The 70,427-nt window shown below is 56.1% G+C and overlaps 1 protein-coding gene and 1 pseudogene across 2 annotated transcripts in view; both read right to left on the bottom strand.

Annotated features, from left to right (window-relative positions):
- Nucleotides 1-18,886: 18,886 nt before the first annotated feature.
- Nucleotides 18,887-48,844, bottom strand: wdr74 (WD repeat domain 74). Its single transcript, XM_087983827.1, has 11 exons — nt 48,742-48,844; nt 48,522-48,610; nt 45,674-45,795; nt 44,855-44,918; nt 42,037-42,174; nt 40,717-40,818; nt 24,496-24,596; nt 23,667-23,722; nt 21,861-22,003; nt 20,805-20,861; nt 18,887-19,117 (listed from the first exon to the last, which is right to left on the bottom strand). The coding sequence occupies exons 1-11, from the start codon at nt 48,794-48,796 to the stop codon at nt 18,944-18,946; spliced, it is 1,101 nt and encodes a 366-aa protein (XP_087839953.1). The 5' UTR covers nt 48,797-48,844; the 3' UTR covers nt 18,887-18,943.
- Nucleotides 48,845-65,072: 16,228 nt separating this feature from the next.
- LOC122543872 (WD repeat-containing protein 26-like) overlaps nt 65,073-70,427 on the bottom strand; it is a 61,570-nt pseudogene continuing 56,215 nt past the window's right edge. The window contains exon 14 of the transcript XR_015754655.1: nt 65,073-67,722. The product of XR_015754655.1 is annotated as a WD repeat-containing protein 26-like (transcript). The remainder of the gene's footprint in view (nt 67,723-70,427) is intronic.

Here is a 70,427-nt window from a genome sequence, read left to right as displayed (position 1 = left end):
CAGTCTGGGAAGGGGAGCTGTAGTCTGGACAGGGGGCTCAGTGCCCAGTCTGGGAAGGGGAGCTGTAGTCTAGACAGGGGGCTCAGTGCCCAGTCTGGGAAGGGGAGCTGTAGTCTGGACAGGGAGCTCAGTGCCCAGTCTGGGAAGGGGAGCTGTAGTCTACACAGGGAGCTCAGTGCCCAGTCTGGGAAGGGGAGCTGTAGTCTGGACAGGGGGCTCAGTGCCCAGTCTGGGAAGGGGAGCTGTAGTCTAGACAGGGGGGTCAGTGCCCAGTCTGGGAAGGGGAGCTGTAGTCTAGACAGGGGGATCAGAGCCCAGTCTGGGAAGGGGAGCTGTAGTCTAGACAGGGGGATCAGAGCCCAGTCTGGGAAGGGGAGCTGTAGTCTGGACAGGGAGCTCAGTGCCCAGTCTGGGAAGGGGAGCTGTAATCTGGACAGGGGCTCAGTGCCCAGTCTGGGAAGGGGAGCTGTAGTTTAGACAGGGGACTCAGTGCCCAGTCTGGGAAGGGGAGCTGTAGTCTGGACAGGGGGCTCAGCGCCCAGTCTGGGAAGGGGAGCTGTAATCTGGACAGGGGCTCAGTGCCCAGTCTGGGAAGGGGAGCTGTAGTCTGGACAGGGGGCTCAGTGCCCAGTCTGGGAAGGGGAGCTGTAGTCTGGACAGGGAGCTCAGTGCCCAGTCTGGGAAGGGGAGCTGTAGTCTGGACAGGGGCTCAGTGCCCAGTCTGGGAAGGGGAGCTGTAGTCTGGACAGGGGGCTCAGTGCCCAGTCTGGGAAGGGGAGCTGTAGTCTGGACAGGGGGCTCAGCGCCCAGTCTGGGAAGGGGAGCTGTAGTCTAGACAGGGGGCTCAGTGCCCAGTCTGGGAAGGGGAGCTGTAGTCTAGACAGGGGGCTCAGTGCCCAGTCTGGGAAGGGGAGCTGTAGTCTGGACAGGGGGCTCAGTGCCCAGTCTGGGAAGGGGAGCTGTAGTCTGGACAGGGGGCTCAGCGCCCAGTCTGGGAAGAGGAGCTGTAGTCTGGACAGGGGGCTCAGTGCCCAGTCTGGGAAGGGGAGCTGTAGTCTGGACAGGGGGCTCAGTGCCCAGTCTGGGAAGGGGAGCTGTAGTCTGGACAGGGGGCTCAGCGCCCAGTCTGGGAAGGGGAGCTGTAGTCTAGACAGGGGGCTCAGTGCCCAGTCTGGGAAGGGGAGCTGTAGTCTGGACAGGGGGCTCAGCGCCCAGTCTGGGAAGGGGAGCTGTAGTCTGGACAGGGGGCTCAGCGCCCAGTCTGGGAAGGGGAGCTGTAGTCTAGACAGGGGGCTCAGTGCCCAGTCTGGGAAGGGGAGCTGTAGTCTGGACAGGGAGCTCAGTGCCCAGTCTGGGAAGGGGAGCTGTAGTCTGGACAGGGGGCTCAGCGCCCAGTCTGGGAAGGGGAGCTGTAGTCTAGACAGGAGGCTCAGTGCCCAGTCTGGGAAGGGGAGCTGTAGTCTAGACAGGGGGCTGGGGGCCTGGGTGTGAGTCTCTGGGCGGGTCGGTGCTGTCCCCGGGGGGTGGGGGGGGAGGGCAGGGACTGAGGCCGCACCCACCTGAATCCTCCACCTGTACGTCCTGCGTCGAGGCTCCGCATCCCATCGCTGGGTGTGTCCGGGGGGCGGCTGGCGGGGGCCGCGGGAGCTGCACTGACCCCGCGGGGCCAGGCTCCTGTGACGGTCCCGGGGACGTAACAAGGGCCGGGGGGGGGAGGGCCGGGAGGGAGAGAGGGTAGGGAGAGAGTGAGGGAGTGATGGAGGGAGAGAGGGGAGGGAGTAGGAACGGAATGAGGGATGGAGGGAGAGAGAGGGAATGTGGGAGGGAGAGAAGGGAATGAGAGAGGAGAGGGGAGGGTGTGAGTGAGGGAGGGATGGAGGGAGAGAGAGGGAATGAGGGAGGGAGAGAGGGGAGGGAGTGAGGGATGGAGGGAGAGAGAGGGAATGAGGGAGGGAGAGAGGGGAGGGAGGGAGGGATGGAGGGAGAGAGAGGGGATGAGGGAGGCAGAGAGGGGAGTGAGTGAGTGAGGTATGGAGGGAGAGAGAGGGAATGAGGGAGGGAGAGAGGGGAGGGAGTGAGTGAGGGAATGAGGAGGGAGAGGTGGTGGAAGCAGGGAGAAAGGTTGGGAATGTGGGAGAGAGGGACGGAGAGAGAGATGGGGAAATGAGGAAGAGAAGGAGAGAGAAGGCATGAGGGATGGAGCGTGGGACAGAGGGAAGGAATGGTACAGGGAAGGAAAGAGGGAGAAAAAAGGGGGAGGTGGAGGGAGGGAGAGGGAGTGAAGATAGTGGGAGGGGCCATAGAAGAGAGGGGAAGATGGAGGGAAAGGGAAAGTGGGAGAGAGGAGGACAGAAGGGAAGGGAGAAGGAAACAAAGGGGTCGGAATGAAAAAGAGGTGTGGTAGGAACAAAAGGGGAGGACGGGGGAGAGAGGGATGAGGGAGGGAAATGGGGAGAGAAGGAAGGATTGCAGCAGTACGGTGAGGGAGGTAAGGAGGAAGCACTAGACTGACAGAGGAGGGGAGCAAGATAGGGAGTAGATGAGGAGGCAGAGAGGGCATTCGAAATGAGAGAGGGGGTTTAGGCAGAGACACAGGAGAGCAATGGGGGAAACTGAGATAACAGCAGAATGGGATAAAATGCCAGGAGCATTAAGGGTAGAGTCGAGAGGGAATGGGGACAGGAAAAGGAGGAGCTGAGAGGGCATGGAATGGACCAGAGACCGAAGGGGAGATGGGGGTCAACAATTGGCTGTTGCAGCACATCGGGGATATCACCGATACCTCACCTTCAAATCTGGTATTGCCTTCCGGAAAGTAGGCCAGCACGAATGTTGTGGTGTCCACCGGGTAAATGATCATGGGAAATGTTTCAATGTATTTCTTCATTCATTGGAACATGGTGGTTACTGTCCAGGAGTAGGCGCTGGAGAGTCACCTTCCTGAACCGCTGCAGTCCGTGTGCTGGGGGTGGGGGGTAGACCCAGGCAATGCCTGTTGGGAAGGAGCCCCAGGATTCTGAGCCAGTGACACTGAACATTTCCAGGTCAGGATGGGGAGTTCGGAGGGGAACCTGCAGTGGGTAGTGTTCCCATCTACCTGCTACCCTTGGCCTCCGAGATGATAGTGGTTTGGAAGGTGACGTCCAAGAATCTTTGGTGAGGTGCTTGTAGACGGTACACACTGCTGCTACTGAGGTTCGGTGGTGAAGGGAGGGGGGGGGTGTTGTGCCAATCGAGCGGGGGGGGGGGGCCTGCTTTGTCCCTGGATGATGTCGAGCTTCTCGCGTGTTGTTGGAGCTCCCCCTGCCCCCTCCCACCCCACCCAATCCAGGGGCAAGTGGGGAGTATTCCCTCACCCTCCTGACCTGTGCCTCGTCGATGTTGGGACAGGCTTCGGGGGAGTCAAGAGGTGAGTTACTCGGCACAGAATTGCCAATCACTGACCATGGTGTTTCCATTGGCAAGTCCAGTTCAGTTTCTGGTGAGGACACAAAGAGGGCTGTCCTTTATAGAATCCACGATGCTTGCCACGTTGAAGAGGGAACTGCAGCTGCCGGAGATCAGAGTCTAGATCAGAGCGGTGCTGGAAAAGCACGGCAGGTCAGGCAGCATCCGAGGAGCAGGAAAATCGACGTCTCGGACAAAAGCCCTCCATCAGGCAGAGGTCGGGATTTTGAGGTCGATAGCATTACGTTATGAAGAAAGTTTGGCAAAGGTGGTCAAATTGGAACCATCACGATCCTGTCGAGACACAAAAGGGTGGATACTTCCCTCTGTTGGAGAGACGAGAGCTCGGGGATTCAAGATGGGAGGCGAGATTTCGTTTTCTCTGAGGGTTGAGAGTGGGTGGAAGTTCCTTCTCAGAAAGCAGTGGATACCTGGGAGAGGGAGTCACTGAATGAACCTTCCCAGATACATTCCGGACGAAGAAGGGACTCGGATTGGCGGACGTGAGGAAGCGAGGCCACATTCGGATCAGCTGTGACCTTACTAACAGGTGGATTGGGTTAACAGGCCAAAAACGTTCTTCCTGCTCATCATTCCTCTGTTCCGGAGATCTCCCTCCCAACGTCTGGAGACTATTTGACAAGAAGGTGACACACTGGGCTTGTGCCTTCCTCTTTGTTTCCCTTTTGGTGCCCGGCTCAGTGGTTAGCACTGCTGCCCCCCCACCGGTGCCAGGGACCTGGGTTTAATGCCCACCCTCAGGCGACTGTCTGTGTGGAGTTTGTACATTCCTCCCCAGTGTCTGTGTGGGGTTTCCTCCGGGTGCTCCGGTTTCCTCCCACAGTCCAAAGATGTGCAGGTCAGGGTGGATTGGCCGTGCTAAATTGTCCCATAGTGCCCAGGGATGTGCAGGTTAGGGTGGATTGACCGTGCTAAATTGTCCCATAGTGTCCAGGGATGTGCAGGTTAGGGTGGATTGGCCGTGCTAAATTGTCCCATAGTGCCCAGGGATGTGCAGGTTAGGATGGATTGGCCGTGCTAAATTGTCCCATAGTGTCCAGGGATGTGCAGGTTAGGGTGGATTGGCCGTGTTAAATTGTCCCATAGTGCCTAGGGATGTGCAGGTTAGGGTGGATTGGCCGTGCTAAATTGCCCCATAGTGCCCAGGGAAGTGCAGGTTAGGGTGGATTGGCCGTGCTAAATTGTCCCATAGTGCCCAGGGATGTGCAGGTTAGGGTGGATTGGCCGTGCTAAATTGTCCCATAGTGCCCAGGGATGTGCAGGTTAGGGTGGATTAGCCGTGCTAAATTGTCCCACGGTGCCCAGGGATGTGCAGGTTAGGGTGGATTGGCTATGCTAAATTGTCCCATAGTGTCCAGGGATGTGCAGGTTAGGGTGGATTGGCCGTGCTAAATTGTCCCATAGTGTCCAGGGATGTGCAGGTTAGGGTGGATTGGCCGTGCTAAATTGTCCCATAGTGCCCAGGGATGTGCAGGTTAGGATGGATTGGCCGTGCTAAATTGTCCCATAGTGTCCAGGGATGTGTAGGTTAGGGTGGATTGGCCGTGTTAAATTGTCCCATAGTGCCTAGGGATGTGCAGGTTAGGGTGGATTGGCCGTGCTAAATTGTCCCATAGTGCCCAGGGATGTGCAGGTTAGGGTGGATTGGCCGTGCTAAATTGTCCCGTAGTGCCCAGGGATGTGCAGGTTAGGGTGGATTGGCCGTGCTAAATTGTCCCATAGTGTCCAGGGATGTGCAGGTTAGGGTGGATTGGCCGTGCTAAATTGTCCCATAGTGCCCAGGGATGTGCAGGTTAGGGTGGATTGGCTGTGCTAAATTGTCCCATAGTGCCCAGGGATGTGCAGGTTAGGGTGGATTGGCCGTGCTAAATTGTCCCATAGTGTCCAGGGATGTGTAGGTTAGGGTGGATTGGCCGTGTTAAATTGTCCCATAGTGCCCAGGGATGTGCAGGTTAGGGTGGATTGGCCGTGTTAAATTGTCCCATAGTGCCCAGGGATGTGCAGGTTAGGCTGGATTAGTCAGGGGTAAATGGAGAGAAATAGGTGGGATGCTCTTTGGTGGGTCGGTGTGGACTCGTTGGGCCGAATGGCCTGTTTCCACAGTGTAGGTATCCTTCTTTTATGAATTCCTTTGTTCTTCTTGTTCTCTTTAATATAACTATTATTTTAAAACTCTTTTTTCCCTACTAACCCACCTTTCGGAGAGAGGCAGGGGGGGTGGAACCAGGCTCGTTGAATCAAGGGAGCGACTGGGAGCCTGACTCTCGGGAAGTTCCCGATCCCCAGGCCGTGTATCCAAGGCAAGACAGGATTGAAGTGAGAGCCTGGCCCAGGTGGTGCCTGGACCGGGTGGCTTTGGTGGTCTTGAGATCCCCGGAGCATGCCCGATGTGATGTTGGAGATTGCAGTGAGAGTGGGGAAAGAGGGTGGGGATGTGAGCCAGTGTGGCTAAGCACGGAGAGACTGCAATGGCTGAACTTTCAGCTCGCTCTCTTTATTTTTTGGCTTAATACTGAGGAGGACAGGAACGTGTAACATGGCTCCTTGTTTCTGTCAACCTCATTCTTCAGGTTTTTGGCCCCAGCTGCTTGTATCGAAGATGGCTCTGTGTGTGTGTGTGCGTGTGCGCACCTGTGTGAGTGAGTGTGTGTGTGTTGTGCGCGTGAGTGTGGGGTATCTGTGTGAGTGTGTGTACGTTAGAGTGAGTGAGTGTGGGGTGTGAGTAAGTGTGTGTGTGGGGGTCGGGGTGTGTGCGAGTGCGAATGAGTGTGGGGTGTTAGTGTGTGAGAGTGCGGCATGTGTGTGGGAGGGTGTGAGTGTGTGCGAGGGCGTGTGCGTGTGGGGTTTGTGTGTGAGTGCGAGTGAGTGTGGGGTGTGAGTAAGTGTGTGTGTGTGGGGGGTGTAAGTGTGTGTGTGTGTGAGTGCGGCGTGTGTGTGGGAGAGTGAATGTGGGGGAGAGTGAATGTGGGGGAGAGTGAATGTGGGGTGTGTGTGTGTATGTGGGAGAGTGACTGTGGGGTGTGAGCGTGTGTGTGAGAGTGAGTGTGGGGTGTGAGTAAGTGTGAGAGAGTGTGCGGGGCAACATGTAAAACATTTCTGCCGTACTGGAGTGTGTATGACAATGAAGTTGAAATCTAAATAATACCCGCAGCATCAGAGTGAGTCTGCACCGTTTGCCAGGACGGTTGGGGAGCTGAGTGGGGCAGTGGGTGGGGGGGGTGATTGATTTAGCCAGGTGAAGACAGTGAGGCAGCAGGAATGGGGGGGGGGGGGTGATGATGAAGAGGCCTGGAGATTTCCCCCTTTTCCAGCTCAGTCTGCCTCCACATTGACCTGGGTGTTTGTGCAGAGAGGAGTCTATTCAGCCAAAGGGGGCCATAGTAGCTTTCGGCACCACCGATCCAGTCAGTCCCAGCAGCTCCCTCTCTGCCGCCCAGAGGATTTATTTTCTCAGCGGTGCCCATCGGATCACCCATTGTCTCCCCCCACCCCGCTCCTTGTCGCATCAGCCAACGGGAGGCAGTGAGTGTGTGTGTGTGTGTGTGTGTGTGTGTGTGGGTGGGGGCGCGTGTGTGGAAGGGGAACGCGGGTGAGTGTGTGAGAGCTGCCTTCAACCATGGATGTGAGAGTTCACAGATCACTGACCCGGCCCCCTACATTCTTCAGAACAGCGGTGTTAAGATTTTACCATCTCCTATTCCACTCTTGTCCCCTTACCATCTTGCAGCACTGCATTCAGTTCCATCTGTCGGTACCCAGGTCCCACTGCCATCAGTTGGTCTCATGCCAATTGTTTGCCCCATCTCCCAGGATAGTGTCACTGGCAGGTGCTGAACCCTTACTCTGCTTCACAACATCTGGTTGGTCTGACCAACCACTGCTGGTCTCTACCAGCCTCCAATGCGTTAGGGTGCGTGGGTGGGGGGTGGGGGGGGGGTGTATGTACGTGGAACAGTGCGTGTGCGCGCGGAGAATGTGTGTACGTGGGGCAATGGGTTGTGTGTGCGCAGGGGGTTGTGTGTACGTGGGGCAGGGGGTTGTGTGTGCGTGGGGCAGGGGGTGTGTGTATGTGGGGTGTGTGTGTGTACGTGGGGTGTGTGTGTACGTGGGGCAGTGGGTGTGTGTATGTGGGGTGTGTGTACGTGGGGCAGTGGGTGTGTGTATGTGGGGTGTGTGTGTACGTGGGGCAGTGGGTGTGTGTATGTGGGGTGTGTGTACGTGGGGCAGTGGGTGTGTGCGCAGGGGGTTGTGTACACGTGGGGCGGGGGTGTGTATGTGGGGTGTGTGTGTACGGCAGTGGGTGTGTACACGTAGGGCAGTGGGGTGTGTGCGGGGGGTGTGTTTGTGTATGTGGGGCGGAGGGTGTGTGCAGGGGGTGTATGTACGTGGGGCAGTGGGTGTGTGTACAGCGGGTGTGTGTGTGGGGCAGTGGGTGTGTGTACGGGGGTGTATGTACGTGGGGCAGTGGATGTGTGCGCGGAGTATGTATGTATGTGGGGCAGCGGGTGTGTGTGTGGGGCAGTGTGTGTGGGGCAGTGGGTGTGTGTACGGGGCAGTGTGTGTGGGGCAGTGGGTGTGTGTACGGGGGTGTATGTACGTGGGGCAGTGGATGTGTGCGCGGAGTATGTATGTATGTGGGGCAGTGGGTGTGTGCGCGGGGGTTTGTGCGTGCGCGGGGGTGTGTGTGTAAATGGGGCAGTGAGTGTGTGCGCGGGGGGTTGTGTATACGTGGGGCAGGAGGTGTATGTACGTGGGGCAGTGGGTATGCACGTGGGGGATGTATGTACATGCGGCAGTGGGTGCGTGTACGGGGGTGTATGTACGTGGGGCAGTGGGTGTGTGTATAGGGGGTGTGTGTATGTGTGGCAGTGGGTGTGTGCGCAGGGGGTGTATATATGTGGGGCAGTGAGTGTGTGTACAGGGGGTGTGTGTATGTGAGGAAGCGGGTGTGTGTGAAGGGGGTGTATGTACGTGGGGCAGTGGGTGTGTGCGTGCGTGGGGGTGTGTGTGTGTACGTGGGGCAGCGGGTGTGCGTGGGGGGGGTGTACAGGGGGTGTATGTATGTGGGGCAGTGGGTGTGTGTATAGGGGGTGTGTGTATGTGTGGCAGTGGGTGTGTGTGCAGGGGGTGTATGTACGTGGGGCAGGTGTGTATGTCTATGGGGCAGTGGGTGTGTGTGCAGGGGGTGTATATATGTGGGGCAGTGAGTGTGTGTACAGGGGGTGTGTGTATGTGAGGAAGCGGGTGTGTGTGTGGGGGGTATGTGTATGTGGGGCAGTGGGTGTGCGTATGTAGGACAGTGGATGTGTGTGAAGGGGAGTATGTACGTGGGGCAGTGGGTGTGTGCGCGGGGGGTGTGTGTGGGGCAGTGGGTGTGTGTACAGGGGGTGTATGTACGTGGGGCAGTGGATGTGCGCGTGGGGGGTGTATGTACGTGGGGCAGTAGATGTGCGCGTGGGGGGTGTATGTACGTGGGGCAGTGGGTGTGTGTACAGGGGGTGTATGTGCGTGGGGCAGTGGGTGTGTGCGGGTGGTGTGTGTATGTGGGGCAGTGGGTGTGTGTACAGGGGGTGTATGTGCGTGGGGCAGTGGGTGTGTGCGGGTGGTGTGTGTATGTGGGGCAGTGGGTGTGTGTACAGGGGGTGTATGTGCGTGGGGCAGTGGGTGTGTGTACAGGGGGTGTATGTGCGTGGGGCAGTGGGTGTGTGCGGGTGGTGTGTGTATGTGGGGCAGTGGGTGTGTGTACAGGGGGTGTATGTGCGTGGGGCAGTGGGTGTGTGTGGGTGGTGTGTATGTGGGGCATTGGGTGTGCATATGTAGGACAGTGGGTGTGTGTATGTACGTGGGGCAGTGGGTGTGTGCGCGAGGTGTGTGTGTATGTGGGGCAGTGGGTGTGCGTACAGAGGGTGTATGTACATGGGGCAGTGGGTGTGTGCGGGGATCTGTGTATGTAGGACAGTGTGTGTGTGAAGGGGTGTATGTACGTGGGGCAGTGGGTGCGCGGGGGGTGTATGTACAGGAGGTGTATGTACGTGGGGCAGTGGGTGTGTGCGTGGGGTGTGTCTATGTGGGGCAGTGTGCGTACAGGGGGAGTATGTACTTGGGGCAGTGGGTGTGTGCGTGGGGTGTGTCTATGTGGGGCAGTGTGCGTACAGGGGGTGTATGTACTTGGGGCAGTGGGTGTGTGCGGGGGGGTGTGTATGTGGGGCAGTGGGTGTGCGTATGTAGGACAGTTGGTGTGTGTGAAGGGATGTATGTACGTGGAGCATTGGGTGTGCGCGCGGGGGTGTGTGTACATGGGGCAGTGGGTGTGCGCGTGGGGGGTGTATGTGGGGCAGTGGATTTGTGTGCAGGGGGTGTATTTATGTGGGGCAGTGGGTATGTACACAGGGGGTATATGTACATGGGGCAGTGGGTTTGTGCGCAGGGTGTGTGTATGTGTGGTAGTGGGTATGTGTGCGGGGGGTGTATGTACGTGGGGCAGTGGGTGAGTGCGCGGGGGGAGTGTGTATGTGTGGTAGTGGGTATGTGTGCGGGGGGTGTATGTACGTGGGGCAGTGGGTGAGTGCGCGGGGGGAGTGTGTATGTGTGGTAGTGGGTATGTGTGCAGGGGGTTGTGTGTACGTGAGGCAGTGGGTGTGTGCGTGGGGTGTGTGTGTGTGTGTGTACGTGGGGCAGTGGGTGTGTGTGCAGGGGGTGTGTGCGCATGTATACACCTGCCTCCCTTCCAATCTAGTTTCTTGCATCAGGGGCTCCCGATGTGACCTTCTGTACACTGGGGAGATTGAACATAAGCTTAGGGAACGGTTTGCCGAGCATCACAGCCAGGCCCAAAGGGGCTGATTGGACCTCTCAGTCACCACCCATTTTAATTCCCCTTCCCACTCCCTTTCCGATGTGACCATCCTTGGCCTCCTCCATTGCCACAACGAACTACACCGCAAATTGGAAGAACAACAGCTCATCGTCCACCTGGCAGCCTACACCCCGGAGGACTCAACATTGAATTCTCCAATTTCAAATAACCTCCCTTCCTGTCCACTGACTCCCCAGCCCCTCCCCCTCCCCCTCCCCCTCCACTCCTCCCTGCCACCAACTGGATTAATTCCTCCCATTGACCACCAGGTCATACCCTCTACCTGTCTTCACCTATCCCCACTTCACACCCGTGCCCCCACCACCCGCTTTATCTGCAGCTCCCCATACATCCACCCCCCAGTCCTGAAGAAGGGTTACACCCAAAATATTGACTTCTCCACCTCCTGATGCTGCCTGGCTTGCTGTGTTCTTCCACCCTCCTGCCTTTCCACTTTGGATTCCAGCATTTGCAGTTTTTCTGTCTCTAAACATGTATGTGGGCCGTCTGCATGTGTATGGAGGGTTCACCTGCGTGTGCTGGGATGTGGGAGGGTGCGAGTGCACATGTGCTGGGGCATGGGGACATGCATGTGCATGAGCGCTGCGACATGGGGAGGTTTGTGCGGCGATACGTGTGCTGGGGTTGCGTATACGTCGGGCGGCGCATGTAGTGTGCATGTGTTGGGGCCTAGAGGTTGGGTGTGTGTGGGAAGGTGCGTGCGCGTTGGGGGGGGGGGGGGGGTGTGCACATGGGGCAAGTGCGTATGCATGGTGAGGTGGGGTGAGGCTGTGCGTGTGCGCGGGGAGTTGGGTGGGGGTTGTGCGTGTGCACAGGGAGATGGGGTGGGGGTTGTGCGTGTGCGCGGGGAGTTGGGTGGGGGTTGTGCGTGTGCACAGGGAGATGGGGTGGGGGTTGTGCGTGTGCGCGGGGAGTTGGGTGGGGGTTGTGCGTGTGCGCGGGGAGTTGGGTGGGGGTTGTGCGTGTGCGCGGGGAGTTGGGTGGGGGTTGTGCGTGTGCGCGGGGAGTTGGGTGGGGGTTGTGCGTGTGCGCGGGGAGTTGGGTGGGGGTTGTGCGTGTGCGCGGGGAGTTGGGTGGGGGTTGTGCGTGTGCGCGGGGAGTTGGGTGGGGGTTGTGCGTGTGCGCGGGGAGTTGGGTGGGGGTTGTGCGTGTGCGCGGGGAGTTGGGTGGGGGTTGTGCGTGTGCGCGGGGAGTTGGGTGGGGGTTGTGCGTGTGCGCGGGGAGTTGGGTGGGGGTTGTGCGTGTGCGCGGGGAGTTGGGTGGGGGTTGTGCGTGTGCGCGGGGAGTTGGGTGGGGGTTGTGCGTGTGCGCGGGGAGTTGGGTGGGGGTTGTGCGTGTGCGCGGGGAGTTGGGTGGGGGTTGTGCGTGTGCGCGGGGAGTTGGGTGGGGGTTGTGCGTGTGCGCGGGGAGTTGGGTGGGGGTTTTGCGTGTGCGCGGGGAGTTGGGTGGGGGTTGTGCGTGTGCGCGGGGAGTTGGGGTGCGTGAATGTGCTGAATGTGCTTGTGCATGGGGTGGTGCGTGTGCACAGGGCAGGGTGTGTGGAGTGATGCGTGTGCGTGGGGAGGGTGCGGTGCTAGGGAGTAGTGGGTCCATGTGCATGTAGTGGGCGTGTGGGGAGGGTGCATGTACGTGTGGGTGTGGGGGATGAGGGTGCGTGTGCATGGGACGTGGCGTGGGGTGGTGCATGTGCGTGGGTCTGGTGTGCGTTTGCGGGGAGAGTCCGCACGTGCAGAAGGTGCGTGTGCTAGGATATGGGGTGGTGCGTACGTGGCGGTGCATGGGCGTACGTGCTAGGGCATTGTGTGCGGGCAGGGATAAGGGTGCCTGGACACGGTGCGCGCGTGTGGGGAGGTGCGTGCGTTGGGGCATGGGGGTTGCGTGTGCGTGGGGAGAGTGCATGTGCTTGCGGTGGGGTGGGGGAGCATGTGTGTGGGGATGGTGTTTGTGTGTGGGGCAGTGCATGTGTGTGGGGGGAGGGGTGGGTGTGCATGGGGCGCTACGTTGGGGTGGGGGGGTGCATGTGCATGCGGTGGTGTGGGGGGCATGCGCGTGGGGCGGTGCATGTGTGTGGGGACAGGGTGTGTGTGTGGGTGTGCATGGGGCGCTGCGTTGGGGTGGAGGGGTGCATGGGACAGGTGTGCACGCGCGGGGAGGGTGCCTGTGCGTGGGGAATGTGCATGCGCTGGGGCATTGGGTGGTGCGTGTGCATGGGGAGTGGGTGCGTGCACGTGTGCCGGTGCCTGCGACTGTGCTGGGGGTGCATGGGGTGGTTGCGTGTGCAAGAGGATGGAGCGGTGCATGCGCGGTCCTGCGTGGGTCTGTGCGCTGGGGCGTTGCATGCGCATGGGGAGGGTGCAGGGGGAGTGGGTGCAGTGTGTGCACGTGCTGAGGGTGCATGTGTGTGCGGCGTGCGTGTAGCGTACTGAGGTATGGGGGGTTGTGCACGCGGAGGGTGCGTGTGCGTAGGGCATGGCATGGGGGCGGGGGAGCATGTGCGTGCTGTGTGTGCGAGTGCATGGGGGTGGTGCGTGTGAGAGGGTGTATGTGCTGGGGCGTTGCGTGGGAGGGTGCATATAAGTGGGGCGGTGTGTGCGCAGGCTGAGGGTGCGTGTGCGCGGGGATGGTGCTGGGGCAGGGAGGGTGCGCGTGCGCTGGCTAGTGGTGGTTGTGAGTACGTGGGAAAGGTGCATGGGGCTGTGCGCGCGCTGCGGCGGTGCATGTGTGCCGGGAGGGTGCATCTGCGTGAGGCTATACGTGCACTGGGGAGTGGGGGTTGTGTGTGCATAACGGGTGTGTGTGAGGGGGCTGGGTGTGTGCGCATGGGACTGGTGTGTACGCGCGCTGGGAAGTAGGGTTTACGGGTTTGTGGGCCATCGCGTGTGCATGTGGCTGTGCATGCATGCGGGGAGGGTGCGTGTGTGGGCAGCGCTACACGGGTCTATGTTCTGGGCCGTTGTGTGGGTGGGTGTAGCGGGTCCATGTGCGTGCAGTGTGCTGGGGTGTGGGGTGCATGTACATGTGGCTGTGCGTGCACTTGGGCGTGGGGATTGCGTGTGTGGGGCGAATGTGCTGGGGTGGTCGAGGGGAGGGTGCACGGTCACAGGGCGTGCATGTGCTAGGACCTGGGGTGGTGTGTGCACGGCAGTGCATGAGTGTATGTGCTGGGGCATTGCGTGCGTGCGGGAAGGGTGCCTGTGCGTGTGGCTGTGCGCGCGCGCTGGGGCGATGCATGTACATGGAGGGGTGCGCGTGGGTGGGTGCGTGTGCATGGGGAGCATGCATGTACAGGGCAGTGTGCGCGCGGGGAGTGCGCAGGTGTGTGGAATGGGGGCGTGTGCGCGGGGAGGGTGCATGTGCTGGGGCGTGTGCATGGGATGGGTGTGCACGTGCAGGGAAAGTGCGTGCGCGCGGGGAGGGTGCACGTGTATGCGGGGAGGGGGGAGGGTGTGTGTGGGGTGCATGTGTGTGGGTGCGTGCGCACTTGGGGCGATGCCTGTGTGCGGGGAGGAGGTGTGTGCGTGCTGGGGGTGCGATTGGGGGGTACATGTGCACAGGGTGTGTGTGTGTGTGTGTGCGCGCGCGTTATGTGCGTGCAGCTGGGGGGGGTGCATGTGCTGGGGCATGGGGCGCTGTGTGCGCATGCAGGGAGGGTGTGTGTGCTTGTATATGTGGTGGTGTATGGGGTTGGTGCGTGCGCTGGGTTGGGTGCCTGGGGAAGTTGCTTGTGCGTGGTGCGGGTGTGTGAATATGCAGGCTGGGGAGTGGGAGTTGCGTGTGCGTGGGGAGTGTGTGGGGGCGTCGGGCGGCGTATGGGGAGAGTGGGTGCGCGGGGTAGTGTGTGCATGCCTGGGTGGGGCGGGTTCATGCGTGGGAAGGGTATGTGCGCACGGGAAGGGTGCGTGGGGGTGGGAGGCTGGTGGTATTACCCCTGGGCTGTGGACCCAAATTCCCCGCTGATGTTCTGGAGCGCTGGGTTTGAATCCTGCCCAGAGACAGGGTACAGTGTGAGTCCCATGATCAGCCCGAGTCCGGTGTGGGGAGAAACCCACCCAGTTCACTGATGTCCTTACCCAGTCTGGGCCTAGGCGTGACTCCAGAACCACAGCAAGGTTTCTTTCAGCCGCCCGCTGGGCCGAAGACCCATGAAATAATAAAGAAAATCTCCAGACAAAGGATTACAAAAGGAGAGACAATAAATTGATTTACTGAGGGATATGAATGGACAACGTTGCTTCTGGCTGAACCTTACGCATCCTGGGTCACTTGCTTCCTCCTCTTCTGCCTCCCGGATGTAACCTGCAGTGGGGCGGCCCGCTTTGACTCAGATCGGTCGTTCACAGTTACCATCGAGGCCCAGATTTCATCTTCATCGGACTCTACTTTCACCTCGTCCGCCGTGCTGCCTTCCTCAACCTCCTCCTTGTAAACGACAGTTTCACATTAAAGCAGTCACAGGCAGAGAGGGGCCAGTACTAACAGGAGGAGGCCACTCAGCCCCTCCAGCCTGAGACTGGGGCTGCACCTTAACTCTGCGGTGAGCAGGAATTCTGACCCAGTGTAGACTGGGCTACAGAACTGACTTTAAATAAATGTGTCCCATCACGTGGACAAGTCTTTCAATAGCATGGTTTTGGAATTCATACTGTATCGCTTGCTAGAAACAGTTACCAGCAGAAACCAAGTCGATATAATCTGTCAGTAATTGTCTTCTGCTTTCAACTGTCAGCTGAGTCCGTTCTCTGATAGCTACTCAAACAGCATCCCACACCCAGCTAACCAGCGGGAGGGTGACAGTCACACAACGGGAACGTGGAGTTTCATAGGAAAAGCATGTTCAAACTGAACTGCCTAGTACATCAGAAAACAAAAGCCTCACTGTCGGAGGGTCAGTGCTGAGGGAGTGCCGCACTGTCGGAGGGTCAGTGCTGAGGGAGTGCCACACTGTCGGAGGGTCAGTACTGAGGGAGCGCCACCAACTGGATTAATTCCTCCCATTGACCACCAGGTCATACCCTCTACCTGTCTTCACCTATCCCCACTTCACACCCGTGCCCCCACCACCCGCTTTATCTGCAGCTCCCCATACATCCACCCCCCAGTCCTGAAGAAGGGTTACACCCAAAATATTGACTTCTCCACCTCCTGATGCTGCCTGGCTTGCTGTGTTCTTCCACCCTCCTGCCTTTCCACTTTGGATTCCAGCATTTGCAGTTTGTTTTGTCTCTAAACATGTATGTGGGCCGTCTGCATGTGTATGGAGGGTTCACCTGCGTGTGCTGGGACGTGGGAGGGTGCGAGTGCACATGTGCTGGGGCATGGGGACATGCATGTGCATGAGCGCTGCGACATGGGGAGGTTTGTGCGGCGATACGTGTGCTGGGGTTGCGTATACGTCGGGCGGCGCATGTAGTGTGCATGTGTTGGGGCCTAGAGGTTGGGTGTGTGTGGGAAGGTGCGTGCGCGTTGGGGGGGGGGGTGTGCACATGGGGCAAGTGCGTTTGCATGGAGAGGTGGGGTGAGGCTGTGCGTGTGCGCGGGGAGTTGGGTGGGGGTTTTGCGTGTGCGCGGGGAGTTGGGTGGGGGTTGTGCGTGTGCGCGGGGAGTTGGGTGGGGGTTGTGCGTGTGCGCGGGGAGTTGGGTGGGGGTTGTGCGTGTGCGCGGGGAGTTGGGTGGGGGTTGTGCGTGTGCGCGGGGAGTGGGGTGGGGGTTTTGCGTGTGCGCGGGGAGTTGGGTGGGGGTTGTGCGTGTGCGCGGGGAGTTGGGGTGGGGGTTGTGCGTGTGCGCGGGGAGTTGGGTGGGGGTTGTGCGTGTGCGCGGGGAGTTGGGGTGCGTGAATGTGCTGAATGTGCTTGTGCATGGGGTGGTGCGTGTGCACAGGGCAGGGTGTGTGGAGTGATGCGTGTGCGTGGGGAGGGTGCGGTGCTGGGGAGTAGTGGGTCCATGTGCATGTAGTGGGCGTGTGGGGAGGGTGCATGTACGTGTGGGTGTGGGGGATGAGGGTGCGTGTGCATGGGACGTGGCGTGGGGTGGTGCATGTGCGTGGGTCTGGTGTGCGTTTGCGGGGAGAGTCCGCACGTGCAGAAGGTGCGTGTGCTAGGATATGGGGTGGTGCGTACGTGGCGGTGCATGGGCGTACGTGCTAGGGCGCTGTGTGCGGGCAGGGATAAGGGTGCCTGGACACGGTGCGCGCGTGTGGGGAGGTGTGTGTGTTGGGGCATGGGGGTTGCGTGTGCACGGGGAGAGTGCATGTGCTTGCGGTGGGGTGGGGGAGCATGTGTGTGGGGATGGTGTTTGTGTGTGGGGCGGTGCATGTGTGTGTGGACAGGGTGTGTGTGGGGGGAGGGGTGGGTGTGCATGGGGCGCTACATTGGGGTGGGGGGGTGCATGTGCATGCGGTGGTATGGGGGGTGTGTGCGTGGGGCGGTGCATGTGTGTGGGGACAGGGTGTGTGTGTGGGTGTGCATGGGGCGCTGCGTTGGGGTGGAGGGGTGCATGGGACAGGTGTGCACGCGCGGGGAGGGTGCCTGTGCGTGGGGAATGTGCATGCGCTGGGGCATTGGGTGGTGCGTGTGCATGGGGAGTGGGTGCGTGCACGTGTGCCGGTGCCTGCGACTGTGCTGGGGGTGCGTGGGGTGGTTGCGTGTGCAAGAGGATGGAGCGGTGCATGCGCGGTCCTGCGTGGGTCTGTGCGCTGGGGCGTTGCATGCGCATGGGGAGTGGGTGCAGTGTGTGCACGTGCTGAGGGTGCATGTGTGTGTGGCCTGCGTGTAGCGTACTGAGGTATGGGGGGTTGTGCACGCGGAGGGTGCGTGTGCGTAGGGCATGGCATGGGGGCGGGGGAGCATGTGCGTGCTGTGTGTGCGAGTGCATGGGGGTGGTGCGTGTGAGAGGGTGTATGTGCTGGGGCGTTGCGTGGGAGGGTGCATATAAGTGGGGCGGTGTGTGCGCAGGCTGAGGGTGCGTGTGCGTGGGGATGGTGCTGGGGCAGGGAGGGTGCGCGTGCGCTGGCTAGTGGTGGTTGTGAGTACGTGGGAAAGGTGCATGGGGCTGTGCGCGCGCTGCGGCGGTGCATGTGTGCCGGGAGGGTGCATCTGCGTGAGGCTATACGTGCACTGGGGAGTGGGGGTTGTGTGTGCATAACGGGTGTGTGTGAGGGGGCTGGGTGTGTGCGCATGGGACTGGTGTGTACGCGCGCTGGGAAGTAGGGTTTACGGGTTTGTGGGCCATCGCGTGTGCATGTGGCTGTGCATGCATGCGGGGAGGGTGCGTGTGTGGGCAGCGCTACACGGGTCTATGTTCTGGGCCGTTGTGTGGGTGGGTGTAGCGGGTCCATGTGCGTGCAGTGTGCTGGGGTGTGGGGTGCATGTACATGTGGCTGTGCGTGCACTTGGGCGTGGGGATTGCGTGTGTGGGGCGAATGTGCTGGGGTGGTCGAGGGGAGGGTGCACGGTCACAGGGCGTGCATGTGCTAGGACCTGGGGTGGTGTGTGCACGGCAGTGCATGAGTGTATGTGCTGGGGCATTGCGTGCGTGCGGGAAGGGTGCCTGTGCGTGTGGCTGTGCGCGCGCGCTGGGGCGATGCATGTACATGGAGGGGTGCGCGTGGGTGGGTGCGTGTGCGTGGGGAGCATGCATGTACAGGGCAGTGTGCGCGCGGGGAGTGCGCAGGTGTGTGGAGTGGGGGCGTGTGCGCGGGGAGGGTGCATGTGCTGGGGCGTGTGCATGGGATGGGTGTGCACGTGCAGGGAAAGTGCGTGCGCGCGGGGAGGGTGCACGTGTATGCGGGGAGGGGGGAGGGTGTGTGTGGGGTGCATGTGTGTGGGTGCGTGCGCACTTGGGGCGATGCCTGTGTGCGGGGAGGAGGTGTGTGCGTGCTGGGGGTGCGATTGGGGGGTACATGTGCACAGGGTGTGTGTGTGTGTGTGTGCGCGCGCGTTATGTGCGTGCAGCTGGGGGGGGTGCATGTGCTGGGGCATGGGGCGCTGTGTGCGCATGCAGGGAGGGTGTGTGTGCTTGTATATGTGGTGGTGTATGGGGTTGGTGCGTGCGCTGGGTTGGGTGCCTGGGGAAGTTGCTTGTGCGTGGTGCGGGTGTGTGAATATGCAGGCTGGGGAGTGGGAGTTGCGTGTGCGTGGGGAGTGTGTGGGGGCGTCGGGCGGCGTATGGGGAGAGTGGGTGCGCGGGGTAGTGTGTGCATGCCTGGGTGGGGCGGGTTCATGCGTGGGAAGGGTATGTGCGCACGGGAAGGGTGCGTGGGGGTGGGAGGCTGGTGGTATTACCCCTGGGCTGTGGACCCAAATTCCCCGCTGATGTTCTGGAGCGCTGGGTTTGAATCCTGCCCAGAGACAGGGTACAGTGTGAGTCCCATGATCAGCCCGAGTCCGGTGTGGGGAGAAACCCACCCAGTTCACTGATGTCCTTACCCAGTCTGGGCCTAGGCGTGACTCCAGAACCACAGCAAGGTTTCTTTCAGCCGCCCGCTGGGCCGAAGACCCATGAAATAATAAAGAAAATCTCCAGACAAAGGATTACAAAAGGAGAGACAATAAATTGATTTACTGAGGGATATGAATGGACAACGTTGCTTCTGGCTGAACCTTACGCATCCTGGGTCACTTGCTTCCTCCTCTTCTGCCTCCCGGATGTAACCTGCAGTGGGGCGGCCCGCTTTGACTCAGATCGGTCGTTCACAGTTACCATCGAGGCCCAGATTTCATCTTCATCGGACTCTACTTTCACCTCGTCCGCCGTGCTGCCTTCCTCAACCTCCTCCTTGTAAACGACAGTTTCACATTAAAGCAGTCACAGGCAGAGAGGGGCCAGTACTAACAGGAGGAGGCCACTCAGCCCCTCCAGCCTGAGACTGGGGCTGCACCTTAACTCTGCGGTGAGCAGGAATTCTGACCCAGTGTAGACTGGGCTACAGAACTGACTTTAAATAAATGTGTCCCATCACGTGGACAAGTCTTTCAATAGCATGGTTTTGGAATTCATACTGTATCGCTTGCTAGAAACAGTTACCAGCAGAAACCAAGTCGATATAATCTGTCAGTAATTGTCTTCTGCTTTCAACTGTCAGCTGAGTCCGTTCTCTGATAGCTACTCAAACAGCATCCCACACCCAGCTAACCAGCGGGAGGGTGACAGTCACACAACGGGAACGTGGAGTTTCATAGGAAAAGCATGTTCAAACTGAACTGCCTAGTACATCAGAAAACAAAAGCCTCACTGTCGGAGGGTCAGTGCTGAGGGAGTGCCGCACTGTCGGAGGGTCAGTGCTGAGGGAGTGCCACACTGTCGGAGGGTCAGTACTGAGGGAGCGCCGCACTGTCGGAGGGTCAGTACTGAGGGAGCGCCGCACTGTCGGAGGGTCAGTGCTGAGGGAGCGCCGCACTGTCGGAGGGTCAGTGCTGAGGGAGCGCCGCACTGTCGGAGGGTCAGTGCTGAGGGAGCGCCGCACTGTCGGAGGGTCAGTGCTGAGGGAGCGCCGCACTGTCGGAGGGTCAGTGCTGAGGGAGCGCCGCACTGTCGGAGGGTCAGTGCTGAGGGAGCGCCGCACTGTCGGAGGGTCAGTACTGAGGGAGTGCCGCACTGTCGGACGGTCAGTGCTGAGGGAGTGCCGCACTGTCGGAGGGTCAGTGCTGAGGGAACGCCGCACTGTCGGAGGGTCAGTGCTGAGGGAGCGCCGCACTGTCGGAGGGTCAGTGCTGAGGGAGCGCCGCACTGTCGGAGGGTCAGTACTGAGGGAGTGCTGCACTGTCGGAGGGTCAGTGCTGAGGGAGTGCAGCACTGTCGGAGGGTCAGTGCTGAGGGAGTGCTGCACTGTCGGAGGGTCAGTGCTGAGGGAGCGCCGCACTGTCGGAGGGTCAGTACTGAGGGAGTGCTGCACTGTCGGAGGGTCAGTGCTGAGGGAGTGCTGCACTGTCGGAGGGTCAGTGCTGAGGGAGCTCCGCACTGTCGGAGGGTCAGTGCTGAGGGAGCGCCGCACTGTCGGGGGGTCAGTGCTGAGGGAGCGCCGCACTGTCGGAGGGTCAGTGCTGAGGGAGCGCCGCACTGTCGGAGGGTCAGTGCTCAGGGAGCGCCGCACTGTCGGAGGGTCAGTGCTGAGGGAGCGCCGCACTGTCGGAGGGTCAGTGCTGAGGGAGCGCCGCACTGTCGGAGGGTCAGTGCTGAGGGAGCGCCGCACTGTCGGAGGGTCAGTGCTGAGGGAGCGCCGCACTGTCGGAGGGTCAGTGCTGAGGGAGCGCCGCACTGTCGGAGGGTCAGTGCTGAGGGAGCGCCGCACTGTCGGAGGGTCAGCGCTGAGGGAGCGCCACACTGTCGGAGGGTCAGTGCTGAGGGAGCGCCGCACTGTCAGATGGTCAGTGCTGAGGGAGCGCCGCACTGTCGGAGGGTCAGTGCTGAGGGGGTCCCGTGTTAATACCCAGCTCCTTACCCGACCGCGGTGTGTGTCACTTACCTCCCAGTTCTCTTGGTTTGTCAACAGGACACAGTTCAGCCGGGATTTCAGGTAGACCTTGACAAGGGCAGCAAGGCACAGGGTGAACAAAGGGCTCCATATTGGTTTCACACCCCTCAGCCAGCCGCAGACACCCACCCCACAACTCGCCCCTACTTCCCCAGACAGCCACCGCCCCAGGACCACAAATTGATAACACCTTCCTCGCCGCCCCCACCCCAAACAAAAACCCCGTCCTCCACCTGATTAATTCTCCCCTCCCCCGCACCGTCCAGACCTCTGCCTGATTAGGCCCCACCCCTCCGGGTGGACAAAATCTCCAGGGGGAGGGGGAGGTGGAATCTCTCAATTAAGGGTGCGGTGGTTACGACTGTCATCCCTCAGAGGGGGTGGGAGAAAGCTCTTTTGCTGGGGGGGGGGGCTGGGAAAGTGAGGTTGGGGGTGTGGGTGGGGTGTGGAATCTCTCTGGGGAGGGGTTTGCTGGAGTATTCTGGGGTGAGAGAGGGGCGTAGCATCTCTCGAGGGGAGCAGATAAAGGTGCAGCGAGATCTCTGCGGATGGAGGGTGAAGGGGCACTATAGGAGCAGGGTGTGGGATTACTCGGAGGGTGGGGCAGGGTGAGTGGGGGATCTCTGACTGGTTAGGGCGTCACAAACTGCCTGGGGTGCTGTGGATGGAGTCAATGCTGGGAGGTCACAGTGAGGGTGGTGGCGTGGGCGGGGTCAGAGTGGGGTCGGGTCGGAGCGGGTTCGGGTCAGGGCGGGGCGTCAATGGGCTCCGAGCAGGGTGTGGGGGTGTTGACAGGGGTCAGAGCGGGGGTGGGGGGGGTGTGGACGGTGGAGGTGTTGGTGCATGAATGGGCTCCGAGCGAGGGTGGGAGTGTGGACGGTGGGCGTGTCGGTGCGTGAATGGGCTCCGAGCGGGGGGCTGGGGGTGTGAATGGGCTCCGAGCGGGGGTGTGGGGTGTGAATAGGCTCCAAGCAGGGGGGGGGGGGGGGATGTGTGTGGACGGTGGGCGTGTCAGTGCGTGAATGGGCTCCGAGCTGGCCCCCTCACCTTGTGAAGCAGTTCCTTGCTGCCCAGGTCATGTATCCGCAGGAAGCGATCCAGCCCACAGGAGGCCACCAAGGGCAGGCTGCGGTGAGTTTGGATACTGCGGATACTCCCGGCCTGGCCTTTCAGGCACTTCAGCAGCTTCCCTGCGGGCGACAGCAGACAGGACGGTCAGCGAAGTCCCGTCAGACACAACCACCCCCTACAATCACTCTCTTCCAACTTCCCAGGCTCTGCCCGGCTGACCGCGCTGGAACCGCTACCATTTATCAACCCCCTCGGCATCTCAGACTATTCCCAACTTCCCCCACCGGTGGGCGGTGGGAAATGGAGAGTGTCTCCATGCCTTCAGGTTTAGCACGAGAACGTGACAGCCACAATAATAGGGCCTGGCATCAGGCTGGAGGTCTGCTCCAGGATGGAATGGGACCGATCTACAAAAGCAAGCACTTGATTTGTGGGCCTCACACGTGTCTCAAGGCACTGCAGGTCTTCCAAGCTCCTCTCCATTCATCCCATTGCCCTTTTGGACAGCTTACTGTTCCTGCTCTGTTAGAATCAAAGAGAGGTTCAGCAGGAAACAGACCCTTGGGTCCAACTCGCCCATGCTAACCAGATATCCTAAATTTGCAGCTCTTGGCCTGTATCCCTCCAAACCCTTCCTATTCCTGTCCCCATCCAGATGCCTTTTAAATGTTGTCATTGTACCAGCCTCCACCAATTCCTCTGGCAGCTCATTCCACACACGCACCACCCTCTGGGTGAAAACGTTGCCCCTTAGGTCTCTTTTATATCTTTCCCCTCTCACCCTAAACCTATGCCCCTCTAGTTCTGGACTCCCCCACCCAGGGAAAAGACTTTGTCTATTTACCCTATCCATGCCCCTCATGATTTTGCAAACGTCGACAAGGTCACCCCTCAGCCTCCGACGCTCCAGGGAAAACAGCCACAGCCTGTTCAGCCTCTCCCTGTAGCTCATACCCTCCAACCCTGGCAACATCCTTGTAAATCTTTTCTGAACCCTTTCAAGTTTCACAACATCTTTCCAATAGGAAGGAGACCAGAATTGCACACAATTTTCCAACAGTGGCCTAACCAACGTCCTGTACACCCGCAACATGACCTCCCAACTCCTGTACTCAATACTCTGACCAATAAAGGAAAGCATACCAAACGCCTTCTTCACTATCCGATCTACCTGCGACTCCACTTTCAAGGAGCTATGAACCTGCACTCCAAGGTCTCTTTGTTTAGCCACACTCCCCAGGACCTTACCATTAAGTGTATAAGTCCTGCTCTGATTTGCTTTCCCAAAATGCAGCACCTCACATTTATCTAAATTAAACTCCATCTGCCACTTCTCAGCCCATTGGCCCATCTTGTCCAGATCCTGTTGTAATCTGAGGTAACCCTCTTTGCTGTCCACTACACCTCCAACTTTGGTGTCATCTGCAAACTTACTAACTGTACCTCTTATGCTCGCATCCAAATCATTGATAAAAATTTCCATGTTGACAGGTTCTATGTGAGGCCCAGGTATGATGTCCTCCTGTTTCTGTGTGACAGACGGGATGGGAAGCTGATTTGGCTTTTCTCCTGTCCCTGTCTAGCAGGCACCAGTGGGGCTGAATGGCCTTTGCATTCCTGTCTAATGGGGGCCGAATGGCCTTCTCCTGTTCCGACAATGAGCCTATTGGCGATATTACATGAGGAACCGCGCTCCCGGTTGGTTCCCAATCCGAGATTCAACCCACCAGGAACTGGCCGGGCGGAGGCCGGGAATGGGGAACGGGAGAGGCACCCCCTCACCTTTCCGGACATCCAGGACAGCCACCTGTCCGTGCGTGTTACCCACGACGACCGAGCTGCAGGAGGAAAAGGGCACTGTCAGAGACGCGGCTGCGGCCCACTCCATCTTGTCCTATCCAAAACCCCGTCGCCGTGGCGACCCCACCAACCTCGCTCCATTGCACACCCTCTCGAGGACGCCTCACCTCCGTCCGAGCAGAGCCTCTCTGGACGGGTGCGGGACCAGGCGGTGTCGGCAGACTCGCAACTGAACGGGACGGAGCAGGAATCTCGGCCTGGCCCAGTGGGAGCGACGCATTTCCGTCCTTGCACCAGGAACCTACCCTCACAACCAACGGCAAGGCTGCAATCCCTGCACTGGTGCCTATTCTGGGATCTTACTGTGCACGAGAGAGCTGCTGGACCCCTGACATTGGAGAGGTCACTGCATGGCACTCATTGCCCGGTAGGACAATTAAGGACAGGCTAACAGTGTAACTCAAACACTCCCCAGGACAGAGACAGCACGGGGTTAGATACAGAGTAAAGCTCCCTCTACACTGTCCCCCCCATCAAACACTCCCCAGGACAGGGACAGCACGGGGTTAGATACAGAGTAAAGTGCCCTCTACACTGTCCCCCATCAAACACTCCCCAGGACAGAGACAGCATGAGGTTAGATACAGAGTACAGCTCCCTCTACACTGTCCCCCCATCAAACCCTCCCAGGACAGGGACAGCAAGGGGTTAGATACAGAGTAAAGCTCCCTCTACACTATCCCCCATCAAACACTCCCAGGACAGGGACAGCACGGGGTTAGATACAGAGTAAAGCTCCCTCTACACTCACTTGCCATCAGGTGTCAAGGACATGGCGGTTAAGGGATATTCATCGTACGTCATCTCCAGAACAGGTCTGCGCTGCGGAGAGCTGGGGTCATAGACACGTACCTGTAGGCACAGGGACATCACTAACACTGAAACACATCCAACACTGTTACCACACAGCTGGGCACAGGTCTGTCGCTGTATAACACTGGGGTACAGTACTGCTGGGGACAGGTCTGTCGCTGTATAACAGTGCGGTACAGTACGGGTGGGGACAGGTCTGTCGCTGTATAACACTGGGGTACAGTCCTGGTGGGGACGGGTCTGTCGCTGTATAACACTGGGGTACAGTCCTGGTGGGGACAGGTCTGTCGCTGTATAACACTGGGGTACAGTACGGGTGGGGACAGGTCTGTCACTGTATAACACTGGGGTACAGTACTGGTGAGGACAGGTCTGTCGCTGTGTAACACTGGGGTACAGTACTGGTGGGGACAGGTCTGTCGCTGTATAACTTTGGGGTACAGTACTGGTGGGGACGGGTCTGTCGCTGTATAACACTGGGGTACAGTACAGGTGGGGACAGGTCTGTCGCTGTATAACACAGGGGTACAGTACTGGTGGGGACGGGTCTGTCGCTGTATAACACTGGGGTGCAGTACTGGTGAGGACAGGTCTGCCACTGTATAACACCGGGATACAGTCCTGGTGGGGACAGGTCTGTCACTGTATAACACCGGGATACAGTCCTGGTGGGGACAGGTCTGTCACTGTATAACACCGGGATACAGTCCTGGTGGGGACAGGTCTGTCACTGCATAACACCGGGATACAGTACGGGTGGGGACAGGTCTGTCGCTGTATAACACAGGGGTACAGTACTGGTGGGGACGGGTCTGTCGCTGTATAACACGGGTGCAGTACTGGTGAGGACAGGTCTGCCACTGTATAACACTGGGGTGCAGTACTGGTGAGGACAGGTCTGCCACTGTATAACACCGGGATACAGTCCTGGTGGGGACAGGTCTGTCACTGTATAACACCGGGATACAGTCCTGGTGGGGACAGGTCTGTCACTGCATAACACTGCGGTACAGTACGGGTGGGGACAGGTCTGTCGCTGTATAACACTGGGGTACAGTCCTGGTGGGGACGGGTCTGTCGCTGTATAACACTGGGGTACAGTCCTGGTGGGGACAGGTCTGTCGCTGTATAACACTGGGGTACAGTACGGGTGGGGACAGGTCTGTCACTGTATAACACTGGGGTACAGTACTGGTGGGGACAGGTCTGTCACTGTATAACACTGGGGTACAGTACTGGTGAGGACAGGTCTGTCGCTGTGTAACACTGGGGTACAGTACTGGTGGGGACAGGTCTGTCGCTGTATAACTTTGGGGTACAGTACTGGTGGGGACGGGTCTGTCGCTGTATAACACTGGGTACAGTACTGGTGGGGACAGGTCTGTCGCTGTATAACTTTGGGGTACAGTACTGGTGGGGACAGGTCTGTCGCTGTATAACACTGGGGCACAGTACGGGTGGGGACAGGTCTGTCGCTGTATAACACTGGGGCACAGTACGGGTGGGGACAGGTCTGTCGCTGTATAACACTGGGGTACAGTACGGGTGGGGACAGGTCTGTCGCTGTATAATACTGGGGCACAGTACGGGTGGGGACAGGTCTGTCGCTGTATAACACTGGGGCACAGTACTGGTGGGGACAGGTCTGTCACTGTATAACACTGGGGCACAGTACTGGTGGGGACAGGTCTGTTACTGTATAACACCGGGGTGCAGTACTGGTGGGGACGGGTCTGTCACTGTATAACACTGGGGTACAGTACTGGTGGGGACAGGTCTGTCACTGTATAACACTGGGGTACAGTACGGGTGGGGACAGGTCTGTCGCTGTATAATACTGGGGTACAGTACTGGTGGGGACAGGCCTGTCACTGTATAACACTGCGGTACAGTACTGGTGGGGACAGGTCTGTCACTGTATAACACTGGGGTACAGTGCTGGTGGGGACAGGTCTGTCACTGTATAACACTGGGTACAGTACTGGTGGGGATGGGTCTGTCACTGTATAACACTGGGGTACAGTACTGGTGGGGACAGGTCTGTCACTGTATAACACTGGGGTACAGTACGGGTGGGGACAGGTCTGTCACTGTATAACACTGGGGTACAGTACGGGTGGCGACAGGTCTGTCGCTGTATAACACTGGGGTACAGTACTGGTGGGGACGGGTCTGTCACTGTATAACACTGGGGTACAGTACTGGTGGGGACAGGTCTGTCACTATATAACACTGGGGTACAGTACTGGTGGGGACAGGTCGGTCACTATATAACACTGGGGTACAGTACTGGTGGCGACAGGTCTGTCGCTGTATAACACTGGGGTACAGTACAGGTGGGGACAGGTCTGCCACTGTATAACACCAGGATACAGTCCTGTTGGGGACAGGTCTGTCACTGTATAACACCGGGATACAGTACGGGTGGGGACAGGTCTGTCGCTGTATAACACAGGGGTACAGTACTGGTGGGGACGGGTCTGTCGCTGTATAACACTGGGGTGCAGTACGGGTGGGGACAGGTCTGTCGCTGTATAACACTGGGGTACAGTACTGGTGGGGACAGGTCTGTCTCTGCATAACACTGCGGTACAGTACGGGTGGGGACAGGTCTGCCACTGTATAACACTGGGGTGCAGTACTGGTGAGGACAGGTCTGCCACTGTATAACACCGGGATACAGTCCTGGTGGGGACAGGTCTGTCACTGTATAACACCGGGATACAGTCCTGGTGGGGACAGGTCTGTCACTGCATAACACTGCGGTACAGTACGGGTGGGGACAGGTCTGTCGCTGTATAACACTGGGGTACAGTCCTGGTGGGGACGGGTCTGTCGCTGTATAACACTGGGGTACAGTCCTGGTGGGGACAGGTCTGTCGCTGTATAACACTGGGGTACAGTACGGGTGGGGACAGGTCTGTCACTGTATAACACTGGGGTACAGTACTGGTGAGGACAGGTCTGTCGCTGTGTAACACTGGGGTACAGTACTGGTGGGGACAGGTCTGTCGCTGTATAACTTTGGGGTACAGTACTGGTGGGGACGGGTCTGTCGCTGTATAACACTGGGTACAGTACTGGTAGGGACAGGTCTGTCGCTGTATAACTTTGGGGTACAGTACTGGTGGGGACAGGTCTGTCGCTGTATAACACTGGGGCACAGTACGGGTGGGGACAGGTCTGTCGCTGTATAACACTGGGGTACAGTACGGGTGGGGACAGGTCTGTTGCTGTATAATACTGGGGCACAGTACGGGTGGGGACAGGTCTGTCGCTGTATAACACTGGGGCACAGTACTGGTGGGGACAGGTCTGTCACTGTATAACACTGGGGCACAGTACTGGTGGGGACATGTCTGTCACTGTATAACACTGGGGTACAGTACTGGTGGGGACAGGCCTGTCACTGTATAACACTGCGGTACAGTACTGGTGGGGACAGGTCTGTCACTGTATAACACTGGGGTACAGTGCTGGTGGGGACGGGTCTGTCACTGTATAACACTGGGGTACAGTACTGGTGGGGACGGGTCTGTCACTGTATAACACTGGGGTACAGTACGGGTGGGGACAGGTCTGTCACTGTATAACACTGGGGTACAGTACTGGTGGGGACGGGTCTGTCACTGTATAACACTGGGGTACAGTACGGGTGGGGACAGGTCTGTCACTGTATAACACTGGGGTACAGTACTGGTGTGGACGGGTCTGTCACTGTATAACACTGGGGTACAGTACGGGTGGCGACAGGTCTGTCGCTGTATAACACTGGGGTACAGTACGGGTGGGGACAGGTCTGTCACTGTATAACACTGGGGTACAGTACTGGTGGGGACAGGTCTGTCACTATATAACACTGGGGTACAGTACTGGTGGGGACAGGTCGGTCACTATATAACACTGGGGTACAGTACTGGTGGCGACAGGTCTGCCACTGTATAACACCAGGATACAGTCCTGTTGGGGACAGGTCTGTCACTGTATAACACCGGGATACAGTACGGGTGGGGACAGGTCTGTCGCTATATAACACAGGGGTACAGTACTGGTGGGGACGGGTCTGTCGCTGTATAACACCAGGGGTGCAGTACGGGTGGGGACAGGTCTGTCGCTGTATAACACTGGGGTACAGTACTGGTGGGGACAGGTCTGTCTCTGTATAACACTGTGGTACAGTACTGGTGAGGACAGGTCTGCCACTGTATAACACCGGGATACAGTCCTGGTGGGGACAGGTCTGTCACTGTATAACACCGGGATACAGTCCTGGTGGGGACAGGTCTGTCACTGTATAACACCGGGATACAGTCCTGGTGGGGACAGGTCTGTCACTGTACTACACCGGGATACATTCCTGGTGGGGACAGGTCTGTCACTGCATAACACTGCGGTACAGTACTGGTGGGGACGGGTCTGTCGCTGTATAACACTGGGGTACAGTACTGGTGGGGACAGGTCTGTCACTGTACTACACCGGGATACATTCCTGGTGGGGACAGGTCTGTCACTGCATAACACTGCGGTACAGTACTGGTGGGGACGGGTCTGTCGCTGTATAACACTGGGGTACAGTACGGGTGGGGACAGGTCTGTCACTGTATAACACTGGGGTACAGTACTGGTGAGGACAGGTCTGTCGCTGTGTAACACTGGGGTACAATACTGGTGGGGACAGGTCTGTCGCTGTATAACTTTGGGGTACAGTACGGGTGGGGACAGGTCTGTCGCTGTATAACACTGGGGTACAGTACTGGTGGGGACAGGTCTGTCTCTGTATAACACTGGGGTACAGTACGGGTGGGGACAGGTCTGTCACTATATAACACTGGGGTACAGTACTGGTGGGGGCTGGTCTGTCACTGTATAACACTGGGGTACAGTACGGGTGAGGACAGGTCAGTCACTGTATAACACCGGGATACAGTACTGGTGAGGACAGGTCTGTCATTGTATAACACCGGGGTACAGTACTGGTGGAGACGGGTCTGTCGCTGTATAACACTGGGATACAGTACTGGTGAGGACAGGTCTGTCATTGTATAACACCGGGGTACAGTACTGGTGGAGACGGGTCTGTCGCTGTATAACACTGGAGTACAGTACGGGTGGGGCCAGGTCTGTCGCTGTATAACACTGGGGTACAGTACGGGTGGGGCAGGCTCTGTCACTGTATAACACTGGGGTACAGTACGGGTGGGGCCAGTTCTGTCACTGTATAACACTGCGGTACAGTACGGGTGGGGACAGGTCTGTCGGTGTATAACACTGGGGTACAGTACTGGTGAGGACAGGTCTGTCGCTGTATAACACTGGGGTACAGTACTGGTGGGGACAGGTCTGTCACTGTATAACACTGGGGTACAGTACTGGTGGGGACAGGTCTGTCACTGTATAACACTGGGGTACAGTACTGGTGGGGACAGGTCTGTCGCTGTGTAACACTGGGGTACAGTACTGGTGGGGACAGGTCAGTTACAATATAACACTGGGGTGCAGTACAGGTGGGGCCAGGCCTGTCACTGTATAACACTGGGGTACTGTACAGGTGGGGCCAGGCCTGTCACTGTATAACACTGGGGTGCAGTACTGGTGGGGCCAGGCCTGTCACTGTATAACACTGGGGTACAGTAGTGGTGGGGACAGGTCTGTCACTGTATAACACTGGGGTACAGTACTGGTGGGGCCAGGCCTGTCACTGTATAACACTGGGGTGCAGTACTGGTGGGGCCAGGCCTGTCACTGTATAACACTGGGGTACAGTAGTGGTGGGGACAGGTCTGTCACTTTATAACACTGGGGTACAGTACTGATGGGGACAGGTCTGTTGGTGTATAACACTGGGGTACAGTACTGGTGGGGACAGGTCTGTCCCTGTATAACACTGGGGTACAGTACAGGTGGGGACAGGTCTGTCACTGTATAACACTGGGGTACAGTGCTGGTGGGGACAGGTCTGTCGCTGTATAACACTGGGGTACAGTGCTGGTGGGGACAGGTCTGTGACTGTATAACACTGGGGTACAGTACTGGTGGGGACAGGTCTGTCACTGTATAACACTGCGGTACAGTACGGGTGGGGACGGGTCTGTCGCTGTATAACACTAGGGTACAGTACGGGTGGGGACAGGTCTGTCACTGTATAACACTGGGATACGGTACTGGTGGGGCCAGGCCTGTCACTGTATAACACTGGGGTACAGTACTGGTGGGGACAGGTCTGTCACTGTATAACACTGGGGTACAGTACGGGTGGGGACAGGTCTGTCACTGTATAACACTGGGGTACAGTACTGGTGGGGACAGGTCTGTCACTGTATAACACTGGGGTACAGTACTGGTGGGGATGGGTCTGTTGCTGTATAACACTGGGGTACAGTACTGGTGGGGACGGGTCTGTCACTTTATAACACTGGGGTACAGTACTGGTGGGGACAGGTCTGTCGCTGTATAACACTGGGGTACAGTAGTGGTGGGGACAGGTCTGTCACTTTATAACACTGGGGTACAGTACTGATGGGGACAGGTCTGTTGGTGTATAACACTGGGGTACAGTACTGGTGGGGACAGGCCTGTCGCTGTATAACACTGGGGTACAGTACTGGTGGGGACAGGTCTGTCCCTGTATAACACTGGGGTACAGTACGGGTGGGGCCAGGCCTGTCACTGTATAACACTGGGGTACAGTACTGGTGGGGACAGGTCTGTCGCTGTATAACACTGGGGTACAGTACTGGTGGGGACAGGTCTGTCGCTGTATAACACTGGGGTACAGTACTGGTGGGGACGGGTCTGTCACTGTATAACACTGGGGTACGGTACTGGTGGGGACAGGTCTGTCGCTGTATAACACTGGGGTACGGTACTGGTGGGGACAGGTCTGTCACTGTATATCCCCTGGGTACGGTACTGGTGGGGATAGGTCTGTCACTGTATAACACTGGGGTACAGTACTGGTGGGGACAGGTCTGTCGCTGTATAACACTGGGGTACAGTACTGGTGGGGACAGGTCTGTTGCTGTATAACACTGTGGTACAGTACAGGTGGGGACAGGCCTGTCACTGTATAACACTGGGGTACAGTACTGGTGGGGATGGGTCTGTCGCTGTATAACACTGGGGTACAGTACTGGTGGGGACAGGTCTGTCACTGTATAACACTGGGGTACAGTACTGGTGGGGACAGGTCTGTTGCTGTATAACACTGTGGTACAGTACAGGTGGGGACAGGCCTGTCACTGTATAACACTGGGGTACAGTACTGGTGGGGATGGGTCTGTCGCTGTATAACACTGGGGTACAGTACTGGTGGGGACAGGTCTGTCACTGTATAACACTGGGGTACAGTACTGGTGGGGATGGGTCTGTCGCTGTATAACACTGGGGTACAGTAGTGGTGGGGACAGGTCTGTCACTTTATAACACTGGGGTACAGTACTGGTGGGGACAGGTCTGTCACTGTATAACACTGGGGTACAGTACGGGTGGGGACAGGTCTGTCCCTGTATAACACTGGGGTACAGTACTGGTGGGGACAGGTCTGTCACTGTATAACACTGGGGTACAGTACGGGTGGGGACAGGTCTGTCGCTGTATAACACTGGGGTACAGTACGGGTGGGGACAGGTCTGTCGCTGTATAACACTGCGGTACAGTAGTGGTGGGGACAGGTCTGTCCCTGTATAACACTGGGGTACAGTACAGGTGGGGACAGGTCTGTCACTGTATAACACTGGGGTACAGTGCTGGTGGGGACAGGTCTGTCGCTGTATAACACTGGGGTACAGTGCTGGTGGGGACAGGTCTGTGACTGTATAACACTGGGGTACAGTACTGGTGGGGACAGGTCTGTCACTGTATAACACTGCGGTACAGTACGGGTGGGGACGGGTCTGTCGCTGTATAACACTAGGGTACAGTACGGGTGGGGACAGGTCTGTCACTGTATAACACTGGGGTACGGTACTGGTGGGGCCAGGCCTGTCACTGTATAACACTGGGGTACAGTACTGGTGGGGACAGGTCTGTCACTGTATAACACTGGGGTACAGTACTGGTGGGGACAGGTCTGTCACTGTATAACACTGGGGTACAGTACTGGTGGGGATGGGTCTGTTGCTGTATAACACTGGGGTACAGTACTGGTGGGGACGGGTCTGTCACTTTATAACACTGGGGTACAGTACTGGTGGGGACAGGTCTGTCGCTGTATAACACTGGGGTACAGTAGTGGTGGGGACAGGTCTGTCACTTTATAACACTGGGGTACAGTACTGATGGGGACAGGTCTGTTGGTGTATAACACTGGGGTACAGTACTGGTGGGGACAGGTCTGTCCCTGTATAACACTGGGGTACAGTACGGGTGGGGCCAGGCCTGTCACTGTATAACACTGGGGTACAGTACTGGTGGGGACAGGTCTGTCGCTGTATAACACTGGGGTACAGTACTGGTGGGGACAGGTCTGTCGCTGTATAACACTGGGGTACAGTACTGGTGGGGACGGGTCTGTCACTGTATAACACTGGGGTACGGTACTGGTGGGGACAGGTCTGTCGCTGTATAACACTGGGGTACGGTACTGGTGGGGACAGGTCTGTCACTGTATATCCCCTGGGTAAGGTACTGGTGGGGATAGGTCTGTCACTGTATAACACTGGGGTACAGTACTGGTGGGGACAGGTCTGTCGCTGTATAACACTGGGGTACAGTACTGGTTGGGACAGGTCTGTTGCTGTATAACACTGTGGTACAGTACAGGTGGGGACAGGTCTGTCGCTGTATAACACTGGGGTACAGTACTGGTGGGGACAGGTCTGTTGCTGTATAACACTGTGGTACAGTACAGGTGGGGACAGGCCTGTCACTGTATAACACTGGGGTACAGTACTGGTGGGGACAGGTCTGTCACTGTATAACACTGGGGTACAGTACTGGTGGGGATGGGTCTGTCGCTGTATAACACTGGGGTGCAGTACTGGTGGGGACAGGTCTGTCACTGTATAACACTGGGGTACAGTACTGGTGGGGACAGGTCTGTCACTGTATAACACTGGGGTACAGTACTGGTGGGGATGGGTCTGTTGCTGTATAACACTGGGGTACAGTACTGGTGGGGACGGGTCTGTCACTATATAACACTGGGGTACAGTACTGGTGGGGACAGGTCTGTCGCTGTATAACACTGGGGTACAGTAGTGGTGGGGACAGGTCTGTCACTTTATAACACTGGGGTACAGTACTGGTGGGGACAGGTCTGTCACTGTATAACACTGGGGTACAGTACGGGTGGGGACAGGTCTGTCCCTGTATAACACTGGGGTACAGTACTGGTGGGGACAGGTCTGTCACTGTATAACACTGGGGTACAGTACGGGTGGGGACAGGTCTGTCGCTGTATAACACTGGGGTACAGTACGGGTGGGGACAGGTCTGTCGCTGTATAACACTGCGGTACAGTAGTGGTGGGGACAGGTCTGTCGCTGTATAACACTGCGGTACAGTACTGATGGGGACAGGTCTGTCGCTGTATAACACTGGGGTACAGTACTGGTGGGGACAGGTCTGTCCCTGTATAACACTGCGGTACAGTACTGGTGGGGACAGGTCTGTCCCTGTATAACACTGGGGTACAGTACTGGTGGGGACAGGTCTGTCCCTGTATAACACTGGGGTACAGTACTGGTGGGGACAGGTCTGTCCCTGTATAACACTGGGGTACAGTACTGGTGGGGACAGGTCTGTCACTGTATAACAGTGGGGTACAGTACTGGTGGGGACCGGTCTGTCCCTGTATAACACTGGGGTACAGTACTGGTTGGGACCGGTCTGTCCCTGTGTAACACTGCGGTACAGTACTGGTGGGGACAGGTCTGTCACTGTATAACACTGCGGTACAGTACTGGTGGGGACAGGCCTGTCACTGTATAACACTGCGGTACAGTACTGGTGGGGACAGGCCTGTCACTGTATAACACTGGGGTACAGTACTGGTGGGGACAGGTCTGTCACTGTATAACACTGCGGTACAGTACTGGTGGGGACAGGCCTGTCACTGTATAACACTGGGGTACAGTACTGGTGGGGACAGGTCTGTTACTGTATAACACTGGGGTACAGTACGGGTGGGGACAGGTCTGTCACTGTATAACACTGCGGTACAGTACTGGTGGGGACAGGTCTGTCACTGTATAACACCGGGGTACAGTACTGGTGGGGACAGGTCTGTCACTGTATAACAGTGGGGTACAGTACTGGTGGGGACCGGTCTGTCCCTGTATAACACTGGGGTACAGTACTGGTTGGGACCGGTCTGTCCCTGTGTAACACTGCGGTACAGTACTGGTGGGGACAGGTCTGTCACTGTATAACACTGCGGTACAGTACTGGTGGGGACAGGCCTGTCACTGTATAACACTGCGGTACAGTACTGGTGGGGACAGGCCTGTCACTGTATAACACTGGGGTACAGTACTGGTGGGGACAGGTCTGTCACTGTATAACACTGCGGTACAGTACTGGTGGGGACAGGCCTGTCACTGTATAACACTGGGGTACAGTACTGGTGGGGACAGGTCTGTTACTGTATAACACTGGGGTACAGTACGGGTGGGGACAGGTCTGTCACTGTATAACACTGCGGTACAGTACTGGTGGGGACAGGTCTGTCACTGTATAACACCGGGGTACAGTACTGGTGGGGACAGGTCTGTCACTGTATAACACTGGGGTACAGTACGGGTGGGGCCAGGTCTGTCGCTGTATAACACTGGGGTACAGTACGGGTGGGGCCAGGTCTGTCACTGTATAACACTGGGGTACAGTACGGGTGGGGCCAGTTCTGTCACTGTATAACACTGCGGTACAGTACGGGTGGGGACAGGTCTGTCGCTGTATAACACTGGGGTACAGTACGGGTGGGGCCAGGTCTGTCACTGTATAACACTGGGGTACAGTACGGGTGGGGACAGGTCTGTCGCTGTATAACACTGGGGTACAGTACGGGTGGGGCCAGGTCTGTCGCTGTATAACACTGGGGTACAGTACTGGTGGGGACAGGTCTGTCACTGTATAACACCGGGGTACAGTACTGGTGGGGACAGGTCTGTCACTGTATAACACTGGGGTACAGTACGGGTGGGGCCAGGTCTGTCACTGTATAACACTGGGGTACAGTACGGGTGGGGCCAGTTCTGTCACTGTATAACACTGCGGTACAGTACGGGTGGGGACAGGTCTGTCGCTGTATAACACTGGGGTACAGTACGGGTGGGGCCAGGTCTGTCACTGTATAACACTGGGGTACAGTACGGGTGGGGACAGGTCTGTCGCTGTATAACACTGGGGTACAGTACGGGTGGGGCCAGGTCTGTCGCTGTATAACACTGGGGTACAGTACGGGTGGGGCCAGGTCTGTCACTGTATAACACTGCGGTACAGTACGGGTGGGGACAGGTCTGTCGCTGTATAACACTGGGGTACAGTACTGGTGAGGACAGGTCTGTCGCTGTATAACACTGGGGTACAGTACTGGTGGGGACAGGTCTGTCACTGTATAACACTGGGGTACAGTACTGGTGGGGACAGGTCTGTCACTGTATAACACTGGGGTACAGTACTGGTGGGGACAGGTCTGTCGCTGTGTAACACTGGGGTACAGTACTGGTGGGGACAGGTCAGTTACAATATAACACTGGGGTGCAGTACAGGTGGGGCCAGGCCTGTCACTGTATAACACTGGGGTACTGTACAGGTGGGGCCAGGCCTGTCACTGTATAACACTGGGGTGCAGTACTGGTGGGGCCAGGCCTGTCACTGTATAACACTGGGGTACAGTAGTGGTGGGGACAGGTCTGTCACTGTATAACACTGGGGTACAGTACTGGTGGGGCCAGGCCTGTCACTGTATAACACTGGGGTGCAGTACTGGTGGGGCCAGGCCTGTCACTGTATAACACTGGGGTACAGTAGTGGTGGGGACAGGTCTGTCACTTTATAACACTGGGGTACAGTACTGATGGGGACAGGTCTGTTGGTGTATAACACTGGGGTACAGTACTGGTGGGGACAGGTCTGTCCCTGTATAACACTGGGGTACAGTACAGGTGGGGACAGGTCTGTCACTGTATAACACTGGGGTACAGTGCTGGTGGGGACAGGTCTGTCGCTGTATAACACTGGGGTACAGTGCTGGTGGGGACAGGTCTGTGACTGTATAACACTGGGGTACAGTACGGGTGGGGACGGGTCTGTCGCTGTATAACACTAGGGTACAGTACGGGTGGGGACAGGTCTGTCACTGTATAACACTGCGGTACAGTACGGGTGGGGACGGGTCTGTCGCTGTATAACACTAGGGTACAGTACGGGTGGGGACAGGTCTGTCACTGTATAACACTGGGGTACGGTACTGGTGGGGCCAGGCCTGTCACTGTATAACACTGGGGTACAGTACTGGTGGGGACAGGTCTGTCACTGTATAACACTGGGGTACAGTACTGGTGGGGACAGGTCTGTCACTGTATAACACTGGGGTACAGTACTGGTGGGGATGGGTCTGTTGCTGTATAACACTGGGGTACAGTACTGGTGGGGACGGGTCTGTCACTTTATAACACTGGGGTACAGTACTGGTGGGGACAGGTCTGTTGGTGTATAACACTGGGGTACAGTACTGGTGGGGACAGGTCTGTCCCTGTATAACACTGGGGTACAGTACGGGTGGGGCCAGGCCTGTCACTGTATAACACTGGGGTACAGTACTGGTGGGGACTGGTCTGTCGCTGTATAACACTGGGGTACAGTACTGGTGGGGACAGGTCTGTCGCTGTATAACACTGGGGTACAGTACTGGTGGGGACGGGTCTGTCACTGTATAACACTGGGGTACGGTACTGGTGGGGACAGGTCTGTCGCTGTATAACACTGGGGTACGGTACTGGTGGGGACAGGTCTGTCACTGTATATCCCCTGGGTACGGTACTGGTGGGGATAGGTCTGTCACTGTATAACACTGGGGTACAGTACTGGTGGGGACAGGTCTGTCGCTGTATAACACTGGGGTACAGTACTGGTGGGGACAGGTCTGTTGCTGTATAACACTGTGGTACAGTACAGGTGGGGACAGGTCTGTCGCTGTATAACACTGGGGTACAGTACTGGTGGGGACAGGTCTGTTGCTGTATAACACTGTGGTACAGTACAGGTGGGGACAGGCCTGTCACTGTATAACACTGGGGTACAGTACTGGTGGGGACAGGTCTGTCACTGTATAACACTGGGGTACAGTACTGGTGGGGATGGGTCTGTCGCTGTATAACACTGGGGTGCAGTACTGGTGGGGACAGGTCTGTCACTGTATAACACTGGGGTACAGTACTGGTGGGGACAGGTCTGTCACTGTATAACACTGGGGTACAGTACTGGTGGGGATGGATCTGTTGCTGTATAACACTGGGGTACAGTACTGGTGGGGACGGGTCTGTCACTATATAACACTGGGGTACAGTACTGGTGGGGACAGGTCTGTCGCTGTATAACACTGGGGTACAGTAGTGGTGGGGACAGGTCTGTCACTTTATAACACTGGGGTACAGTACTGGTGGGGACAGGTCTGTCACTGTATAACACTGGGGTACAGTACGGGTGGGGACAGGTCTGTCCCTGTATAACACTGGGGTACAGTACTGGTGGGGACAGGTCTGTCACTGTATAACACTGGGGTACAGTACGGGTGGGGACAGGTCTGTCGCTGTATAACACTGGGGTACAGTACGGGTGGGGACAGGTCTGTCGCTGTATAACACTGCGGTACAGTAGTGGTGGGGACAGGTCTGTCGCTGTATAACACTGCGGTACAGTACTGATGGGGACAGGTCTGTCGCTGTATAACACTGGGGTACAGTACTGGTGGGGACAGGTCTGTCCCTGTATAACACTGCGGTACAGTACTGGTGGGGACAGGTCTGTCCCTGTATAACACTGGGGTACAGTACTGGTGGGGACAGGTCTGTCCCTGTATAACACTGGGGTACAGTACTGGTGGGGACAGGTCTGTCCCTGTATAACACTGGGGTACAGTACTGGTGGGGACAGGTCTGTCCCTGTATAACACTGGGGTACAGTACTGGTGGGGACAGGTCTGTCACTGTATAACAGTGGGGTACAGTACTGGTGGGGACCGGTCTGTCCCTGTATAACACTGGGGTACAGTACTGGTTGGGACCGGTCTGTCCCTGTATAACACTGCGGTACAGTACTGGTGGGGACAGGTCTGTCACTGTATAACACTGCGGTACAGTACTGGTGGGGACAGGCCTGTCACTGTATAACACTGCGGTACAGTACTGGTGGGGACAGGCCTGTCACTGTATAACACTGGGGTACAGTACTGGTGGGGACAGGTCTGTCACTGTATAACACTGGGGTACAGTACTGGTGGGGACAGGTCTGTTACTGTATAACACTGGGGTACAGTACGGGTGGGGACAGGTCTGTCACTGTATAACACTGCGGTACAGTACTGGTGGGGACAGGTCTGTCACTGTATAACACCGGGGTACAGTACTGGTGGGGACAGGTCTGTCACTGTATAACACTGCGGTACAGTACTGGTGGGGTCAGGCCTGTCACTGTATAACACCGGGGTACAGTACTGGTGGGGACAGGCCTGTCACTGTATAACACTGGGGTACAGTATGTGTGGGGACAGGCCTGTCGCTGTATAACACTGCGGTACAGTACTGGTGGGGACAGGTCATTCAGTCACAGAGTTATACAGGGTGATAACAGACCTTTTGTTCCAAATCGCCCATGCCGACAGTATTTCCCCAACCTAACTCGCCCAATTTGCCTGTACTTGGCCCGTATCCCACCAAACAGTTCCTCTCCATATACCCGTCCAAATCGCTTTTGAAGTGTGAACAGTTCCGGTGGGCACCACCTCCTCTGGTAGCTCTTTCCACGTGTTAACCCACCCTGACGGGTCCCTTTTAATCATTCAGCTCTCAACTTTAACATCTGCCCTTCAACTTTGGACACCCCCACTCCAGGGAAAAGCCCCTTTGCTCTTCACTTTATCCACGCTCCTTGTGATTTTATAACCCCCCTCAACCACCTGCCGTGGAAAAGGTCCCAGCCCTTCCTTCCAACTCAAACCCTCCAATCTCGGTGGCATCCTTGGCAATCTTTCCTGCCCCCTCTCTAATTTAATAACATCCTTGGCAGCAGGGTGACCAGAAATGGACAGAGTACTCCAAATGAAACCTTACTGGATGTCTTGTATGGTGATTTTGGAGAAGGTTTGTAGCTCGGGTTGACAACATGGATGTAGGTTTGCTCGCTGAGCTGGAAGGTTCATTTTCAGACGTTTCGTCACCATGAGGAGGTAACATTGTCAGTGAGAGTCTCTGATGGGGTATATGTCTCACCTCTCCCTTTGTAGGGCTTGGTTCCTTCAGGTGTGTGATGTCAGTTCCGGTTATTTCTTACCGCCCCCCAAGGGAAGGTAGGATGGGATCTCAATCGATGTGTTTATGGCGTCGCAGTCAAACAAGCAGGAAACTTGCCACCAGCATAGATGAACACCAACTAACCACCAAAAGACATGACCTACTCTCACTTGGTCCCATATATACAGGCAAAGGAGGACACCGCTTTGACTGGGACAGCACACACAGGTGAAACAAAGACACAGCCGAGAATTCCTAGAGGCAAGGCATTCTAACCAGAACTCTACCAATAAACACCTCAATTTAGACCCCATCTACCTTCCCTTGGGGAAAAGGACTGGAAGTGACATCACCCACCTTAAGAAACCACGCCCTATAGAGAGGCGGGACATCCCACCAGTGTTTCACCGGAGACTCTCGCTGGTGATGTCACCTTGTCATGGTGACAAAATGTCCGAAAACAAACCTTCCAGCTCCGCGAGCTAACTTACATTCAATGTCTTGTACAACTGCGACAGGATGTCCCAACTCCTATACTCAGCGGTCTGAGCAATGAAGGCAAATGTGTTAAACATCTTCCTCACCACCCTGGTCTGGTCATATCAATTACTGTCTAACACCCGGAGGCCGGGGGGGGGGGCTGGGTGCAGCACACTTGGTTCTGTCCGTGATCCTCACAATGAGCAGCAGGTACTGAAGACTGGGCCTACCTGGCTGTGTCCCGTGCAGGTGATGATTCTGCCTGAGTCGGGGACGAACTGGATGTCTCTCACCCAAACGGGGACCCTCAGATCCAGCCAGTCGTTACGCACCTGCGGCAAAAACAAATATTGGCCGGAGGTCGAGAAATCCCGCGACCGGGAGTGAGAAACTGAAACCACGGGCGACAGAGTGAAAGGTGGGAAACACCGTTTCGGTCGCGCCCTCCTGCAGCTTTGTAAACTGGCTCCTTCGGTGAGAGGATGATGTCAATCATTCCCAACGGCACCGCAGGTGCGCCCATGGTCCATAGACTGCAGAGGGCTCGGCAAACCCGATTGGGGATGGGCCGTGCCCGCTTTAGCCCACCGGCCACGAAATAACAACACAGCAGGGCGAGAAGGTCAGCGCAAAGCGATCGGGGAAAGATGATTCAGAGATCACGCTAGAGCAAAGAATCGAGTGTGACAGGAAAGGTACAAGAGGCAGATACAGGCAGAGAGAGAGAGAGATGGAGTGAGCAGGACTAAGAGAGGGAGATACACAGAGGGAGGCAGAGACGGGGTGACAGAGAGAACGCGGTTAGGGATGGGGCGAGGTGGAAAAGGGGCAGATAGAGGGGTGGGAGGAGAGAGAGAGACAGAGAGATGGGGAGAGATGGGGGAGAGGAGGAAAGAGCGCATGAGAGATATAGATAGATGGATGGGAGGAGAGGAGGCCAGGAGACGGACAGGGGATCGAGTGGGCCAGTGAGGAAGGGAGACTTGGGAGCAAGAGTCATGGGAGAGCGCAAGCAAGACACGAGGGGGGGGAAAGAGAGAGAGACAGACAGACAGACAGGGAGGGGGCATGAGATAAATGGGGAGAGGGATAGTGCAAAGCAGAGGACGAGAGAGAGAGAAAGAGATGGGAGAGATAGGGATGCAAGAGAGAGGGAGGAGGGAGAGAGAGAGAGAGAGAGAGAGAGGAGGCAAGGCATGAGGAAAGCAAGAAATGGCGGGGGGGGGGAAGAGAAGAGAGAGAAAATGCGATGGAATGTGAGAGAGAGAGAGAGAGAGAGAGAGAGAGAGAGAGAGAAAGAAAATGCTATGTGGGAGAGAGAGAGAAAGGGGGAAGTATATTACAAAACACCTGGCAGTCGTGGGGTCCTTACCCACCTTGAGCTCCCTCAGGCCAAGTTTAGCCTGACATTTGCCGAGAGCTGGAGAACCTGTGAGGGAATGGGGATGGGAGACAGCGGGTGCCCAGGGTGAGAGCTGGACTGATGGTGGGACTGGGACTAGCTGTCGAGGGGGAGAGGATATCACGGTTTCCCCGTCCATTCAGCTTACGTTCTTGGCCTTGAACACGGGCTCCTGCAGCCTCTGCAGGTCCCACACTTTCAGCTCGTTCTCCTTGCCTCCGGTCGCCACTCGCTCTGGCCTCCCAGGATCTTGACGCATTCGACACACCCCACGGCCCACTTGAATCTGTCCAGAGAGAACCGTCAGAGTCATAGAGATGTACAGCACAGAAACAGACCCTTCAGTCCAACCCATCTATGCCGACCAGATATCCCAACCCAATCTAGTCCCACCTGCCAGCACCCGGCCCATATCCCTCTAATCCCTTCCTATTCATATACCCATCCAGATGCCTCTTAAATGTTGCAATTGTACCAACCGACACCACTTCCTCATTCCATACACCCACCACCCTCTGCGTGAAAAAGTTGCCCCTTAGGTCTCTTTTATATCTTTCCCCTCTCACCGTAAACCTATACCCTCTAGTTCTGGACTCCCCCACCCCAGGGAAAAGACTTTGCCTATTTACCCTATCCATGCCCCTCAATTTTGTAAAGCTCTATAAGGTCCGACCCTCAGCCTCCGACGCTCCAGGGAAAACAGCCCCAGCCTGTTCAGCCTCTCCCTGTAGCTCAAACCCTCCAACCCTGGCAACATCCTTGTAAATCTTTTCTGAACCCTTTCAAGTTTTACAACATCTTTCCGATAGGAAGGAGACCAGAATTGCACGTAATATTCCAACAGTGGCCTAACCAATGTCCTGTACAGCCGCAACATGACCTCCCAACTCCTGTACTCAATACTCTGACCAATAAAGGAGCGCATACCAAACACCTTCTTCACTATCCTATCTACCTGCAACTCCACTTTCAAGGAGCTATGAACCCGCACTCCAAGGTCTCTTTGTTCAGCAACACTCCCCAGGACCTTACCATTAAGTGTATAAGTCCTGCTAAGATTTGCTTACCCAAAATGCAGCACCTCGCATTTATCGGAATTAAACTCCATCTGGTCCAGATCCTGTTGTAATCTGAGGTAACCCTTTTCGCTGTCCGCTACACCTCCAATTTTGGTGTCATCTGCAAACTTACTAACTGTACCTCTTATGCTCGCATCTAAATCATTTATGTAAATGACAAAAAGTAGAGGGCCCAGCACCGATCCTTGTGGCACTCCACTGGTCACAGGCCTCCAGTCTGAACAACAACCCTCCACCACCACCCTCTGTCTTCTACCTTTGAGCCAGTTTTGTATCCAAATGGCTAGTTCTCCCTGTATTCCATGAGATCTAACCTTGCTAATCAGTCTCCCATGGGGAACCTTGTCGAACGCCTTACTGAAGTCCATATAGATCACATCTACTGCTCTGCCCTCATCAATCTTCTTTGTTACTTCTTCAAAAAACTCAATCAAGTTTGTGAGACATGATTTCCCACACACAAAGCCATGTTGACTATCCCGAATCAGTCCTTGACTTTCCAAATACATGTACATCCTGTCCCTCAGGATTCCCTCCAACAACTTGCCCACCACCGAGGTCAGGCTCACCAGTCTATAGTTCCCTGGCTTGTCCTTACCACCCTTCTTAAACAGTGGCACCACGTTTGCCAACCTCCAGTCTTCCGGCACCTCACCTGTGACTATCGATGATACAAATATCTCAGCAAGAGGCCCAGCAATCACTTCTCTAGCTTCCCACAGAGTTCTCGGGTACACCTGATCAGATCCTGGGGATTTATCCACCTTTAACCGTTTCAAGACATCCAGCACTTCCTCCTCTGTAATCTGGACATTTTGCAAGATGTCACCATCTATTTCCCTATAGTCTATATCTTCCAACTCCTTTTCCACAGTAAATACTGATGCAAAATATTGATTTAGTGTCTCCCCCATTTTCTGTGGCTCCACGCAAAGGCCGTCTTGTTGATCTTTGAGGGGCCCTATTCTCTCCCTCGTTCTCCAGTTTCATTTCCCCTCCCCCCACCTTGTCTCAGTCCCAACCCTCAGACTCAGCACCACCTTCCTAACCTGCAATCTTCTTCCCGACCTCTCCGCCCCCACCCCCTCTCCGGCCTATCACCCTCACCTTAATCTCCTTCCACCTATCGCATTCCCAATGCCCCTCCCCCCTACCTTTTATCTTAGCCTGCTTGGCACAGTTTCCTCATTCCTGAAGAAGGGCTTATGCCCAAAACGTCGATTCTCCTGCTCCTTTGATGTTGCCTGACCTGCTGCGCTTTTCCAGCAATATATTTTTAAGCTCCACACAAAGGCCGCCTTGCTGATCTTTGAGGGGCCCTATTCTCTCCCTAGTTACCCTTCTGTCCTTAATATATTTGTAAAAACCCTTTGGATTCTCCTTAATTCTATTTGCCAAAGCTATCTCATGTCCCCGTTTTGCCCTCCTGATTTCCCTTTTCAGTATACTCCTACTTCCTTTATACTCTTCTAAGGATTCACTCGATCTATCCTGTCTATACCTGACATATGCTTCCTTCTTTTTCTTAACCAAACCCTCAATTTCTTTAGTCATCCAGCATTCCCTATACCCACCCGCCTTCCCTTTCACCCTGACAGGAATATACTTTCTCTGGATTCTTGTTATCTCATTTCTGAAGGCTTCCCGTTTTCCAGCCGTCCCTTTACCTGCGAACAACTGCCTCCAATCAGCTTTCGAACGTTCTTGCCTAATACCGTCAAAATTGGCCTTTCTCCAATTTAGAACTTCAACTTTGAGATCTGGTCTATCCTTTTCCATCGCTATTTTAAAACTAATAGAATTATGGTTCACGTAACACTGCCGTGAGCTATCATATCCAAGGCCCTGGCCCAGCTCAGCCAGGCCGAGATGGGGAATGCCTCTTACCTGATCGGCTGAATCCTCTTTCCACACCTTGAGAAGGCCAGACTCAGTACAGGTGACGAGGGAGCTGTGGGTGGGAAGACAGAGTATAACTGGTTAAAATCCCCTACCGTAACTACCCTATTATTCTCACAGATAACTGAAATCTTACAAATTTGTTTCTCAATTTCCTGCAGTTCCACCCAAATAACTTCCCTGGATGTATTTCCAGGAATATCCTCCCTCAGCACAGCTGTAATGCTATCCCTTATCAAAAACGCCACTCCCCCTCCTCTCTTGCCTCCCTTTCTATCCTTCCTGTAGCATTTGTGCCAGTCCTGCCCATCCCTGGGCCATGTCTCTGTAATTGCGATGATAACCCAGTCCCATACTCCTAACCGTGCCCTGCGCGCATCTGCTTTACCTATTAGGCCTCTTGCGTTGAAATAAATGCAGTTTAATTTATCAGCCCTACATCATTCTCTACTTTATTCCTGGCTGTTCGATTTGCTCCTTTTCCCAACTGTAGCAGCATCAGACTGATCTATTTCCTCACTACCTCCCTGGGTCCCAACCACCCCCAACGTACGAGGTTAAATCCCACCCCTCGCAAATGCCCCTGCTCGTACATCAGTCCCCTTCCAATTCAGGTGTGATCTGTCCTTAATACAGGTTACTTCGACCCCAGAAGAGATTGTAATGATCTAAAAACATGAATCTCACACAAGTGTTGGCCTCCTCTGAATGGCAATGGAGGACACGTCACTAATGTGTTCACAGCAAAGAGTGACACCTTATTCACAGCTAAAGCCACCTCCCCATTTCTACAATCCACGTCCTCACCTGTCATACACAGCCAGTCCCCGAAAAGGCCCTTCCCCACCCGAACAGTTGTGGGACTCTGTGAACTCTCCTCGCTCTGGGCAGAACACCTTGACTGTCCCGTCCACACAGCCCAGCAGCACCTAACAGATGGGACACAGGAGAAGGGGTGGTGGGGGGGGGGGAAGAGAGAAAGAGGACAACAGGATGATTCTCTGCATGACATAACAGTGCAAGAGACACACCTGACTCTCTCACATACCAGCTGAGGGAGTCGGTAATCGAATCTCAAAGTGACGCGCCGTCAGAGGGACAGTAGGGACAGGGTGTGTCGGGCGGGGGATGTGGGGGGGGGGGGAGTGCACGGAGTGGGGGGGCGCGGGGAGCGCGAGGATGGGGGAGGGCGCGAGGGTGGGGGAGGTGCGCGAAGGTGGGGGGGGGCGCTGGGGGGGCACGTGGGGGGGTATGTGTCTGGGGGGTGTGGGGGGGGTGCGGTCTCTGTGGGGGGGGTGCGGTCTCTGTGGGGGGGGTGCGGTCTCTGTGGGGGGGGTGCGGTCTCTGTGGGGGGGTGCGGTCTCCGTGGGGGGGTGCGGTCTCTCTGGGGGGGTGCGGTCTCTCTGGGGGGGTGCGGTCTCTGTGGGGGGGTGCGGTCTCTGTGGGGGGGTGCGGTCTCTGTGGGGGGGTGCGGTCTCTGTGGGGGGGTGCGGTCTCTGTGGGGGGGTGCGGTCTCTGTGGGGGGGTGCGGTCTCTGTGGGGGGGTGCGGTCTCTGTGGGGGGGTGCGGTCTCTGTGGGGGGGTGCGGTCTCTGTGGGGGGGTGCGGTCTCTGTGGGGGGGTGCGGTCTCTGTGGGGGGGTGCGGTCTCTGTGGGGGGGTGCGGTCTCTCGGGGGGGTGCGGTCTCTCGGGGGGGTGCGGTCTCTCGGGGGGGTGCGGTCTCTCGGGGGGGTGCGGTCTCTCGGGGGGGTGCGGTCTCTCGGGGGGGTGCGGTCTCTCGGGGGGGTGCGGTCTCTCGGGGGGGTGCGGTCTCTCGGGGGGGTGCGGTCTCTCGGGGGGGTGCGGTCTCTCTGGGGGGTGCGGTCTCTCTGGGGGGTGCGGTCTCTCTGGGGGGTGCGGTCTCTGGGGGGGTGCGGTCTCTGGGGGGGTGCGGTCTCTGGGGGGGTGCGGTCTCTCTGGGGGGTGTGGTCTCTGGGGGGTGTGGTCTCTCTGGGGGGTGTGGTCTCTCTGGGGGGTGTGGTCTCTCTGGGGGGTGTGGTCTCTCTGGGGGGTGTGGTCTCTCTGGGGGGTGTGGTCTCTCTGGGGGGTGTGGTCTCTCTGGGGGGGTGTGGTCTCTCTGGGGGGTGTGGTCTCTGGGGGTGTGTGGTCTCTCTGGGGGGTGTGGTCTCTGGGGGGTGTGGTCTCTCTGGGGGGTGTGGTCTCTGGGGGGTGTGGTCTCTGGGGGGTGTGGTCTCTGGGGGGTGTGGTCTCTGGGGGGTGTGGTCTCTCTGGGGGGTGCGGTCTCTGTGGGGGGGTGCGGTCTCTGTGGGGGGGTGCGGTCTCTGTGGGGGGGTGTGGTCTCTGTGGGGGGTGTGGTCTCTCTGGGGGGTGTGGTCTCTGTGGGGGGTGTGGTCTCTCTGGGGGGTGTGGTCTCGGGGGGGTGTGGTCTCGGGGGGGTGTGGTCTCTCTGGGGGGGTGTGGTCTCTGGGGGGTGTGGTCTCTCTGGGGGGTGTGGTCTCTGGGGGGTGTGGTCTCTGGGGGGTGTGGTCTCTCTGGGGGGTGTGGTCTCTGGGGGGTGTGGCCTCTCTGGGGGGTGTGGCCTCTCTGGGGGGTGTGGTCTCTCTGGGGGGTGTGGTCTCTCTGGGGGGGTGTGGTCTCTGTGGGGGGTGTGGTCTCTGTGGGGGGTGTGGTCTCTGTGGGGGGTGTGGTCTCTGTGGGGGGTGTGGTCTCTCTGGGGGTGTGGTCTCTCTGGGGGGTGTGGTCTCTCTGGGGGGTGTGGTCTCTCTGGGGGGTGTGGTCTCTCTGGGGTGTGTGGTCTCTCTGGGGGGTGTGGTCTCTCTGGGGGGTGTGGTCTCTCTGGGGGGTGTGGTCTCTCTGGGGGGTGTGGTCTCTCTGGGGTGTGTGGTCTCTCTGGGGGGGTGTGGTCTCTCTGGGGGGTGTGGTCTCTCTGGGGGGTGTGGTCTCTCTGGGGGGTGTGGTCTCTCTGGGGGGTGTGGTCTCTCTGGGGGGTGTGGTCTCTCTGGGGGGTGTGGTCTCTCTGGGGGGTGTGGTCTCTCTGGGGGGTGTGGTCTCTCTGGGGGGTGTGGTCTCTCTGGGGGGTGTGGTCTCTGGGGGGTGTGGTCTCTCTGGGGGGTGTGGTCTCTCTGGGGGGTGTGGTCTCTCTGGGGGGTGTGGTCTCTGGGGGGTGTGGTCTCTCTGGGGGGTGTGGTCTCTGGGGTGTGTGGTCTCTCTGGGGGGTGTGGTCTCTCTGGGGGGTGTGGTCTCTCTGGGGGGTGTGGTCTCTGGGGGGTGTGGTCTCTCTGGGGGGTGTGGTCTCTCTGGGGGGTGTGGTCTCTGGGGGGTGTGGTCTCTCTGGGGGGTGTGGTCTCTCTGGGGGGTGTGGTCTCTCTGGGGGGTGTGGTCTCTCTGGGGGGTGTGGTCTCTCTGTGGGGGGTGTGGTCTCTTTGGGGGGTGTGGTCTCTTTGGGGGGTGTGGTCTCTTTGGGGGGTGTGGTCTCTGTGGTGTGTGGTCTCTCTGGGGGGTGTGGTCTCTGGGGGGTGTGGTCTCTGGGGGGTGTGGTCTCTCTGGGGGTGTGGTCTCTCTGGGGGGTGTGGTCTCTCTGGGGGGTGTGGTCTCTCTGTGGGGGGTGTGGTCTCTCTGTGGGGGGTGTGGTCTCTGTGGGGGGTGTGGTCTCTGACCTGTCCGCCTCTGCTGCACATTTCGCTGATTCCTTGCCCGCGGTTAAATTGACTGAAGTTTGCGGCCTGTTTCCGCCGCAGGTTCACGCCTGAAACGGAGCAGAGACCGAGGTTAGTGCCGCCGCCTCGCGGTCCCCCGCGGTCCCCGGCCCCCCGAGCCCCCGGCCCCCCGGCCCCCCGGCCCCCCGGCCCCGCGCAGCCTCGGCCTTTCCTGCCTCACCCTTCAGGATCCCCGTCTCCGCTCCGACCCACACGTGGCACCTCCGCGCCGCCATCTTGGGTGTCCACCGCCCGCTCCTTCCGGTCCGTCGCCTCACCTTCTCCCTTCCGCCCCGCCCACTCCTCTCCGGTCCTTCACGCCTTCCCCTTCCGGACGGGACAACTTCCGGCCGGTCCCCTTCTCGCTGGTTCCGGGGACCTTTCTCCTCTCTCTCAGCAAAACAAAAACACACACATTGGGCTTCACCACCTCCCCCCATGAGGCCAAACCCATGGGGCCAAACCCATGAGGCCAAACCCATGAGGCCAAACCCATGGCCAAACCCATGAGGCCAAGCATTGGCCGATCTGGATACAGTTCTTAGGGTTATAGGGGTCATCGTGTGCTGGGGCGAAAGCAGTGAGCAGGGGTCTGTGTTGGATGACCATATTGAACCATGGAACAGGTTCGAAGGGCCGAAGGGCCTACTTCTGCCCCTACTTTCCCAGATAAAAGTTTATTTCTTTTGTTTCAAAAATAAACTTTAATCATAAATTATTTTGATGATCTGTACAATTGCTCATGCCATACATACGTAAACATTCCATTTCTTTGCACACAGAGATCAGAATTTATCATTTGTATATACAGGTCTGTACGTTTATCAATCGTATGTCCATACGTTTAGCTGAGGCTCAGCAGAGCCCACTCACTGCGTGGGCCCCCTGTTCTTCTTTAGGCAGGCAGATGTTACATGGTGGTCTTTCCCCACCACACCTTGGCGGCAGCTGCCCCAAGCTTCAGTGCTGGACCTTGGAATGTGCCAGTCTGCAACACTCAGTCGGGGTCAACTCCTTCAGCTGGAAGATCAGCAGGTTTCGGACCGCCCAGAGAGCGTCCTTCACTGAGTTGATGATCCTCCAGGCACAGTTGATGTTCGTCTCGGTGTGCGTCCCAGGGAACAGACCCAGATAAAAATCACACAATACCAAGTTATAGTGCAGCAGGGTTTTTTTTTGGAAGTACGAGCTTTCGGAGTGCTGAAGGTAGCCGTTGGACTACAACCTCATGTTGTGTGTGATTTTTTAACTTTGTCTACCCCTGTCCAACAATGGCATTTCCACATTATGGCTATTTTCATACAGTCTTAGAGTCCCACAACCCAGAGACAGGCCATTTGGCCCAAACTGGTCCGTGCCGACCAAAATGGCTGTCCACGCTCACCCTATTTCCCTGCACTTGGTCCATATCCTTCTAAACCTTTCTTATCATGTATTTGTCCAAATGCCTTTTAAATGTTGCTAATGTACCTGCCGCAACCACTTCCCAGCAGCAGCTCATTCCATCTGCGTACCACCTTCTGTGCGAAGAAAGACGCCCCTCAGGTTCCCTTTTTTTCTTTCCCCTCTCACCTTAAACTGATGAGCTTTTGTCCTCGACTCCCCATTTCTGTGGAATGTGTTCAAGATAGAGTTAGATGTAGCACTCAGGGTTGGATGGAACTGGTGAAAGTGAAAGCAGGGGATGGAGTTCGATGATGATATTGAACGCTCGGACATGTTCAAAGGATTGAATCAACTACTACTGCTAACCCTTTGCCTCACCCTATTCCTTCATAGTGCCTTGGCTCTTCCAGTTTCATTCACAGAGAGAGAGGGAGAGAATGATCCCAGCTGATGTTCTCCAATTAAATCTGGCTTGATGGATCTTTTCGTATCTTTGGTTGGGCCAAGGTGGCCTGTCACAAACACACAATGTTTCAAAATTGGTTTTAACAATAGAAGTTTATTATACAGATACATACAAATAACACAGAATAAACTGTTGACACGTAACTCAAATTTAACGATTTTGAAAGACATGGTAAAATACAAACTCATTAATCCCAACAGCATTCCTTTACAACACTTGCACCAACAAAATTCCCTTCATTGTCACGTCGAGCGAGGGCTTCATTTGACTGCGGCTTTCACTTCTCACCCTTCCATCTTGAAACTCAGATAATTTCCTCTTAGAGCAGTGACACAACTCAAGCTTCGTCAGCTTCAAAGAATCCCTTCAGCATTTTAACCAATTTGTAGCCAGAATTTTAAAATAATTGACTTAACCTCTTCCTTAACCATTCTAAAATTTCCCACCATTCTCAGAAGTCAAGGATCACAGGGTAGAGGCCCATTCGGTCTGAGATGAGGAGAAATGGCTTCAGCCAGACACCAGGGAGCCAAGAGAATTCTTGCCACGGAAAAACGTTGAATATTTTGGAGAAGTCAGATATAGTTCTTCGAGCTAAAGGGCGTGGAGTAGAAAGCAGGAAGTGGAGACTGAACTGGATGATCAGCTATAATTGTATTGAATGGTGGAGCAGGCCAAGAGGTCTACTCCTGCTTTCCACTTCTTTACTCCACATCCCACTGTCCAGCTGAGTCAGATTTACAGTTCAGCTTTGTGAAATATTTGAAACATCTCAAATCAGATCCTCCCCCAGTCAGGAAACATTCATAGATTCCTTACGGTTCATTTGGAGACCGTGTGGCCAATCGAGTCTGCACGGACCTTCTGAGGAGGATCCTGCCCAACTCTGCCCTTTCCCTGTAACCACTCATGTCCCATTGGCTAACCTGCACACCCCTGGGCACTATGGGACAGTTTAGCACGGCCAATCCCACCCTAACCTGCACATCCCTGGGCACTATGGGACAATTTAGCATGGCCAATCCACCCTAACCTGCACATCCATGGGCACTATGGGACAATTTAGCACGGCCAATCCCACCCTAACCTGCACATCCCTGGACACTATGGGACAATTTAGCATGGCCAATCCACCCTAACCTGCACATCCATGGGCACTATGGGACAATTTAGCACGGCCAATCCCACCCTAACCTGCACATCCCTGGGCACTATGGGACAATTTAGCACTGCCAATCCCACCCTAACCTGAACATCATTTGATTGTGGGAGGAAACTGGAGCACCCAGAGGAAACCGCACGCAGACACGGGGTGGAGAGAATGGGCAAGCTCCACACAGACAGTTGCCCCGAGGCGGGAATTGAACCCGGGTGACTGTGGGGCAGCTGTGCTAACCGGTGCAGATGGTGGGGGCAAGCGAAATGCTGGCTCCTCTCAACACCCGTGCCCCCAACCCGAAGATTCCCACCGTCCCCTTGCTGGGTTACACAGCCTCACTGTTTTAATCAGGGTGGCATGACAATGGAGGCCAGGGTGGAGACGGGGGGGGGGGGGGCATCCAGATAAAGTTAGGGATCCAAACTCCTCTGTATGTGGGGCAACCGAATCCTCAAACGGAGACTATTTGCACAATTGGAAGCCAAGCTTAGGACGGGGGGGCAGCTTCTGCTGTGTGGGCCCCCTCCTGCACTCACAAAGCAATGCTACTACCATAAGAATCTGTTGGATTTTATTGCTGAAGCAGAGGGACAGGCTGACGATGTTGAAACAATAAGTCTTTACCTTTACTGCTCAACACCACAGTGATATGTCCAACAGGTGGCGCAATTGCCCAACAATTCAAATAGGACCCAGTCCCTGAAATATTTATAGATTGCCTTCTCCATGCATCATTTCAGACATAGATTATATGATGTTTGAATATAAAAGAAAATAATACAGAGTACAGCTCCCTCTACACTGTCCCCCCATCAAACACTCCCCAGGACGGGGACAGCACGGGGTTAGATACAGAGTAAAGCTCCCTCTACACTGACCCCCCATCAAACACTCCCCAGGACAGGGACAGCACAGGGTTAGATACAGAGTAAAGCTCTCTCTACACTGTCCCCTCATCAAACACTCCCCAGGACAGGGACAGCACAGGGTTAGATACAGAGTAAAGCTCCCTCTACACTGACCCCCCATCAAACACTCCCCAGGACAGGGACAGCACAGGGTTAGATACAGAGTAAAGCTCCCTCTACACTGACCCCCCATCAAACACTCCCCAGGACAGGGACAGCACGGGGTTAGATACAGAGTAAAGCTCCCTCTACACTGACCCCCATCAAACACTCCCCAGGACAGGGACAGCACGGGGTTAGATACAGAGTAAAGCTCCCTCTACACTGTCCCCATCAAACACTCCCAGGACAGGGACAGCACGGGGTTAGGTACAGAGTAAAGCTTCCTCTACACTGTCCCCATCAAAGACTCCCCAGGACAGGGACAGCACGGGGTGAGATACAGAGTAAAGCTCTCTCTACACTGTCCCCCATCAAAGACTCCCCAGGACAGGGACAGCACGGGGTTAGATACAGAGTAAAGCTCCCTCTGTCTATTGTTATTGACCAGACCCCACCCCCTCAAAACGTTTTAAGGAGGTAATCCAGACTAACTTTTTTTTGGCAGATGTACAGTGGATATTCTAGGAGTGATGCAGCAGGTCAAGCCACTCTGTTTTAAACGAAATAGAATTTTATTTACAGACACCGAACGAAACAAGATCAAAAGAGGTCAGAATATAGAATAACCTAACCTATCTGCAAACCCAAGCGTCTCTATCGCAACTTAATGATGCTGTTCCAATTTCCTGCAACCCATCCCTCAGCAATAAAAAAAGATAATTTCCAATCCAGGAGAGATGAGAGAGAGATCGAGGGAAGAAGTGTAGGATGGGGGGGGGGGGGGGGGGGGGGTGAGAGAAAGAGAGAGAAAATGAGAGAGATAAAATGAGAGAGAAATGAGAGAGAGATAAAATGAGAGAGGGGAGAGAGAGATAAAATGAGAGAGAAATGAGAGAGATGAGAGAGAGACATAAAATGAGAGAGATGAGAGAGAGAGAGAGATAAAATGAGAGGGGAGGAAGAGAGAGATCAAATGAGGAGGGGGGGCGGGGGGGAAAGAGAGAGGGAGAACCTGCACAGTTACTGCCTTTGCGGTTGAGAATTCATGTATCGCTGGACATCGGAGTGCGTCTGGGAAAATTAGGCATCTGGATGGATGTATGAATAGGAAGGGTTTGGAGGGATATGGGCTGGGTGCTGGCAGGTGGGATAGATTGGGTTGGGATATCTGGTCGGCATGGACGGGTTGGACCGAAGGGTCTGTTTCCATGCTGTACATCTCTATGACTCTACGGTCAGTATGGAGGGGTTGGGCCGAAGGGTCTGTTTCCGTGCTGTACATCTCTATGACTCTATGGTCAGTATGGAGGGGTTGGGCCGAAGGGTCTGTTTCCGTGCTGTACATCTCTATGACGACATAACCTTGTTGACGGAGCAGCATTGTCACACGATGCCGCCAAAGGCAGGGGCAGTAAATCAGATGGCTTGGCCGATCAGCATGGCCCTCTCGCTGTGTCCCCTCAATGTGTTACTGAGTTTCCTCCATGATGTCACGGAACTCTCTGCGAGTCCTCTCACTCGATAGACCACCTCCCGCTGTAGCTCCCTCCACATCTTCTCCCCATCGGAGCAGGACTTCCTTGCTTTGGACAGAGCGGCTCCACAATGCTTTCTCCTAAGACCGGGAAGAAATTTATTCCCCCCCTCCGATGCCCTCCCCTCCCAGCATTCCCACACTCTGCCACCTTCCTGCCTCCCATTCCTCAGGGAACGGGAACCGCGTTCCGACTGGGCTGAGGATTTGGAGTGGAAGTACTGCTCGGGAGATCAAGGGGCAGAGGTCAGAGATCTGCTTCTCTGCAAAGCATCTTTTTTTTAACATATAGATTCCCTTCAGCCCAGCAAGTCCACACTGACCCTCTGAAGAGTAACCCGCCCAGACCCATTCCCCCTATCCTATTATGCTATATTTACTTCTGACCAATGCACCTAACCTGCACATCCCTGGGCACTACGGGATAATTTAGCACGGCCAATCCACCCTAACCTGCACATCCCTGGGCACTATGGGACAATTTAGCACGGCCAATCCACCCTAACCTGCACATCCCTGGGCACTATGGGACAATTTAGCACGGCCAATCCACCTAACCTGCACATCCCTGGGCACTACAGGACAATTTAGCATGGCCAATCCACCCTAACCTGCACATCCCTGGACACTATGGGACAATTTAGCACGGCCAATCCACCCTAACCTGCACATCCCTGGGCACTATGGGACAATTTAGCACGGCCAATCCACCCTAACCTGCACATCCCTGGGCACTACGGGACAATTTAGCACGGCCAATCCACCCTAACCTGCACATCCCTGGGCACTATGGGACAATTTAGCACGGCCAATCCACCCTAACCTGCACATCTTTGGATTGTGGGAGGAAACCCACGCAGACATAGGGGGGAATATGCAAGGCTCACGTAGACAGTCACCTGAGGGTGGGTTTGAACCCGGGTCCCTGGTGCTGGGAGGCAGCAGTGCTAACCACTGAGCCACTGTGCTGCCCCAGGAGGGCAGGAAACCAGAACCCCACCCCCCAGCTCTGGTTGGGGCGTATTTAGAAATCCCAAAAGCCAGTTTGGTGTCTCTAACTTGGCACAGTGAGGGATTAACCTGTGTGAGGGGGTGTGGGAAAGTCCCGGAGTGTAAATTGGGTCAACACGCGCTCTCTCGGGTTTCAAAGAACGAGACGCGATAACATTGAGACGCACACGAGGCTGTAGGGGCTTTTTAAAATTACTAAACGCTCTCATCCCATGAATTGTCCAACCCCAAGTGCCTGTGCATCAACCACGTTGCTGTGGGGTCTGGAGTCGCATGTAGGCCCAGACCAGGCAAGGATAGCAGTTTCCTTCCCCAAAGGACATTTGTGAAGCAGATGGGTATTTCCTGACACTCAACAATGGATTCATGGTCATCCATTAGATTCCGGATTTTTGTTTTCAACTGAATTCAAATGGCACTGGCTGCGGTAGTGGGATTCTAACCCTGGTCCCCATGACATTACTGGGTCTCTGTGGATCAGCCAGCCTCATGCCACTCAGCTGTCTTGGTGTAACACACACACACACACAGATTGTTGCCTCCTCTCCATGGACAGGGCATCTAGAATATACAGACACATTCAGAATAGACAGGAGGAAAACCATCTTCACTCAGTCATAGAGATGTCCAGCATGGAAACAAACCCTGGGGTCCAACTCGTCCATGCTGACCAGGTATCCTAAATTTGTCTAATCCCATTTGCCAGCACCCGGCCCATATCCCGCTAAACCCTTCCTATTCATATCCCCATCCAGATGCCTTTTAAATATTGTACCAGCCTCCACCATTTCCTCTGGCAGCTCATTCCATACACGCACCACCCTCTGTGTGGAAAAAGTTGCCCCTTAGGTCTCTTTTATACCTTTCCCCTCTCACCCTAAAGCTGTGCCCTCCAGTTCTGGACTCCCCCCACCCCCAGGGAAAAGATTTTGTCCATTTATCCTATCTGTGCCCCTCCTGTTGTTTTCAACCTCTATAAGGTCACCCCTCAGCCTCCGACACTCCAGGGAAAACAGCCCCAGCCTGTTCAGCCTCTCCCTGTAGCTCAAACCCTCCAATCCTGGCAACATCCTCGTAAATCATTTCTGGACCCTTACAAGTTTTACATCATCCTTCCTATAGCAGGGAGACCAGAATTGTACAGAATATTTCAAAAGTGGCCTACATGTCCTGTACAGCCGCAACATGACCTCCTTACGCCTACACTCAATGCAACTGATTAATAAAGGCCAGTGTACTAAACGCCTTCTTCACTATCCTATCGATCTGTGACTGCACTCCCAAGGTCTCTTTGTTTAGCAACACTCCTCAGGGTCCTACCTGAATTCTCTCCCTCCACAGGGCTGTGGGTGCTCCATCGTTGAACACTTTGAGGATTGGGACCTTTGGCCTCGGGGAATTGACGGATGTGGAATTCAGACAGGGAAGAGGGAGGTGACACCCAAAATGATCGCGATTGATAGGGGACGGATAGGCCGAAGGGCCTGCTCCTGCCGCTAGTTGCTGTGCTCTGAGTGGCTTGTTTTCTGGGCTGCTAGTGCATGAAGAAACCAACCAAGGTAGGCCCCAAACCAGGGTAGGTCCCTTAGCCCTACGAGCCTGTGCGGCCACTCAACACAATCATGGCTCATCTGACCTTAACCCGAATGCTACAGTGAGATGTCCCACCACCCCACCATCTTTCCAACAAAATATTTAACTAACCCTCCCACCAGACTGCCCATGGAAAAAGCACAAGTGGTATGGGGTTTTCCTCATAGGGTGTGGGGGGGGGGGGGGGGGGGAGGGCGAGCCAATATCCATTCCCCACAACCCCTTCCCCTGCTGACCCCCCCCAACCCCTAAGCTCACTCTACTGTTGAGTGGGATCTAGCTTTGCACCGTTGGGCTACCACGTGACACCCTGCAGCGAGCCCCTCTGCACATCCCGCCCAAACTCACAGGCCGCCATCTTAAAGACCCAACCACCCAGGGGATTCACACCAGCCCCACTGGGATCATGCTGTGCACGTCCTGACAGGTGCCCACGCAGGAACTTGACATAGAATCCTCCAACGGTTTTAACTTTGCTTTTTTTAAAAAAAAAAACCATTTGTGGGACGTAGGCGTGGCTGGCCGGGCCCAGTATTTCTTGCCCGTCCCTAGTTGCCCCACTGTCCTGGTGGTGGTGAGCTGCCTCAGTCTGTGTGCGATGTCAAATACTTCAGCAAAGATCAGCCCCTTTCCTACAGGTTGGAGGTCGAGTGGAGAGAAGAGATCACAGAGCAGTAAATGACGCCCCACCCAGTCACTTTTACCTCATATTTCCAAACAGACAAAAACAAAATTTCCAATTTATGGCATATGGCCTGTTGGTCTTAGGGTATGAATCAGGATTTGGGCCTTATACAATGCAGACACTCGAGAGGTCCCATGTTCAAATCCCGAATGAGCTGGCATTTCTTACAGGTGGCTCAGTGGTTAGCACTGCTGCCTCTCAGTGCTAGCGACCCAGGTCCAATCCCACCCTCAGGTGACCGACTGTGTGGAGTTTGCACATTCGCCCCGTGTCTGCGCGGGTTTCCTCCGGGTGCTCCGGTTTCCTCTCAGTCCAAAGATGTGCATGTCCAGGGTGGACTGGCCGTGCTAAATTGTCCCACAGTGCCCAGGGATGTGCGGGTTAGTGTGGATTGGCCGTGCTAAATTGTCCCATAGTGCCCAGGGATGTGCGGGTTAGGGTGGATTGGCCGTGCTAAATTGTCCCACAGTGCCCAGGGATGTGCAGGTTAGGGTGGATTGGCCGTGCTAAATTGTCCCACAGTGCCCAGGGATGTGCAGGTTAGGGTGGATTGGCCGTGCTAAATTGTCCCACAGTGCCCAGGGATGTGCAGGTTAGGGTGGATTGGCTGTGCTAAATTGTCCCACAGTGCCCAGGGATGTGCAGGTTAGGGTGGATTGGCCGTGCTAATTTGTCCCACAGTGTCCAGGGATGTGCAGGTTAGGGTGGATTGGCCGTGCTACATTGTCCCATAGGGCCCAGGGATGTGCAGGTTAGGGTGGATTGGCCATGCTAAATTGTCCCATAGTGCCCAGGGATGTGCAGGTTAGGGTGGATTGGCCATGCTAAATTGTCCCATAGTGCCCAGGGATGTGCAGGTTAGGGTGGATTGGCCGTGCTAAATTGTCCCATAGTGCCCAGGGATGTGCAGGTTAGGGTGGAATGGCCGTGCTAAATTGTCCCGTATTGCCCAGGGATGTGCAGGTTAGGGTGGATTGGCCGAGCTAAATTGTCCCATAGTGCCCAGGGATGTGCAGGTTAGGGTGGATTGGCCGTGCTAAGTTGTCCCATAGTGCCCAGGGATGTGCAGGTTAGGGTGGAATGGCCGTGCTAAATTGTCCCATAGTGCCCAGGGATGTACAGGTTAGGGTGGATTGGCCGAGCTAAATTGCTCCATAGTGCCCTGGGATGTGCAGGTTAGGGTGGATTAGTCCAGGGTAGATGTAGGATAGTAAGTTACCAAAAGGGGTCTGGGTGGGTTACTCTGTAGAGGGTCGGTGTGGACTCGTTGGGCTGAATGGCCTGTTTCCACACTGTCGGGATTGTATGAACCGGTGGAATTGAAGCTCATTAAAAAAAAAATCCATTTCCTAAACAGAAGTAAAGCCTTTATTTTTGCCTGCTTTTTCTCCGACATTGTGGGCCAATCTGAGAACTAGACTAAAGCCAGGATTGCTGTGGATTGACGGCCAGTAAGCTGACACTCATTGTTCGCTGCAGTGTTCGCAGACAAACTGGAACCACAGGATTGTGCGCAAATGGAGCTTTGGTTGGTGAAGGAGCAGATCAGGTAGGCGGAAGGGAGGACTGCAGATTAGAGTCGAGAGTGTGGTGCTGGAAAAGCACAAGCAGCATCGGAAAGGTGCAGAGCAGTTCATGGACTAGTGACTAGTTACCGATGACAAAGTCACCTACCCTGCCCGCAACTGTGTGCGTGATTCTTACATAGCTGAGCAAGATGCAGAGAAACCTTCAGACCAGCACCTGCTCAGGAACACTCCCTCCCTGTCCTCTGCAGTAAGCCACTTTAACCAGGAGGGGGAGAGACAGAGGGAGAGAGAGAGAAACTGTGGGGGGGTGGGGGGGGGGGGAGAGAAACTGTGGGGGGGGGGGGGGGAGAGAAACTGTGTGGGGGGGGAGGAGAGAGGAGAGAGAAACGGGGGGGGGGGGGGGAGAGAGAAGAGAGAGAAACTGGGGAGGGGAAGAGAGAGAAACAGGGGGGGAAGAGAGAGAAACGGGGGGGGGGGGAGAAGAGAGAAACTGGGGGAGGGAGAGAGAAACTGGGGGGAAGAGAGAAACTGAGGGGGGGGAAGAGAGAAACTGGGGGGGGGAAGAAGAGAGAAACTGGGGGGGGAGAAGAGAGAAACTGAGGGGCGGAGAAGAGAGAAACTGGGGGGAGAAGAGAGAAACTGAGGGGGGGAGAAGAGAGAAACTGGGGGGGGGGAAGAAGAGAGAAACTGGGGGGGGGGAAGAAGAGAGAAACTGGGGGGGGGGGGGAAGAAGAGAGAAACTGGGGGGGGGGGGGAAGAAGAGAGAAACTGGGGGGGGGGGGGAAGAAGAGAGAAACTGGGGGGAGAAGAGAGAAACTGAGGGGGGGGGGGGGAGAAGAGAGAAACTGGGGGGGGGGAAGAAGAGAGAAACTGGGGGGGGGGAAGAAGAGAGAAACTGGGGGGGGGGGGAAGAAGAGAGAAACTGGGGGGGGAAGAAGAAGAGAGAAACTGGGGGGGGGGGGAAGAAGAGAGAAACTGGGGGGGGGGAAGAAGAGAGAAACTGGGGGGGGGAGAAGAAGAGAGAAACTGGGGGGGGGGAAGAAGAGAGAAACTGGGGGGGGAAGAAGAGAGAAACTGGGGGGGGGGGGAAGAAGAGAGAAACTGGGGGGGGGGGAAGAAGAGAGAAACTGGGGGGGGAAGAAGAGAGAAACTGGGGGGGGGAGAAGAGAGAAACTGAGGGGGGGGGGAGAAGAGAGAAACTGAGGGGGGGGGAGAAGAGAGAAACTGAGGGGGGGGGAGAAGAGAGAAACTGAGGGGGGGGGAGAAGAGAGAAACTGAGGGGGGGGGGGAGAGAAGAGAGAAACTGAGGGGGGGGGAGAAGAGAGAAACTGAGGGGGGGGGAGAAGAGAGAAACTGAGGGGGGGGGAGAAGAGAGAAACTGAGGGGGGGGAGAAGAGAGAAACTGAGGGGGGGGGAGAAGAGAGAAACTGAGGGGGGGGGAGAAGAGAGAAACTGAGGGGGGGGGAGAAGAGAGAAACTGAGGGGGGGGGGAGAAGAGAGAAACTGAGGGGGGGGGAGGAGAGAGAAACTGAGGGGGGGGAGAAGAGAGAAACTGGGGGGGGAGAAGAGAGAAACTGGGGGGGGAGAAGAGAGAAACTGGGGGGGGGGAGAAGAGAGAAACTGAGGGGGGGGGGAGAAGAGAGAAACTGAGGGGGGGATAAGAGAAACTGAGGGGGGGATAAGAGAGAAACTGAGGGGGGGATAAGAGAGAAACTGAGGGGGGGGGAGAGAAGAGAGAAACTAGGGGGGGGGAGAAGAGAGAGAAACTGGGGGGGGGGGAAGAGAGAGAAACTGGTGGGGGGTGGGGGAAGAGAGAGAAACTGGGGGGGGGGGGGAAGAGAGAGAAACTGGTGGGGGGGGGGGAAGAGAGAGAAACTGGGGGGGGGGGGGAAGAGAGAAACTGGGGGGGGGGGGGGGAAGAGAGAAACTGGGGGGGGGGGAAGAGAGAAACTGGGGGGGGGGGGGAAGAGAGAAACTGGGGGGGGGGGGGAAAGAGAGAGAGAGGAACTGCAAGGGGTTGAGTGAGAGGTGGGGAAACAGAAAAAGGGCAAGTTAAAAAAAAATCAGACAAGATGAGACCGAAACGGAGAGAGAAACAATGAGGTGAACAAGACAGTGTTAGCGAGAGTGGGTGAGAGAGAGAAAGGGTGTGGAGTGTAAGAGATTGAGAGGGAGGCAGACTGGGAGAGAGACAATGTGAAACGATGCGAGAGAGACAATGTGAAACGATGCAAGAGAGACAGAGTGAAAAAGACAGCGTGTGAGACAGAGACACAGAGTGAGACAGAACAGAGGCACGGAGGTAGAGAGAGTGAGAGAGACAGAGACAGAGAAAAAGGCAAATCAAGTGAGTGAGACAGGGTGAGAGGGGGAGGAAGAGAGAGAAAGCGAGAGAGGGGGACAAAGTCAGAGAAAGAGTAGGCCATTGAGGGGGAGGGGGAGAGGGACACAGAGGGCAAGAGTGAGATAGAGAGACAGAGATAGTGTGGGACCAGGAGACAGGCAGAGCAAGAACAGCAGTGACAGTGGGAGGGAGGTAGAGAGAGAGAGAGAGATCGTGCAGAGTTCAAGAGGGGGAGACAGTGAGTGACAGCACGAGAGAGACCGATGAAGAGAGGACAGGAGAGTGAGAGAGAGTGTGAAACAGTCATAGACATGTAAACATGGAGACAGGCCTGTCGCTCCAACCTGTCCATACCGACCAGATATCCTAAATTAATCTAGTCCCATTTGCCAGCACCCGGCCCATATCCCTCTAAACCCTTCCTATTCATGTACCCATCCAGATGCCTCTTAAATGTTGTCATTGTACCAGCCTACACCACTTCCTCTGGCAGCTCATTCCATACACGCACCACCCTCTGGGTGAAAAAGTTACCTCTTAGATCCCTTTTATATCTTTCCCCTCTCACCCTAAACCTATGCCCCTCTAGTTCGGGACTCCCTGACCCCAGGGAAAATACCTTGTCTATTTATCTTATCCATACCCATGATTTTGTAAACCTCTATAAGGTCACCCCTCAGCCTCCGATGCTCCAGGGAAAACAGCCCCAGCCTGTTCAGCCTCTCCCTGGAGCTCAAACCCTCCAACCCTGGCAACATCCTTGTAAATCTTTTCTGAACCCTTTCAAGTTTCACAACATCTTTCTGATAGGAAGGAGACCAGAATTGCACGCAATATTCCAACAGTGGCCTAACCAATGTCCTATACAGCTGCAACATGACCTCCCAACTCCTGTACTCAATACTCTGACCAATAAAGGAAAGCATACCAAACGCCACCTTCACTATCCTATCTACCTGCAACTCCACTTTCAAGGAGCTATGAGCCTGCACTCCAAGGTCTCTTTGTTCAGCAACATTCCTAGGACCTTACCATTAAGTGTATAAGTCCTGCTAAGATTTGCTTTCCCAAAATGCAGCACCTCGCATTTATCTGAATTAAACTCCATCTCTCACTTCTCAGCCCATTGGCCCAGATCCTGTTGTAATCTGAGGTAACCCTCTTCGCTGTCCACTACACCTCCAATTTTGGTGCCATCTGCAAACGTACTAACTATAACCCCCAGGTTCACATCCAAATCATTGCTATTTATGACATAAAGCACCAATCCTTGTGGCACTCCACTGGTCACAGGCCTCCAGTCTGAGAAACAACCCTCCTACACCACCCTTTGAGCCAGTTCTGTATTCAAATTGCTAGTTCTCCCTGTATTCCATGAGATCTAACCTTGCTAGTCAGTCTCCCATGGGGAACCTTGTCGAATGCCTTACTGAAGTCCATATAGATCACATCTACTGCTCTGCCCTCATCAATCTTCTTTGTTGCTTCTTCAAAAAACTCAATCAAGTTTGTGAGACATGATTTCCCATGCACAAAGCCATGCTGACTATCCCGAATCAGTCCTTGACTTTCCAAATACATGTACATCCTGTCCCTCGGGATTCTCTCCAACAACTTGCCCACCACCGAGGTCAGGCTCACCGGTCTATAGTTCCCTGGCTTGTCTTTACCACCCTTCTTAAACAGTGGCACCACGTTTGCCAACCTCCAGTCTTCCGGCACCTCACCTGTGACTATCGATGTTACAAATATCTCAGCAAGGGGCCCAGCCATCACTTCCCTAGATTCCCACAGAGTTCTAGGATACACCGGATCAGCTCCTGGGGATTTATCCAGCTTTATATGTTTTAAGACAACTAGCACTTCCCCCTCTGTAATCTGGACATTTTTCAAGACATCACCATCTATTTCCCTACAGTCTATATCTTCCATGTCCTTCTCTATAGTAAACACGAATGTAAAATATTCGTTTAATATCACCCCATCTCCTGCAGCTCCACACAAAGGCCGCCTTGCTGATCTTTGAGGGGCGCTATTCTCTCCCTAGTTACCCTTTTGCCCTTGGTTAGCACCGCTGCCTCACAGCACCAGGAGCCAGAGTTCAATTCCAGGAGTTTGCACATTCTCCCCGTATCTGTGTGCGTTTCCTCCGGGTGCTCCGGTTTCCTCCTACAGTCCAAAGATGTGCAGGTCAGGGTGAATGGGCCATGCTAAATTGCCTGTAGTGTTAGGTGCAATAGTCAGGGGTGAATATAGGGAAATGGGTCCAGGATGGTTACTCTTCGGAGGGTCGGTGTGGACTTGTTGGGCTGAAGGGCCTGTTTCCACACTGTAGGGAATCTAATCTTAACGTAATTGTAAAAACCCTTTGGATTCTCCTTAACCCTGCGAAAGCTATCTCACCTCCCATTTTCACCCAGCTGATTTCCTTAAGTACACTCCTGCCTTTACACGCGACTAGACATTCACCCGAACTCTGCTCTCTAGACCTGACAGATGTGACACAGAGAGTAGACATCCTCGAGGCATTATCACTAGACTGTTAATCCAGAGAGCCAGGGAATGTTCTGGGGACCCAGGTTCGAATCCCTCCATGGATTTGAATTCAATAATAATCCAGAATTAAGAGTCTAATGATGGCCACAAAACCGATTGTAAGGAAAGGCCATCTGGTTTAGTCATGTCCCTTACGCAGTCTGGGCCTACACGTGACTCCAGACCCACAGCGATGTGATCGACTCTTAACTGCCCTCTGGGCAATTAAGGATGGGCAATAAGTGCTGGCCTAGCCAGTGACACCTTGTCTCGTGAATAAGTGAAGAGAGGGAGAGTGAAAGAGAGGGTGGGGGTGGGGAGAGCAAGAGAGAGAAGTGAGTGTGCAAGAGATGCACAGGGAAAGACTGCGAGCATGAAACAGTGAGAGACAGAATGAAGAAAAACCAGAGAGAGATACCAAATGAGAGAATGTGGAAGAGTGTGGGACGGAGAAAGGAACACAGTATGAGAGGGGGAGAGGGGGAGAGGACACGCACGGGAAAACAAAGGGCATAATTGTAAAGGCGGAGCAGGAGGGGCCTGAGGGTGTGCGCGCGGAGATTGAGAGCACAGTGAACAAACCATACACCATCCTGGAACACAGTCCCACAGCAAGGTGGTGATGCTAAACTGGTATAAAACCGCGGCTTGGCATCGTTGGAATGGGGCATTCAGTTCTGGGCGCCACACGACTAGGGCGTCGGAGAGGGTGCACAGGGAAGATTCAGAAGATTGCCTGCAGGAATGAGGAGCTTCAGTGAACATGGACAGCAGAGACTGTTCTCGGGGGGGGGGGGGGGGGGGGGGGGGGAGTGAATGCATTCGGAATCATGAGGGACACAGTAGAATATCTCAAGGAGAGGTGGGATGGCACTGCCCCATTGCCAAGGGGCAATCAATGGACCTCCATTGGGGGGGGGGGGGAAGAAGGGGAGAGAGGGAAACTGCCGTGGCAAACAGCAGTGATGCATCACAGCTGGAGGCAGGGGGCGCAAAACCGCGGTGGTGGCTAGCGGAATGTCAACTCGACTGGTCACTCTGGGACAGAGAGGGTGTTCTTTGTGACGGGTGGCGACCAGCATCTTACCATCGTTTAGAAAGCCCCACCTGGGTTCACTTAATGGCTCCTTTTGGGGGGGGGGGGGGGGGGGGGGAACCCAACGCAGTCACCTCCCCATCGCTCCCCGAGATAACCGGGCAAGTCCCTGGGCTGCTGACCGGTGGGAGGCTTACAAAGCAGAGTCCAAGCAAACCAGCACATTGGTTGATCCGGTGCCTTTATTACAATATATTGAGTTACGGATGTATGGACAGACCACTGGCCGGGCACAGATCACCTTCAAAGGGTGCAAAGGGGGTTGGAGGGTCGGGGGGGTGGGGTGAGGATACAGAATGGTCATTCCCTGCGCCCCCCCCCCCCCCCCGCCCCCCCTTTGCTGGTTATCGGGAGGGGAGGGGAAGGTGGTGACACACTGACCCAGGAACTGCCTAAGGGGTCACTGACCCCCCCCCCCCCCCCCCAGGTATGTGCCTGGAAGGACATGGTGTGGCTTCACCCGGCACCAACCCCTGCCAGCTCCTTCCATTCATCCACTTTGCTGGCCATCGAAATGTTTTCACTGCATTAACACTTTAAAATGTATGAAACCCTTTAGCTCCAAACAGTCTAACACACAATAGTTCTTGAACGCATAACAATCTTTTTTTTTAATATATAAACACATAAAATTACTTTGTATAGACATCACTAGATCTCCGTGCTCACCGCACCGCCCTCCCACCCCCCCCCCAACCCCTGATTTACTTTAGCACCCAGAGCCTGCAGTCTCTATCCCAACCTCACATCCACACTCGTTCCTCTACCCCCTGCCCCTCCTTCAACGCTCTCAGCTTCCTGCTATGACTGCCCCAGGATCTGGTGTGCAACCGGGTTATTATGCTCCCTTCCCACTGAGAGACAGCGACAGGGGGAGCGACAGGGGGAGCGACAGGGGGAGCGACAGGGGGAGCGACAGGGGGAGCGACAGGGGGAGCGACAGGGGGAGCGACAGGGGGAGCGACAGGGGGAGCGACAGGGGGAGCGACAGGGGGAGCGACAGGGGGAGCGACAGGGGGAGCGACAGGGGGAGCGACAGGGGGAGCGACAGGGGGAGCGACAGGGGGAGCGACAGGGGGAGCGACAGGGGGAGCGACAGGGGGAGCGACAGGGGGAGCGACAGGGGGAGCGACAGGGGGAGCGACAGGGGCCAGTCAGAGGAAGCACTCAAACATTCAAGGGCATCCCAGCAACACCTCCATCCTCCGCGCCCCCCCACTGGCTCTTCCGCTTGGCAAAGACGGACTCGGTTCCGATCACCATCTCCAGGGTCTCACCTGCTTTGCCAGTCTCTCTCTCGCTGGCCCGCAAAGGTCAAGTGAGGAAGGGGTCACCTCAGTGAGAAGCACCAACATCAATGCTGCCAGTCTGGAGTGCAGGGTCACAAATGTAATGGCGGATTTCCTGAACAAGCACCCCCCCCCCCCCGCTCTGTGCGAGTGAGACCTAGCCTTCAGGATATGGGGAACACAACCCCACCCGGAATCAAGGCAGGAGCAACTTTCAACTGATCCTCCGAGGGTCCCGAGTCTGCACCCCTAGGCTGGCAGTGGGGTCCTTGAGTGGGAACTGTCTGGGGAGATGGTGGTGGGGAGCGGGCACCTGATTCGGGTGGGTGGGTACGGGCAATGCCAAAAGCCTGCCTGGGGGGGGAGGGGAGAGGAGGAGGTGGCAATTGCCATGTTGCCCCGTACCAGAAGAGGGGCTGGGCTTAGAGGGAGAAGCCGGGGGTGGAGGGGGAGGTGAAGGAGAGATGGCGAGAGCGTTACCGAGAGACCCTGAACTGTGTCCCCCACACCGGCCGGGGTTGGGGGGGGGGGGGGTTAACGGCAACCACAGAGCGCCGACAAGTCCCATCGGGTGTTTGCGGATGAAAAGGAAGAGAGACTGGGGGGGGGGGGGGGGGGGGGGGAGGGGGGGGAGTTGGGGAAGGATCAGGAGGTGGGAAGGCATCTGCAGAGAGCACAGCTTGTAGTGACGCACGTCTCGGGGAGGGCGGGGTCCGTCTTGGACACACACCCTGCACCCCCCCCCCCCCCCCCTCCATTTCCCACCTGCCAAACACCAAAGCGCCCTTGTCTGGGGCACCCCCCGCCCCCCGCACCATTTGGGGAGAGGGGATGGGGACGTGCCCGACACCATGCTCACACCCCATAACTCTCGGATAACCTTTGACCTCCACCCCAACACCATCACTGCAGGGGGCGGGGCAGGAGGGAGAGGCAGCTCCTGGAGAACTCCCCTGACCTGAGCAGGCAGCTGGGGTGGGGGGAGGCAGGCAGGAGGAGCCCCAGGGACGGTCCTCAGACAATCCCACTCCGTTTCGTTCGGGGACCGTTACTGAACGGTCTCGGGACGGGCCAGGGCGGTATTTTACAAGCACGAAGCAGTCGGTTGGACTCTGCCCCCTCACCCCTGACCCCAGGCACACATACACACACACACACGCTGAACAGGAAACATGAGCGTCTCATACTGCCCTTGGGTGGGGGCAACGAGCTGAGTGAATAGCCATGCAGTGCCACTGGTGCCTGTCGATACCTCCCCCCCCCACTGGGGCTGCTCCTGGGCACTCGAGGGGTGGGGGGAGAGCGAAGGAGAGGGTGGGGGTGGGGTGCGGGAAGGGAAGACGAGAACGAACCACGACCACCCGCTGCCTTTTCTCCGTCCGTCAGGGAGGTGGGGCCCGCGCCCAGTGGAGCTGCCAGCGGAGACTCGGGCAGGGCACACAGGGAGGGAGGGAGGGAGGGAGGGAGGGTTAACCTGTGCCCGATGTGAGCTGTCAGCTGTCAGCAGGGCTGTTGCTGCTGCATCCTGGTGGGCGGGAGAAAAGAGAAAAAGGAGGGAGAGGTCAGAGTCATACAGATGTACAGCACGGAAACAGACCCTTCGGCCCAACCCATCCATGCTGACCAGATATCCCAACCCAATCTAGTCCCACCTGCCAGCACCCGGCCCATATCCCTCCAAACCCTTCCTATTCATATACCCATCCAAATGTCTCTTAAATGTTGCAATTGTACCAGCCTCCACCACTTCCTCTGGCAGCTCATTCCATACACGTACCACCCTCTGTGTGAAAAAGTTGCCCCTTAGATCTCTTGTATCTTTCCCTTCTCACCCTAAATCTATGCCCCTCTAGTTCTGGACTCCCCGACCCCAGGGAAAAGACTGCCTATTTAACCTATCCATGCCCCCTCAATTTTGTAAATCTCTATAAGCTCACCCCTCAGCCTCCGACGCTCCAGGGAAAATAGTCCCAGCCTGTTCAGCCTCTCCCTGTAGCTCAAACCCTCCAACCCTGGCAACATCCTTGTAAATCTTTTCTGAACCCTTTCAAGTTTCACAACATCTTTCCGATAGGAAGGAGACCAGAATTGCACGCAATATTCCAACAGTGGCCTGACCAATGTCCTGTACAGCTGCAACATGACCTCCCAACTCCTGTACTCAATACTCTGACCAATAAAGGAAAGCATACCAAACGCCTTCTTCACTATCCTATCTACCTGCGACTCCACTTTCAAGGAACTATGAACCTGCACTCCAATGTCTCTTTGTTCAGCAACACTCCCCAGGACCTTACCATTAAGTGGATAAGTCCCGCTAAGATTTGCTTTCCCAAAATGCAGCACCTCGCATTTATCGGAATTAAACTCCATCTGGCACTTCTCAGCCCATTGGTCCAGATCCTGTTGTAATCTGAGGTAACCCTCTTCGCTGTCCACTACACCTCCAATTTTGGTGTCATCTGCAAACTTACTACCTGTACCTCTTACACTCACATCCAAATCATTTATATAAATGACAGTGACACCCTGAACCCAACACACTCAGCGGGGCAGGGGAAAGCTGAGAAAGAGGGACATCCCCCCCACCCCTCACTCACTGCTCCTCACCACCCTCCCTGTCCAGCCCGACCCCTTCCCTCCCTCCCTCATCCTCAGGCAGACACAGCTCAACCCGGACTCCGAACACTAAGGGATTCAGGAATGGCACAGGAAGGCTGGGGGTGGGGTGGCCCGCCATATTTGTCTGCGCTGGCGCCAGGAGGGGGGGGGGGGGGGCCCTGCATGTTGACATCAGAGTACAGGCACGAAGAGGTTAGGCACACTCGCGCTCAGCCTCGACCTGGCGGGCCGTGCCCAGGTCTGGAGGACGACGGCTTTAGGCGCAGGAAGGGGACGGGAGAACGGTTAGATTGGAGGCTGCCGAGATTGTTCCTGGTGGAGGGGATTCGCGGACGATGCTCGATAGGGTTCAGGCGGCACCCGTCGGCAGAAAGGAGGAGACCCAGAGGGCACCGATTTAAGGAGACCGGTGGGAAAGGTTCCTCACGCGGCGTGCGGTTGGGATCCAGAACACGCTGCCCAACAGCGCCTTGGGTGGGTTGGGGGGGGGGGGAAAGAAAGCAGCCAAAAGGAAACAAACTACAGGGAAGGGAGCAAGGGGAGTGAGATGTGACACACCTCTCCTGCCTGGAGCCAGTAGCAACTGGGTGGGCCAAATGGTCTCTGCTACGATTGCACGACTCAATGGCTCCCCCACAGGCAGTCACCACTCACAACGTGTCCTAACGGGGAAGTGCTTCCTCAGAAGCGGAAGGTCAGGGAGCAGGAGGAACCAAAGCTCAAAGAGCACAAAGGCGCAGATTAAACCCACTGATGGAAGACTCGGAGCCGATCGCGGAGAGTTATCCGGATCGGGGACAGCTCAACCGGAAACGGGGGCGGGAGACAACTCCAGAAGGAAATTTTTGGGGCTGGAGATGGGTTCTGGAGGATGAGGAACTGACAGGGTCACGGCTTGGTGTCAAAGGGAGACCTTGGGGCTGGGGTCCTCAAGCAACATGAAACACAGCTCAATGATCTCTTCCTGTCAGATCACCTTTCTGTCAGTCTGCACAACGCATTAGTTGGGGGATCAGCTGAACAACTATGCAGTTTTGTACCCCCCCCCCTTCCCTCCTTCTTACACACACACACAGAGAAAGGAAGGCCAAGAGGGAATTCATTCGAGTTTAAAACTGCAGAGGTTTTCAGTAATTCCTCTGTTTGCCCCAGGCCCTGAGGCTGTGGAAGCAGTGACAAAGGTCAGCAGTTAAACCCATTCACTGTGACAGACAGGTGAAAGGTGGGAGGGGTGCTGGTGGGTCGACACCAATTCACCGGTGTTAAGGGAAAACAGAATAAATATCTGAAAGGGAGGCTCTCAGAGTTAGTGTGAGCAGGGCAGTGGGGTTAGTTTGGGGATTGATACAGGGCTATGGGGAGAGGGCGGGGCAGTGGGGTTAGTTTGGGGATTGATACAGGGCTATGGGGAGAGAGTGGGACAGTGGGATTAGTTTGGGGATTGATACAGGGCTATGGGGAGAGAGTGGGACAGTGGGATTAGTCTGGGGACTGATACAGGGCTATGGGGAGAGAGTGGGGCAGTGGGATTAGTTTGGGATTGATACAGGACTATGGGGAGAGAGTGGGACAGTGGGATTAGTTTGGGGATTGATACAGGGCTATGGG

This window comes from Chiloscyllium plagiosum, unplaced genomic scaffold (assembly GCF_037043375.1).
Source record: "Chiloscyllium plagiosum isolate Xiang-an unplaced genomic scaffold, Cpla_swu_hap1 HiC_scaffold_46, whole genome shotgun sequence".
NCBI lineage: Eukaryota > Metazoa > Chordata > Chondrichthyes > Orectolobiformes > Hemiscylliidae > Chiloscyllium > Chiloscyllium plagiosum.
Note: the sequence above shows the minus strand (reverse complement) of the source record. Positions and strands in the feature narration are given on the sequence as shown.

Coding starts and splice junctions, on each gene's coding strand:
- wdr74 (XM_087983827.1), bottom strand. CDS start 48,796: ATGGCGGCGCGGAGGTGCCACGTGTGGGTCGGAGCGGAGACGGGGATC. Junction 20,862..21,860: donor GCAAGGAACTGCTTCACAAG/GTGAGGGGGCCA, acceptor GCCCTTGTCAAG/GTCTACCTGAAATCCCGGCT. Junction 19,118..20,804: donor CAAACCAAGAGAACTGGGAG/GTAAGTGACACA, acceptor GTCGTTTACAAG/GAGGAGGTTGAGGAAGGCAG.